We start from the raw sequence: 72,089 nt of genomic DNA, 5'->3' as shown, positions 1-72,089 counted from the left end.
TTCCACTGTATTACATTTTCACCACATATAGATTCCTCAAATGGAACTCAACCATCTTCAAATTGTAAGCATCCTTTCTCTCACCATTTGTCATATGCATCATTTACACCAAAACACCTAGCCGTTACTCTTGCACTCATCAATAACCCTGAATCTAAATACTACTCTAAAGCTGTTATGAATGATTGTTGGAGAAAAGTCATTGATGCAGAATTAGCTTTTCTGGAGCAAAACAGGACCTGAATTATTACTCATTTACCTTCTAGAAAGAATGCAGTGGGTTGTAAGTGAATTTTTCGAATCAAACTCAACCCGGATGGGAGCATTGAAAGACACAAGGCTCACCTAGTTGCCCAATGATTCATTCAAATCCCTGGAGTGAATTACATAGACACTTTCAACCCTATAGTGAAAATATGCACTATTAGAGCTCTTTTAAGCATAGCTTTTGCAAAGCAAAAGCACCTCCACCAGCTTAATGTAAATACAATTTTTTTACATGGAGATCTTAATGAAGATGTCTACTTGAAACTGCCTAAGGGTCTCAAATGCTCAGATCCTAAGATGGTTTGCAAGCTAAAGAGGTCCTTGTATGGGTTAAAACAAACAAGTCGCCAGTAGAGTTATCAAATTGTTAGCTACTCTCAATGAGCTTGGATTCACTCAATCTGAAAATGATCATTTTCATTTCACAAAAATGACCAATACTGAATTTACTGCCATCCTGATTTGACTGAAATAAAAGATGTGAAGACTTTTTTTATGACAGATTTAAGATCAAAGATCTGGGTATTTTCAAATTTTTTTTGGTATGAAAGCGGTGCATAGCAACAATGATATTACTCTTTAACAATGAAAATATGCTCTAGACTTTATCAATGATTGTGAGCTACTTGGAGCTAAGCTAGCTACAACACCTATGGATTACACCACCTTTCTATCTAGAGAATCAAGTTCTCTTCTTTAAGATGCTACGGTGTATAGATGCTTAATTGAAAGACTTATCTACCTAATCAACACAAGGCTTGACCTCAACTATTTCTGGGATGTTTGAGTCAATTTATGGGCTCTCCCACTTATGTTCACTTTCAAACTGCTCTCGAATTCTAAGATATTTGAAGCAATCTCCTACAATAAGACTCTTTTTCTCTACCTCAAACAACTTCAAACTCATTGGTTACATTAATTTGGACTGGATTGGAGTGCTTGCAAAGACACTAGAAAGTCCATTAATGGTTATTGCTTCTTCTTTGATCAAACTCTAATATCTTGGAAAAGTAAGAAGCAAACCACAATCTCTAGATCATCCTTCGAAGCCGAATATCGAGCTTTAGCTCATAGTACTTGTGAACTCATTTGGCTATTAAAACTGCTCAAGAAATTTTACATTGAACCCTGTCTTCCAGTTGATTTATTATGTGATAGCAAATTAGTAATTTATATTGCCTCCAATTAATCTCCTTTACCATGAAAGAATAAAATATGTGAAAGTAGATTGCCATGTTGCTTGAAACAAATTTAAAGAAGGTGTTTCTAACCTCAAGTATATTGTCTCTAGTGAGCAACTAGCTAACCTCTTCATCAAGCCACTTGTTCCAGGACCATTCTCTCATTTATTGTCAAAGTTGGGGTTACTTGATTTGCATAAACCAAGTAATTCCAATTTGCAAAGGGATGTAACATGATATAACTACTCTGATAAATGAATTGAAATGTAAATATGAAATGCAATGTAAATAGATGCTAAATGCTGAAGTTAGTTAGGTCAGTTAGTTATGAAGTTAGCAAGTTAGTTGCTAACAGTTATTTAACAAATTCAATGTACATGTATATATAACTCAGTGGTTAGTTAACACTATATGATAAATTATTCTCTCAATTCATTGATTTATTCACTCAATTTTTTTGTCCAACTTCTCTCTTATCCTTCTCTCTCTATTGTTCATCATCTTTTTTTTTTCTATGCAGTACAATAGCCTTTTCATAATTATTGCAGTTGATTTTTCATTTCTCTTTTTACTAACTTACATATAAAAATTGATATCATTTCACATGATATGTTTATAATTAATTTAAAAAATATTTCTTTTAATTAATAATAATTGCTCTTTTAGTTATGTTAGTTTTGAAAGAAGCATCAACATTTTGTTTGAGAAAAAAAAATTAAAATGAATGAAAATTAAATAAAAAAATATAGTTAGAACAAAGAACGATGAACAAGTATATCCAGTAGATAGTACAGTTAGGTGTTGTATTAAGTTCTTCATTGAAATTAAATGATTTGTAGTAGTAATAAATAAATGCGGCTACTTTAATTAGTGTCAACTTTGACATTAAGGCACATCTAGAAATTTTATATAAAAAAACAACTATGTTAGTTTTATATTAAAATTAGTCATTACAAAATTAATCATAAAATAAAATATATATTAAAATATAAAAAATATATTAAAATAATTAAATTATATATTTATATTTATATATAAATACATAATAATTAATTTTGGTGAATAAATAATATTTAAAAAAAATTAGATTAATGAAAATCAGGGACATACTACTCATGTATCTTAATTTTTATGCCGGACTAATTTTTGGTGTTTCCTTAAAGATGTAAATAGCATTTGGTATTATTATAAATTAGAAAAATATATTTGGTGAACAAATTATTTTTTTAAATTAAGTTTAATTAAGCTTTTTTTTACGTGTTTCTTTTATTTTTTTAAATTAATTTTTATTATGCCAATAAATTATTAGACTAACTCAGTTAAATTTAATTATTAAAATTGTAACACCCTAACTACCAAAGCTCACACTTCCGGCTGCGCGACTCTGATAGCTCGGACATTACGACGACTTTTATACTATTTAATACTAAAATATGAGCCTGTTTGAAACTTTAAACCGCAATACCGCTCCCAAAAATTCTTTCGTTCGATAATGTACATCCATAAATACCATACAACTTACAAAAACTCATAAAGAGTACATCCATATATATACATACATATATATATAAGTAATATTACAAACATAATCCAATACAATTCCTATCCCTCTTACAGATTATATCAAGATAAAGGCGAGGGTACAATAAACCATAACTAAAACAATATAGAGCATCACAACAACAATTAAATAAGCTCTTCGTAACTTCTGCGCCCATATCCTGAAAGGGGAAAAATGTAGGGGGGTGAGAACATCATCCTCGAAAGGGTTCTCAGTAGAGGGTTTTTGGGAATTACTGTAATAGAATACGTGAAAATAACCGCACCAGTAATTTATAACCGTCTTATGCCTCTTTTTAAAAATAACGGTTTACAATAAAGGTAAAGTCGAAAATCTTTTCTAAAAGAGGAACCGTTCAATTCTTAAAAACTCAAAAAGCCTTTCAAAAAGGTTTAACCATGCTGAACCAAATTAGCATTTCATACTTTTCCAAACCAGAAACACAAAAACCGAAATCAACCATCGGTCCACCTCATTCCAACCACGGCCCTAGGCCCAAACAATCCAACCAGCAACCAATCACCCAAGGTTCTGAAAACCGAACCGGTCATCGAACCGCTCTAGACACTGGTTCACTGGTTCATAGGTTCAACCGATTTGACCGTGGTTGAACCGTAAAAACCGTTTTATAATAAAATAATAATTAAAATATAAATAAGCACATGAAAATATAATTATAGTCTAATCTAAACTTTAAAATATCATTCAAATTAAAAGTCCTACATAAACCAAATGTTATAATCTCATTCAAATACAAATTCAAAGTTCAAAAGTCAACAAACAACCAATCAAACATAACATAGCAGCATCAAAATGATCCAAGTTTGTCATCAATCATCAAAATCCTCCATAATTTGCTGCAGATTTGCCTCATTGATTTCATCACCTTCATTTCCACTAATCTCAACTCAATATTACCAGCAATCCAACCCAATAATCTCAACTCTCAAGTTCACAATAAATGAACAAACAACATCCAAATTTCAAAATCAGAGTATACAAACAACTGAACAAGTACAACATCTGAGGTTCAAAAAATTCTTATAAAAGAAATGTCACAAGTGCACATTAATTATTCTTACAAAATTCAAAACTAGTGGTACAATTTCTTATAAAAGAAATGTCACAAGTGCAAATAAATAAATGGAGATGCTCAACAACAACTGGCACACAATTAAAAAAGAAGACTCAATGAATTGAAGAACTGAACATAATATAATGTAGCCATTCTTATCTTTAATTTGTCGATCCAACCACAATTTTAATTTTCTCTTAGTCCTCACTCTGTTGTACACTGAGAAAATGAGAAGCATTATTTCAAAACTTGTTCTTATTATTTTTGTAACTGTAACACTTGATCATCATGTTGTGGAATGCCGCACTCTTAAGTCTTAACACTCTGAACAAGTACAACATCTCAGGTTCAAAAAATTCTTTGTTCACAAAAGCATCACAAAATCAGTTCATATTTCATCACAGTTTCATGACTTTCATCACAGTTCACAGAGTTCACAGAGTTCACAGTTTCATGACTTTCATCACAGTTCACAGTTCACAGTTCATCAGAATCAATGAAATCACAAAATCAGTTCATAACACCTTCAGAGAGTAGAGACTCAGAGTTCAGTTCATCAGAGTTCAGTTAATCGGAATCAATGAAATCACAAAATCAGTTCATAACAGTTTCAGTTTTCAGAGAGTAGAGACTCAGAGTTCAGTTCATCAGAGCACAGTTTCATCAGAATCGGATTGCATCACAAAATCATGTTCATAACTAAATTAAAAATTACCTGGAAATGAGGAAATCTGTTGCTTTTTCTCAGAGCTCGAAGGACAACGCTTCAACGCTTCAACGCTTCTCTACTGCTTTCTCAGAGGCAGAGCTCGACGGAGGTGGCATGCAAAGTGGCTGAGGGCGCGACGGACCCAACGGCGCCAGGGAGCTGACGGCGCGACGCTGGTGACGGTGTCACCGTGCTGAAGGCGCGACGGAGGTGAGTGTGTTGAGGTCAGTGCGACGGCGGTGAGTGCGTTGAGGGCCTCCTGGAGTCGTGGGTAGCTGGGTGGTTCTGTTCTGTGGGAGGCTGGAGTTGAGAACTGAGAAGATGGAGGAACGAGGAAGTGGAGGCTGCGAAGGAGAAAACTCAGAAAAGGGAATTAGGGTTCCCTCAGCACAAAACGGCAGCGTATTGAGGCAATGTTAAAAAACCGGCCGGGTCCCGGTTTGGTTCGACCGACCGGTAACCGGCCGGTTCATCGGTTCAAGTCCGATTTTCAAATCCTGCGATTTTTCTTATTATTCGAACCGCTACAGCTACCGGTTCACAGTTTGACCGGTTCGACCGGCCGGTTCGAATCGGTTTTCAGAACATTGCAATCACCACAGTCCAACAGAGTCCCAGTAGCAAACACAAATAGAAAGATGCAAGCACAAACAAACAGTTATTGCAAGTAGGACAATTAGCAATTAGTCACATAGGCAAACCAAGTATAATATGCACACCCAAACAATGTCACATAAATGCATATGATGCATGCCTATCCCTAGTGGCTGATGATATCATCTGTCGGTTATATAGCCAACCCGACACGTCCTGGTAGCTAACCATGGACAGAAACAGCCCTCGCGGAGCAAGTAGGTTTGAGCTACAACCCCATTGCTACTACCCGCTCAACCCAGAGCCAGTGGAACAACCACTACTGCGGCTACTACCCAGGCGGGTGTTTAAAAGCTCAACCTGGAGCGAGTGGAATCACCACTACTACCGCTACTACTCAGGTGTCACAATCTCTGACCTGGAGAAAGTGGGACGAACCACAACCCTTGCTACTACCCAGGTATCTCAAGCATATATTCATTCAATCCCAACCATGGATCAACATCCATCTTAGCCATCCGGCTTAAATTCATAATTCATAGTCAGCCATACGGCCCATAACTCATTCGGCAATCAGCCATAAATCAATATCATACACAGCCATTCCGGCTCACGGTTCAATCCAGAACCAGCCAATATTCATAATCATACACAACCATTCCGGCCCATAACAAAACAGCACTTCCTCCATCCAACATCATCAAATTCATAAAACCGGCATTTAAGCCATAAATCACTTTTTCTCAAATCGCTTCCCTTTGAAATCAAGTTTCAACTCTTTTCAGCCTTGGCTTTAGAAATCTCGTTTCTCAAATCATCTCAGGCTCATAAGCCAAATTTACTCAAAGTGAGTTCCCTTTTTAAAACAAAGCCACTCTCGGCATTCTCTTTCCAAAACTTCCAAAACCATGGCAAGTTAAGGATTTATTTCAAAGTATTCAAAATCACCCATACAACAATGGGATTTCATAACAAAAGTTTCTCGGCAGAGTCCCAAGTCTTTAGGGGAGAATAACATAACTCATTTCGCCAAATTCATTTAAAATCATTAAAACATTGGCTTTCTGATTTGAGTAAGCAAATAGGATCTAAGCCAAACCAAGTCATGTAATCATTTACTTCTTTCAAAGCCGTTTCCTTTACTTAGGCAAAACCAACTTCAACCCCCATGATAAATTCTAGAACGTTTCAACTGTTCAAAATTGTTTTAGTCTTGCAAGAATTCAGAATTCAAAGAGTACTTAAAACCTTTCTCAAAACATTTCAAAATGAAACTTGTCAATAGACATTCAGGTTCTTTCAAAGCCATTGAAACTTCTTTAATTGAAACTCCCAAGTCAAATTCAAAGGCATAAACCCTTTTCACATCCAAACAGCTTTAAAACACAAGTTTCATCTAAATAACCTTCTCCTGAAAGAGATACAATGCCTTTCTTAAGAAGCAAGACTAAATCACAATTTTCTCTTTATTAATTCATTTCGAAAGCATGAATCATCCTTTTCTCGATAATTCAAATAAAATAGTACAAGTCTTTAACTCATCATTTTCCAAACAACATTTCAATAAAGACTCGGATTTTATAGAAATTTCGGCAGCACCTCCCCTAAAACTTGGACTTTTGTCACCCGGTTCGGGTCCCAACTAAACCGTTTCTCATTCCTTTTCGCCAGCTCAAAACCAGAAATTAATTCAAAAGCAAGCTAAATCCAACAGTCGCCTCAATGGCATACCTCAAGGAAACCATTTCAAAAATCAACTCAATATCAACCGATTTAACTCATTTATAAAGCTTTAAAGAATCGGTTCAGTAATAAATCATTTATCAAAACCAGAGCAATTAAAGCAACCCAGGCTGAATTTCAAGAGCATTCTATCTTTCACATCATCAAAATAATTGACTCAATTCAAACCAATCCTCAACGGATTAAACTCATTTCAAATATTTAAAGAATCAACTTCAAACATTACATTTCACAAGCCACACAACAATTCAGCCAAGCCAACATCCATAATCATTCGAGTCAATCAAATAATACATAAGGCAGATACAATCACTAATTACACCATATCTCACATCAGTATCCATATGTAATAATTCCAATAATAAACTGTAGTTTTCGAAAAGCGCCCCTACCTCAAAACGCAATTCCATAACTCAAACGCGTCACCGAGTCCTTTCTGCCTCGACCCGAAATCAACAATCAAAATCCTGGCTACCAAAACCTCAGCTCCAAACCGTTTTCTCAGCAACCATAATGACTCTAATCACAATATATAATAACCGAGATTAACTCTCATAACAACAAATGCTACAACTCCTCAACGTATAATAGGGTAGTAACTAGAGGGCTTTCAGATCGAAATGCTTACCGAACCGAAGGAGGAACGGCTGAACCGAAACAGTGGTGGCTTCCGAATCGGTTCGGCGGCGACCACCTCAAGCGGCAGCAGTGATAACTTCCGATCACGATAACCGTGACTGCACAACAACGTCATGACCATAAGACCCAGGAACAGGAAGGAATGAGAACCAACTGCAAAGACCCTTACCGGCGGTGGTTTCAGCGGTCAAGGCGATTTTTCTCCGGCGGCCAGAACTCCAGTGACGCTGCAGCAGTGACGTTTTCCGGCGGCAGAGGCTTACCAGCACACCCCATGAGCAGCGACAAGGTTCCTAACAGCAGCTGGGCTTCACGGCGGCGGAGTAAGCTCGACTGGCAACGGCGCGGCTGGAGGTCACAGCGCGTGCGGCGGCGACACGGAAGGACTCCGACGCGGTGGTTGGACCTCAGCTCGGCCCTCAGATCCATTCTCTCCTTCGCGCGTCTCTGCTCCGGCGGTGGGGTGAACGCCGACGACACGGGTTCCACGGCGAGGAGCGACCGCAGCCACACAAGCCCCACGGAGACGGCGGCGAGTTGGACGCGGTTCTGGGCAGCGCAGCAGCTTCTTTCAATCTCTCTCCCTCAGTCCAGATCGGAACAACTCCATAGTGGCAAGGATGGCAGGACGCGACGGTGAAGCTGACCGCAGCAAGGCGCGACGGCGACTGCGACGGTAGTGAGCCCAGCATGCCGGCGCAATCCTCTTTCTCTTCCCCTCCGCGGCCCTCCGTTCTTTCTTTTGTTTTCTGTTTCTTTGTTCATGGAGGAAGGGGAAATCGTGGGTGAAAGGGGGGACAAGGCATGGTTTCGGCTGTTGGGATGAAGGCTTTAGGGTTTCATTATTTTGAAAGTTAGGGTTAGGGGCAAATTGGTAATTTCAAATGAAATTGGGGATAATGTAGTAATTGAAACCCAATTTAAATCCAATACTATTTGTATATAGAAAAATACTATTTACTCATCAATTCTACAAATTATTTTCAATAAAATGCCCAAATCTAAAAATTAGAAATAATATACTTAATTTCTTCATTTTTCAAAATAGCAGTAATAATATTTAAAATATTACTTATCTAATCCAAATCATATAAAATCCTTATTATTTCATAACTATCAACTTTATAATATAATTATAGAAAATAATCCAATAATTATCATATTAGATAATAGTCATAACTTATCTCAAGTTCAATAAATCAAAACTTGCCTTAATTATCTTTAATAAAATGATCTCTGAAATTAAGGCTATAAATAACAGTAGGATTTGAGACTTGATCATAACAAGACTTTTCAAAGATTCTGGGTCTTACAAAAATAATTCAATCATATAGTATCATGGGATAAATTATAGGGTCATCCTACGGTGCTGAAAAGAATTTTTTTCTGCCGGTGCTGAAAGTATATGGCATGGTGAAAGAGAGGATGTGTGGTTCTGTTGCCTCCAAACTGCCGACAATTTCTGCGCCAAAACTGATGGTGATGTATGCTGAAAATTTGGTTAGATGATAATAACCTTGTGTTAATGATACCAGTTATGTTATTGGGCCTATTTTTGAGGATCCAGTAAATATTTGATCTCATTGTTTTTTGTTATGTTATGGAACAAAAATAAAGTGAACATAATATATATCACACTGAATTACGGGTTTTGTTTTACGTTTTGGGCCATGAAATATATTTTTGGACATGAACATGAAATTGGATCATAAAAATACTATTATAGTAGTAATAAACAATAAAAATATAAAACCAAAGAAAATAAATAATAATAATAATAATTATAATATTTTTTTTAAAAAAAGAGAAGATAGCTCTAAAATTAAGGATTTAGAGTACAAAGGAAGAAGATGTTTCTTATTGGTCTATGTTGTTGTAAAGCCTATGTTATTTAGTTCTGAAATTTTTTTCTTTGGAATAAAAAAAATTAATAACTTTATTTATTTTTAAAAAAGAATATTTGTTTGGATATTTAATTTTTTAAGTTTAATTATATTTAATTTTGAAATTAAATAAATTGAAAAATTTAAATGGTAGTATTTTGAGTTTAAATATAAATTTTGAAAGTCTATGTTAAAGCGAAAATTTATGTTTAAACTTAAAATAATTTAAAATAATTTGAGGTATGCAATCTTAAATTTTTTGTATTAGCATTCAAAATGTTGTATGTTAAGACGGTTCCGAAAAAACGCACTGGACCGGCTGGTTCAATCGCTGTAACCGTGAACCGGCAACAATGTCTTAATCCGAAGATATGAAAATCGGTTCGAACCGTAAATCAAGAAAAAAAGCGGTTCGAATAATAGGTAAAACCGCAGATTTTAAAAACTGTGATCAAACAGGTGAACCGGTTGGTCGAACCGAACCATGATCCGACCGATTTTTGGAGAAGGCAACTAAACATCTTCATTTTTCACTCACTGAACCTGCAATCCCTAATCTTACTCCATCGCGCAAGCCTTAGCCCCTAATCGATCTCCCCTTCGTCTCTCACACACACAGTCCTGGGAGGAGGGCTGCCTCTCAAGTCTCAATCTCATCGAGCTCACCTCTGTCCAGCCACCGCCTCGTGCTCGCTCACTTCGCCTTCATTGCGCAGCAGTCATCGCATCCTTCGAAGCCTCCGTCGCACAACCTTCGAAGCCTCCATTGCGTAGCAGCCATCGGAACCTTCGAAGCCACCTTCCGTGGAAGTCACTCACCGTCGCGAGTTCATGGAGCCAGCTTGGAGATTCGCACAGCCCTTTCCGTCGCGAAGTCAGTCGTGGAAATCGCAGCCACCGCTACCACTCCTTGCCGTCGCGCAGTATCTTCCCGCCGGCGCCAGCCCTGTTCGACCCTTCCACCCCAGCCACTGTCTCTGTCGCCGGCAGGTCTGCATTCTTCCCTGTCTTCCACTAACCCTAGGTATAAATCTAATTTGTTGTAATAATAATTATTGAAGCATGATTAATTGTTTGTTTTAAACTTTGTTGTTGATTGTTTGATACATGAATCCGAGACCAGTGAGCTGCCGGTTAAACCAACGAACCAGTGACCAAATAATCTGATCGGTTCAATCACCAGTTCGGTTCTGACAACTATGTCCCCTCATTACTATTACTCGGTCCGTGCCAGTTCAAATCCAATTCCGTATCCATCCAACTATGGTTGCATGAAGCTTTTCTCATATCCCCAACTGATTTTCATGTAGGAAGGTCGGAGACCGTTGATAACGAAAAGCTAGCAATCGGGACCGACAAACACTTTATCCAACAAAAATATCTCAAATCATTACCTTAATTATTTTTTAGCAACATCTAACAGAGTCACATAAACACATATCGCAGCAAATCAACCTCCGCTCCACCCACTGTTGCAGCAGAAGTTGTCTCCGTGTGGATCTCACTCACCAACATGCGTCGCACTCCCCTACGGCCATCTAATTTCATTACATGCAGAAAAAAAATTCCCTTTCAGCACCAGAGTATTGGCTTTAGGAGGAACCCTACTATAGTATCATATAAGAATAGAAAATGTCCAAATAAACTAGGCCGATACTACGGGGCTGAAACATAATTTTTTAGGATTTAGGATGTAAAAGGTAGTTTTACAAAAATTTATTATTGCATATTGTAGTGAACGAGAGAAATAAAAATCGCTGGAAAAAAAGTACTTTAACACAACTTACACACAAGCATAATATTCTTTGGACACTTGTGGAATGGAAAAATGTAGTGCTTAAATGATAAAGCTTTATGAAAAAATTATCAACCATTTTAGGCCTCATTTGTCAAAAAGCTTTTTAACTACAAGTCTCCATAATGGAGCAGATAGCTGTCATTTTTTGGATTCTCTCACCAGTTTTTAGGGCTGGAAGTGAGTCAAGCCAACTCATGAGTCACCTCGAACTCAACTCGTTAATAACTCCATAACCTAAACTCGTGAACTTGTCAGCCAAGCTTGCTCCATAAGATAAATAATATATAAAATTATTCTTTTTAAATATCTTTAAAATATATAACTTATAATTTATTGATATAGAATTATCGGTTAAGTTCCTATTATATATTTGAGCCAGGTCGTGAGTTCGAGTCAGCTCCTGAGCTTTCGGTGGGTCGAGCTTCAGCTTAAGAATTCGGTTTCATTGTTAACGAGTCGAGCTCTGAGCCAAGCTCAATTTTTGTGAGTCGAGCTTGAGCGTGATCAACCTCGGCTCACAAACGCTCACTTCCAGCCCTATCGGTGTTAAACAACAAAAAGAACAACTTAGAAGGAGTTGAAAATTTTCTTTCTAGAACTAGGTGAGACTTAACACCAACCATTATTCACAAACTATTATTTATTCTTAAAACAAAGTAATAATTAATTAATTATTACTTAACTGAAAATTAAATAATATCCCATTTAAATTATAAAACAAATTCTTTAATGCAAATATCAAAATTTAAAATTTTATAACTTGAATTATATCCATTTAAATAAATTCATAAAAACCGTAATTTTAAAAAATTTTTAATTTAAACATAGTTTTTCGATTTAACATAGACTTTCAACCATTATATTTAAACTCAAAATACTACTATTTAAAATTTTCAATTCCTTTAATTTAAAAATTAAAATTTATTAAACTTGAAAAATTAAATATCTAAATAAATATTTTTTCAGAAAAATAAAAGTTATTAATTTTCTTTAATCCATAGAACAAAATTTTAAAACAAAATAACAGGGACTTTGAACAACATAGAGCAATAAAAAATACCTTCTCCCTTTGTACCCTAAATCTTTAACTTCAGTCATGTCTTCTCCTTTTTTTTTAATGTTATAACTATTATTATTGTTATTATTTATTTTCTTCGGTTTTATATTTTTATTGTTTATTATTACCATAACAGTATTTTTATGATTCAATTTCATGTTTATGTCCAAAAAAATATTTCATGGTCCAAAACATTAAACAAAAAACGAATTTTAGTGTCACATATTATGTTTACTTTTTTTTGTTCAATAACACAACAAAAAATAGCCACACTTGAATGTGACTTCCAATACTTGCTAGGTCCTCAAAAATAGGCCCAATAATTTAACTAACATTATTTACATAACATTATTATCATCTAACCAAATTTTTGGCATATATCACCAACTGATCACCATCAGCTTTGGCGCAGCAAATATCGGCACTTTGAAAGCAACAAAACCACGTGTTCTCTACTTTAAAATGCCACATACTTTTAGCACCAACAGAAAAAACTTCTTTTCAGCACCCTAGCAATGGCCTAAATTATATAGAGAGCTAACAAAGTACGTCCGCAGTAACTTATAAGTTTGATTCAGTTTAATCCAACAAAATTATTGAGTTGAGTTGAAATATTAATTCATATGAAAGTAATTAATTTTAACGTGGCTAATCCGTTATGTAAGTGGATTTAATATAAATAACTCACTATTTAAGCAAAATTTTTCCTTTTTTTCTTCTTTTGATTTTGAAAATATACTTTTATATATAATTATTTTTTGAAAAATCACTTATTTTTTAAATTGGTCTTCGAAAAATTTTTAATTAAATTTATTTTTTAAAAAATTTTAAATTGGTCATGTTAGTAATTCCAAACAAGTCCTAAGATTCTTAGAAATGTGTTGTAGTATTACTTAAAGTGTTACATTAGTAAATTTTGACATTATCAATAAAAAATGACGAAATGACTAATATGACTAATTTAAAATTTTTAAAAGACGAATTTAATTAAAAAAAATTTTTGGGGACTAATTTAAAAAATGAGTGATCTTTTAGAAACTAATTTAACTATGTACTCTAAGAGTGTTTATAATTCGGTTTTGAAGCTGTTGCGTTCTTCTTCATTGTGACTTTATTTCTTCATTTCTTGTTCATATGTTTTTTTTAAGTATTAAGGTCAATTTGAATATGTCTATAAGTGATTTTTTTAATTTTTAATTTATGAGAAATTACTGCATTCATGTTTGGTATAATTTTTAACAAGTGACTTTGTAAAAAATTATTTAAAGTACTTGTATATAAAAGTAAAAAAAAATTATAATAAAAAGTTTTTTATTATTCTCTTTTTAAAATAAATATTTTTTGGATTAAAAAATCAAATACAAAATAATTTATTTATAAATTATTTTTAATATAATTTTTTATATTTTAATTTTTTTAAAAGAACTTAATTAAGTTATTTATCTAAACGCCTTTAGTCTTATATAATACTCTGGAAGTGACCAGTATTAATTTTTAGGGGTAGTAAAACGGGTCGAACCCGTCAGGACAACCCGCCGAATCCGCTAAAAAGGACAGGTCGGGTTAGGATTTAGAACCCGCCAAATAAAAAAATTCACCAAACTTGTACCGCCAAATTTGCAAGTTTTGGCAGGTGTGGTGGGCTGGCCTGCCGGGTCAAAAATTTTTATTTTTATTTTTATTAAATAAAAGAGTAATTAGTATTACAAAATTAATAATTATATAATTTTCAAATATTTTTTATTTTTTATTTTTATTCTTCTTTAGTTATTAACTTTATTTATTTTATTTTACAATTTTGAATATATGCACAAATTATGTGACTTACTTTTTAAAATAAAGATAGTTCTATTGACAAATATTATTTTGAACAATTTTATTGAAGTTAAAAATAAAAAGAAAGAAAGTGAAAAAATTATATTATATATTTATAATTTAATTTTTTTATTTGTATTTGATTTTTTAATTATTATTTTTTAATAATTGTAATGATTTTTTTTTTAAAATAGGTTGAGAACGAATAAAATTTTTGGCTTAAATAATAAGAACCAAATTGTATTTAATCCTGTTTGTTACTTCTAATAGACTCGGTGAATATTTTAAATCCGGCCTAGGTCAAAATAAACCAGATTTTATCGAACACCCATTCTTTGGAGCTAGTTGATAGTTGGATCTTGATTTTTGGGATGTGAAAATAGTGTTTTTTGGTCAAGAACTCTTTTTTTTTTGTTAGAGTAAGGGGCTTAAGCCCAAAAGAAAAGAAACAAATCAGACATTACATTAGAAGTATCTTTCTCCTCCTTCTCTAATTAACTGCTCCTTTAAGTCGTTAAGTGGGTTGTGAAGGAAAGTAAATCCACGGTTGAATTTGAAACTTCTCTTGGCTAGCTAATCAGCGCATCCATTTCTCTCCCTTTGTGTATGTTGAAATGAGATCTCTCATGGTCTATTATTTATCTCGTAGACCTAAATAAGGAGAGAATTATAGTGAGTTCTACCATTTAACTCTCTATTGATTTTTTCTATTTCCTCCATTGAATCACTCTCAATCACTACTCTTCTCATCCCCAAGTTTTAGGCTACCTTTAGATCGTGATATATTCCCATAATTCTGCTTGTAAAATATGGCAGATTTCCAAATTTGCTACGAAACCACCAATCTATTATCCCTTGTGTGTTCTTAATAGTCCTCCACATCCAGTTTCTCCAGATTCATTCTTAACTGATCCATCTGTGTTTAATTTCACCCAACCTTGTATAAGTAGGTTCCAATTGATGTCTTTCTTCGTCTCTTTTATTATCATCTTATACTTTTCATCCTTGTATAAAGCCTCTTTAATTTTGTCAAGGACTACTATGGTAGCACTAACTGGGTTTCTGGGTCTCTCATATGGTGGGGAGAATAATTCCTGATTCCTCCATTTTCAATTCCACCAGCATACAACAAAAAATATATCTTTTCACTGGTGTTTAGATTAGATGTCGAAGCTGTTCTTTAGATTTAGCTCCATCCACTCCTCTAACTCTATTCCAAAGAAGATAGTCAAGGCCTGTGGTTGAACTAATTGTGTCTATACTCTAACCGCCTTTGAGCAGTCTCTTAGGATATGAAGAATCGTTTCCTTCTGCGTAGGGCAGGTGCGGCAGTTTGGATTAGTCCCCAGCATCTTCACTCTCCTACCGGCGGTCAGTATTCTTTCATGGGCTACAAGCCATATAAATATTTTAATCCTCTCCGACCCTTTCCATTTCCAAATTCTCTTCCAAGTTTGTTTATGTTCTTTTTTTTATCCCTTCCAGGAACTTGTAAGTAGACGCCACCGTAAAATACCGGTATTGGAGTGTTTTCAACTAACCGCGTCTTCCCTGTCTTCGATTGGAGGTGGGATTGCCGGTATCTTATTAATGATTTTCTTTAGAAGGTAACTTTGCATTTCATCACATTTTTATTCTCCTCTTTTTTCCACGTAGTCAGCCACAACTGCCTCCCTTTTCTCATCTAAGATAGGTTTTAGCAATATAATTAGATAGGTTGTTTTTATTTGGCACCCAATCTTCCTGCCAGAAAAGAGTATTTTTTTTCCATTTTCAATTATTTTATTACACTGTGCTCTAAATACTGGCCATATTTTCATTAGATCTTTTCAAAGAGGAGAATCTGTATTCTTTGAGATAAGTGATTTACTTTTCTGTCTCTTATTTATGTACTGACTTTTTAGAACCTTCGTCCATAGAGATTCTGACTCTGTTATGAGTCTCCAAAGAACCTTCATGAGGAAAGCTTCATTCATGCTACTCATCTTTCTCAGACTTATACCTCCTTGCATTTTTGGCTTGCATAGCATGTTTCACCCCACATGATGTACCTTTCTCTGGCCTTGATTTTCACCCCAGATAAAGCATCTCTGAGTTTTTTGAATCTGCTCACATATGCCTTTGGAAATCTTGGTGTGTTGCATCTTAAAATTTGTAATTGGATCCAAGACTGACTTTGTAATTGTAACTCTTCCAGCCAAGGATAAGCACTGCAATTTCCATCCTTTAAGTTTATTTTGCACTCTCTTTAGAACATTTTTGAATTTATCCCTTCCTTTTCTCTGGTTAGTTAACATAGCACCTAGATATCTCCCTATGCTTGTCTTCTCTTTATACTTGTTCAGTGTCATTATCCAGTTTCTCTCTTCTCTTTTTACATTGCTTGAAAAGGTAACTGAGGTCTTGGCTTCACTTATCTTTAATTCCAACACCTTACATAATATTTTCATGCAATTATTCACTTCCTTCATTTGGTTCTTTGACGCTACCATGAATATAATTCATCTGCGAATAAGAGGTGTGATATTTTTGATCCATCTCTACCAACCTGCATAGGTACTCTACATATCCTTTTCTACTTTCTCTTCTATGAGATGAGAAAATCTATCTATAGCTATGACAAAAAGGTATGGGGATTGATAAACCCCAATTTTATGGTTTATCTTGTGCTTAATTTAGGGGATTTTATCACATTTTCTCACATTTATTCAATGAAATAGCATAGTTTTGTAATTCTCCCTTAATTTGTGCTTAAATGTAAAAACATGCTTTTTAGGCCCTAAAATTGGTAATTTTAATTCACCGTAATTCCATTCGATGCCTTGATGTGTTTGTCAAGTGATTTCAGGTTCATAAGGCAAGTATTGGATGGAAGAAATGAAGATAAAAGCATGCAAAGTGGAGAATTCATGAAGAAATGAGCATTTAAAGAATTGAGGGTCAGGCGCACGCGTTACCCACGCGTACGCGTGCGTTGGAGATTTGCAAGCCACGTGCATGCGTCACCCACGCGTACGCGTGAGTAGAGGTTTGGCCAGCGACGCGCACACGTCGTCCACACGCACGCGTGACACTCGGCACGTGAGCCACTTAAAGTGAAATCGCTGGGGGCGATTTCTGAGCTGTCCAGGCCCAAATCCAACTCATTTCTGAGAGTATTTTATGCATAATTCAAGCTTGGGTAAGGGGGAGCACTTAGTTGTAGCTTGGCATCATGTAGTTTAGTTTCTAGAGAGAGAAGCTCCATCTTCTCTCTAGAATTAGGGTTCTTAGGCTTATTTCCATCTTAGATCTAGGTTCAATTTATTGTTCTCATCTTGTTTTCTTTACATTTTCATGCTCTAGTAGTTTGATTCTCTTAGTTTTCATGATGATTTCCCCTTTATGCCTCTTTTATGTTAATGAACTCATGTTGGATTTGGATCTCTTTTAATGCAATTTAATGTTTGATGTTCTTCTATTGTTGAATTGAGTTGTTGTTATTAATTCCTTGCAATTGGTAGTTGGTAGATTTTATTCTTCCTTGCAATTTATTATGTTTTTCCTTTATGCATTCCAAGTGTTTGACAAAATGCTTGGTTGGATGTTAGAGTAGCTTTCTGAGCATTCTTGGCTTGGAAAGAGGAATTAGGCAATCTTGAGTCATTAAGACCCAACCTATGTTGGTGATCTAGAGTTGTTAGCTAGTATTGTTTCCATTGACTCTAATCTCTTGCTAATTCAATTAGTGAGTTGATTAGGACTTTTGGATTGAGATTAGCTAGTCTTATTTGACTTTCTCTCGTGTGAAGATAATATTATACCTTCTTCCATTGTTAGAGATGACGAAATAAGATAAATTCTTATTAACTATTGTTATTAGTGACTAGGATAGAAAGCCTATATTCTCAATCCTTGTCATGAATGTCTCTCTTTGTTAATTACTTTCTTTAGCGGTTGATTTACTTTTCTTGCCATTTACCTTCTCGACCCTTTTACCAAATCAAACTCCCTGTATTCCTTCATAGCCAATAACCATTCACTTCATTGCAATTCTTTGTGAGACAACCCGAGGTTTAAATACTTCGGTTAATTTTTATTGGAGTTTGTACTTGTGACAACTCAAATTTTTTATGTGATAATTGTTTGTTGGTTTGGAGCTATGCTTACAACGAAGTTCTTATTTCTATAAGAGAAATTCTAGACCGATATAACAATTACTCACTATCAAAATGGCGCCGTTGCCGGGGAATTACAATGGTGCTATGTTATTGGCTATTGTATATATTGTGAATATGTTTGCCTTTTACTTCTTTGTTAGTTGTTGCTAGTTGTAGGACTTTGTTTTTTTTATTTCTTGTTAGCTTTTGTTTTTACTTTCTCTTTCACTATGAATTCTCATCCTTTTGGCTATGAGTGTGGTTACAATTATGTTGTAGGAGATAAAAATTACAATGAGAATATGCGTCAAGGATGGAGCAATCAAAGGTGGGAGGAACCTCAAGCTTTTGATCAACCTTCATGGCAACAACCTCCACCAAGGTACTATGAACAAGAACCACCCTAAGATGCATACCAATCTAATGTGTATGATGACCCTTATTGTGATTGTCAACCACAATCATCATATGCATATGATCCTACTCCTCAATATAGCCCTCAACCTTACTCACAAGCCTCATACCACCATTCACCTCCATATAATCCTAATCCTTATCCGTCATACCATCCATCTTATGAGCCAAATGAACCATACATGGAACTACCACCATTCCAACACAATTACTACCAAGAATCACCTCAATATGCACAATCTCCATACCCTTACCAAGATGAACTACCTTCCAATTATGAACCCTTTCCTTCAAACAATGAACTCTCTCTTCCACCACCACCTTCAAATGACCAATCTCTCCAAACCCTATGGCAAGAGCAACAAGAACTTCAAATTCGTTGCCAAAAGCAAGAAGAGGTGTTGGCTAACTTAACCAAAGTGATAAACCAAATGACCTTTTTGTGCACAACTATCCAAGACACCCTTATTGCTAATGTAGAGGATTAGTTAAGGAGCACAATGAGAAGGAGAATTTGGAATTTCAAGGGGAAGAGGAGGAGTTGGAGCAAGAAGTGCAACAAGAGGAGGGGATAGAGATAATTGAACCAAGGGAAGTGGTTGAAGACCTAGGAGATGTTGGAAGTCCATGGGAATATAGAATTAGAGAGCCCTCTTCCAAGAAGCTTGATATTGATGTTGAGGAGGATGTACAACCTCCAAAGTATATCATGGTTGAAGACATTGAAGATGTTGACCAAGAGATGGATTCAATCATTGATGAATTCCTATCTACAATTGAATCCTCTCCCATTGGGCTTGACATAGAATGTAAAGAAGAAGATACCTCACCTTCTATACCCTTGGTAAGCAATGAAGAAGGGATTGAATTGAAAGGAAGCTACCAGGAGGAAGAGGTTGAGTAAGAAGTAAGCTCCATTATTGAAGATGATTCCACACCAACCAATGTGTCTCTCGAAATTGAAGAACCTCCCTCATTGTGTTATGAAATTGATGACAAGGAGGACCGTGCACAACCTCTGACACATGATTTGAGCAACGAGGGGGTGTATAGAAGAAGTTGGTGAGCAAAAAATTGAAATTGAAGAAGCTTGCAAAAAGAGGTGGAGATAACCAAGGAAGAGCATAAGGGAATGACACTTGCAACACCATTGGAGATATCCCTTCCTAAGTCACCATCCTACACAACATTCAAGTGGGTAAAATTCTTATCCCTAAGCCTCACTTTCTCACTTAAATATGGTTTGATTGAAAATGATAGTCAACTTAGAGCTCTTTGTGGAGTTAAGAGTAAGAGAAAATTGTGTAGTGGTTGGAAAAACAATGTTAGGCTCAAAAGGATTGAACCGCCAAGGCATAGATACTATGGTTGGAGGAGTGTTAAATTGCATGGGTCTAAGAGGAGAATTTGGTGCCTTAAGGAGAATTCTATGTGTTTACCACCCAAGTGGAACCATGATGATCAATTAGAAGATAGGTGTGAAAATAAGATATAGGATCCCGGATCACAACATGAAGATTGATTTTGGGAGCTCATATCTTGGGAAGGACCTCACCCAAGCTTGGTAAAGATGGTTAGAAATTCTAAAAACCAATTGAAGAGCAAGCATTCTTGGAGGTTCAAGGATGAATACAAGCATAAGCCACCATGACAAGGAGCCTCCCAAATGTCCAACTTAAGGACTTAAACTAAAAGTGCTAGGTGGGAGACACCCCACCATGGTAAACTCTTTCCATTCTCTTGTATATATAATCAATGAATGCATTGAGTTGCCATTGTTAGGTAGTTTTCTTCTTTGCATATTCTTGTTTTAGTGTTTTGGTTATTAGTTTGTTTGATTAGATGTATCCCTTAAGTTGTAGAGTAGTTGTTGTGGAGTAGTGTGTTGCTGGGATTGTAAGTTTTGTTTGCTTTGTATTAGAAAATTTTTCAAAAACCAAAAAGTTGTTGTCAAATTTGAATTTTGGTTGATTTAGAATGTTTATAGATTAGGAGAGTGTTAAATTCTGTTTTAGGCTTCTTCTATAAAAAAAATGTGCGATCCACGCCTAAGCATGGCCGACGCGCACGCGTTGGGTGGTATTTTGGGGCTCCTGGGACACAAACCAGAGAGTTGTGCGAAGTTTGTGCGAGAAGTGTGCGGGGAGCACAATTGCTACCCACGCGTACGCGTGGACGACGCTTGTGCATCGCTTGTCCTCCCTGCAATCCACGCGCATGTGTGGGCGACGCTTACGCGTCGCCTCCGCGCCCTATCTCCCCTATTTTCTTTTCTCTTCTTCTCTTCTTTTCTTTCTTCTTTTCTTCTCTCCCTTCTTCCTTCTTCTTTCTTCTTCCTTTTTCTTTTCTTCTTCTTTCTTCTCTCCTTTCTTCTTCTCTCCTTCTTTCTTCTTACTTTCTTTCTTTTCTCTTTTTAAAATTCCACTTTTTATTTTTCTTATTTTTATTTTCTTTTATATGTTGCATTTGGATATTATTATTGATTGCATTTTAATTTTCTTTTTATATCTTGTTCCTTTTTTCTTTTCTAAGTTTCTTATTTTAATAATGGTGTTGAATTCTCCTACTCAATTGTTGAGAAATTCTTAGATTATCCTGGTGCTTCTTGACTTGTTTGATATTGTTAGGTGATGAATCTTTCTAAGTCAATGATTAATCTTTTATGACCCTTGTGTTCTTTGTGCATTGATATGAACTTGCATGTCTTTCATCACCCACTCTTTCTTGTTTGAACTTGATGCTCGACATGCTCTTCATGTTATTCAATTATGCTTTGACTTTATTCTTGCATCAAGTATTAGTTAATATGCCTTAGCTTATATTGTTTCCTCACTTACATGCATAGCTAACATGTAGTGAGAACCCTACTCTTATTTGGTATTAGCCCCCGCCTATGTTCTATTTGCTTTGCTATCTTTGTTGTAGGCCTAATTTTCTTTCTTTTTCTTTCCTTTTAGGTTGGGCACCAAAAGAGGAAAAGAAAAAGCTTCTAAATGGGGCAACAAACAAGTCTACCCGCACAATCCTTTAAGGAAGCTCACCAGTTGTAGCAACCCGTCCACCTTGCTCTTCTTTGCAAGCACCGAAGACGGTGCAATCTTCAAGTGTGGGGAGGTTGGTCGTCCGATCGATCTCCGTGGCTAACCATTTCCTCTTTCAACACCAATTTTTAATCTTCTTTGATAGTTAGTTGTTGCATTGCATGATAGGTTATATGATAGTTAAAATTTGTACATATTTTACCACTTCTTTTTATGTTAGGACTACTTAGTCAGGGTGATGATTTCTTTTTCAAGAAAATTTATTTTAGGGCACCCTACCAATTTTAAAAATTTTTTGTTGAACTTGCTTGAAGAATTTATTTTGGAACATGATTTTTGAGCTAAAAACACAAGCATGTGAGTTTTGAGCCCAATTGCGTGGTTACATCTTATAACCACTTATTTCCATTCTTGTGTGTATTATTCTCTTTCTATGATTGTAATCTTTAATTTGTTTGATTCTTTATGTCCATTATTCTATGTATACATGCATTTATATGATTGAGGCCATCATTTCATTTAGCTCACTTACCCAAATAGCCTACCTTTCATCAACCATTGTTAGCCAATTTTGAGCCTATTTAATCCCTTTTGTTCCTAATTTTAGCACATCACTACCCCTAAGTGAAAAACAATAAATGTCCCTTAATTTGGATCTTTGATTAGCTTAGGCTAGTGAGTATATAAAAAAATAGAAAAAGAAAAATGTATGTATATATATATATATATATATATATATATATATATATATATATATATATATATATATATATATATATATATATATATATATATATATATATATAGGAAAAAAATGCAATAAAAAGGGATAAAAATGCCCCAAAGTAAAGTAACAATAACAATGCATATGGAATGTGAATTAAAGAGAATGCATGAGTATGTGAAAAAGTGGGAATCATGGGTAGCTACGCATTGTATTAGAATTGTATAGGTTGTTATATGTGTTTGGTGAGAGCTTAGGTTAATCAAAGATGCAAATTTCAAGCTCACTTGACCATATGCATCCTTACCTTGACCCTAGCCCCATTACAACCTATGAATAAGACCTCATGATGAATGTATGCATGCATTGAATAATTTTTTATTGTTAGAAGAAAAACAAATCATAAAAAGCATGAGTAGAAGAGAACTGAGTGAAACGACCCTATACACTTGAGCGACTGGAGCGGATACACGTCTGGTGAGGATTCGATGCTCAATTCCTTGTTCCTGGCTTTCATGAGCTTTCTTCTTGCAAGTATATTTTGATATTTGAATTGGTAGGATTCCTGAATCGTCATATGATCTTACCCCTACATGTTCATACATGCTCTTGGAGATTGATTTGCTTTTAACCGAGTAGGTAGAATCATCTTGCATTTAGTTACATGCATATAGATAGGTTCACATAGTTTATTGGCATTGAATAAATGTTGATACCCTTTGTTTCTTTCTTGAGTTTAGCATGAGGACATGCTTAGTTTAAGTGTGGGGAGGTTTGATAAACCCCAATTTTGTGGTTTATCTTGTGCTTAATTTAGGAGATTTTATCACCTTTTCTCACATTTATTCAATGAAATAGCATGGTTTTGTAATTCTCCCTTAATTTGTGCTTAAATGTAAAAATATGCTTTTTAGGCCCTGAAATTGGTAATTTTAATTCACCGTAATTCAATTCGATGCCTTGATGTGTTTGTTAAGTGATTTCAGGTTCATAAGGCAAGTATTGGATAGAAGAAATGAAGATAAAAGCATGCAAAGTGGAGAATTCATGAAGAAATGAGCATTTGGAGAATTGAGGGCCACGCGCACGCATCATCTATGCGTACGCGTGAGTAGAGCTTTGGCCAGCAACACGCACACGTCGTCCACACGCACGCGTGACGCTCGGCACGTGACCCACTTAAAGTGAAATCGCTGGTGGTGATTTTTGAGCTGGCCAGGCCCAAATCTAACTCATTTCTGAGAGTATTTCATGCAGAATTCAAGTTTGGGCAAAGGGGGAGCACTTAATTGTAGCTTGGCATCATGTAGTTTAGTTTCTAGAGAGAGAAGCTCCCTCTTCTCTCTAGAATTAGGGTTCTTAGGCTTATTTCCATCTTAGATCTAGGTTCAATTTATTGTTCTCATCTTGTTTTCTTTACATTTTCATACTCTAGTAGTTTGATTCTCTTAGTTTTCATGATGATTTCCCCTTTATTCCTCTTTTATGTTAATGAACTCATGTTGGATTTGGATTTCTTTTAATGCAATTTAATGTTTGATGTTCTTCTATTGTTGAATTGAGTTGTTGTTATTAATTCCTTGCAATTGATAGTTGGTAGATTTTATTCTTCCTTGAAATTTATTATGTTTTCCCTTTATGCCTTCCAAGTGTTTGACAAAATGCTTGGTTGGATGTTAGAGTAGCTTTTTGAGCATTCTTGGCTTGGAAAGAGGAATTAGGCAATCTTGAGTCATTAAGACCCAACCTACGTTGGTGATCTAGAGTTGTTAGCTAGTATTGTTTTCATTGACTCTAATCTCTTACTAATTCAATTAGTGAGTTGATTAGGACTTTTGGATTGAGATTAGCTAGTCTTATTTGACTTTCTCCCGTGTGAAGATAATATTATACCTTCTTCCATTGTTAGAGATGACGAAATAAGATAAATTTTTATTAACTATTGTTATTAGTGACTAGGATAGAAAGCCTATATTCTCAATCCTTGTCATGAATGTCTCTCTTTGTTAATTTCTTTCTTTAACGGTTGCTTTACTTTTCTTGCCATTTACCTTCTCGACCCTTTTACCAAATCAAACCCCCCGTATTCCTTCATAGTCAATAACCATTCATTTCATTGCAATTTCTTGTGAGACGACCCGAGGTTTAAATATTTCGGTTAATTTTTATTGTGGTTTGTACTTGTGACAACTCAAATTTTTGATGTGAGAATTGTTTGTTGGTTTGAAGCTATGCTTACAACGAAGTTCTTATTTCTATAAGAGAAATTCTAAACCGATATAACAATTACTCATTATCAGGGATAGTGGATCCCTTTACCTTATTCCTCTTGTGGGGGAGAAAATCTCTACCCGCCCTCTATACCCCAGCACATCAAATTTAAAAGATGTGACGCATTCCATAATGAGCTGGGTGAACTTCACTCCTAAACCAAATTTTAGTAAACATTCTTTTAGGAAATTCCATCTTAAACGATCAAAGGCTTTCTCGCCAGTCGTATTTGATAGCCATATAATCTCTTTTTTTTTCTTTATCATGTGCGTCAGCTCTTTAGCTATTAGAATGTTGTCTTGAATACTCCGACTGGGAACAAAGCTAGATTGGAATGGTGGGATTCTATCTCTTAGAGTCGGTTTTAATCGTTCTACAAGAATTTTTTAAAAACACTTGTAGCTCACATTGCACAAAGAAATCAGTTTGAATTGAGTGATAGCTTCTGGAATTTTGACTTTTGGAATTAGAGTGATGAGAGTGCCATTAGACTTCCTTATTGTTGGGAAAAACTCAACACAGGTTCAAACAAGAACCTGTCTAACAGCGGAAGTACCAAAATAATTTTTCCACAACCTGTGCGATTAAATAGACAATACCAAAGATACTCCAAGCAGCAAATATAGTGACAGAAATTAAATAATCAGACACCAGAATTTTAACATGGGAAAACCCCCAAAAGAGGGACAAAAAACCCACGAGACCTAGTCCAGTAAAATCTTCCACTATCAGAATAATGGGTACACAAACAGTCTTCCTAGTGACACTAGGGCATCTCAACAATCAACAAAGTACATCATCAAAACTGATGGAATCAACATAAACCCTCCACAAAAGTGGGTATCTCAAATCAGGCAAAAGAGAAGGCAATACAACTAGCAAGTTATATCCTAATGTTCATCTCTATACCAGGAATAACATACTAAAATTTCATAAGAAATGGAGCAAGTTTACCAAGTCAATGTGATCAAGATGGCCATGCTCTTTTCCCCTAAATTCTTCTCCTCTTCGGCGCCGATGATAAACTCTCTCCTCTCTGTATTTGCTTTTTTTGTTTCAAAATGAGGGACTTGCCTCTCATTCTCTCTCCGTGGCTATTAGCCACTTTATTCCCTTTTTTTTGTTTTAAATCTGTGGGCCCCACTTGGTTGGGGACCCACTAACAAATCTCCCCCTCACCAACTTAAGTGGGGATAGGCTGCTCCACCAAGTCTGCCTTCTCTTTGCAGGAATCAAACTTCACTGCAGGTAAACTCTTAGTCATCATATCTGAACCATTATCATCAGTATGGATCTTCTCAAGTGCATATGACTTCATCTCAAGCGCTTGACGTATCCAATGATACCTCACCTCTATGTTCTTCGATCTGGAATGAAACGTCGGATTCTTGCTGAGATGGATAGCACTTTGACTGTCACAAAATAACACAAACTTTTCTTGACTGATGCCTAACTCTTGTAGAAATTTCTTCATCCACAAGAGTTCTTTAGAATCTTCAACAACAATAATTTATTCTGCCTCTGTAGTAGACAAAGCAACACATTTCTGAAGTCGAGATTGCCACAACACAGCTCCCCCTGCAAAAGTCATCATATAACCAGAAGTAGACTTTCTTGAATCAAGATCCCCAGCCATATCTACATCTGTGTAACCATCCAACACAGGTTGGCCACTTCCAAAGCATAAACAAACTCTGGAAGTACCATTAAGGTATCTGAGAATCCACTTCACTGCTTGCCAGTGTTCCTTGCCAGGATTAGAGAGAAACCGACTAACAACTCCAACGGCATGAGCAATATCCGGCCTGGTGAAAACCATAGCATACATCAAACTGCCAACTGCAGATGCATATAGAATCTTCTTCATTTCTGCTTTCTCTTTCTCACTTGTAGGACATTGCTGCGAACTCAGCTTGAAATGACTAGCAAGTGGAGTACTAACAGGTTTGGAATTACTCATGCTAAACTTCTCTAAAACCTTCTCAATGTACTTCTGTTGCGACAACCACAGTTTTTCATTCTTCCTATCACGAGTGATACTCATGCCAAGGATTTTCTTTGCAGGACCCAAATCCTTCATAGCAAAGGATCTGTTCAAGTCTTTCTTAAGACTTTCAATCTTCTTAGTGTCATAACCAACAATCAACATGTCATCAACATAAAGCAAAAGAATTATTAAATCACCATCAGAGAATTTCTTAACATACACACAATGATCAGAAGAAGTCTTACTATACCCATGACCTTCCATGAAGGAATCAAACTTTGTGTACCACTGCCTTGGCGCTTGCTTCAACCTATATAAGCTCTTCTTCAACTTGCATACAAGGTGCTCCTTTTCTTTAACCTCGAAACCCTCTGGTTGCTCCATATAAATTTCTTTATCTATGTCACCGTGAAGGAATGCAGTCTTTACATCAAGCTGCTCAACCTCTAAATTCAAGCTAGCCGCCAATCCAAGCACAACTCGAATAGAGGACATCTTCACAAATGGAGAGAAAATCTCCTCAAAATCAATACATTTCTTTTACTCAAAGCCTTTCACAACTAATCGAGCTTTGTATCTTGGTCGTGAGACATTTTCATCTGCTTTCAACTTGAACACCCATTTATTCTTGAATGCTCTCTTACCTTTCGGTAACTTCACCAATTCAAAAGTATGATTTTCATGCAAGGATTTCATTTCTTCTTGCATGGCCTTCAACCAATCTTCCTTATGCTCATCAGACATAGCTTCCTGGTAGCTCTCTGGCTCCCCAGTCTCAGTGTTCATCACATACTCATGAGAAGAGTATTTCTGAGAAGGATGACGCTCTCTAGTAGATCTTCTCAATTCAGGTTCAACTGGTAGTTCAGGTGGAACTTCAACATCTGGAACCTTAGGTTAAGGTGTAGGTTCATTATGAAAATCATCACCAACATTATCAACTTGTACCTCTCCCCCATCAACAGGAAGTCTAGTGGAAGGACCAGGTTCATCATTAGCAGAACGTCTAACAGTTATTGGCTTATTTGTCTTCTCAAGATCTTCAATAGTTTGGTCTTCAAGAAAAATCACATCTCGGCTTCTAATTATCTTCTTGCTCACCGGATCCCATAATCTGTAACCAAAGTCTTCGTGACCATAACCCATGAAGATACACTACTTTGACTTCCCATCAAGTTTAGACCTTTTATCTCTTGGAATGTGAACAAAAGCTCTGCAGTCGAACACTCGCAAGTGACTATAGGAGACATCTTTCCCTCTCCAAACTTTCTCTGGAACATCACCATTAAGTGGAACTAAAGGAGAAAGGTTGATCAGATCTACTGCAGTCCTCATCGCTTCACCCCAAAATGATTTAGGCAACTTTGCATGAGAGAGCATACACTTGACTCTATCATTGATAATGTGATTCATTCTCTCTGCAACTCCATTACGTTGAGGAGTCTTAGGAATCGTCTTCTCAAGCTTGATCCCATGTCCTTTACAATACTCTTCAAACGGACCCCTGTATCCACCACCATTATTTGCTCGAACACATTTCAATTTCCTTCCTGTTTCTCTTTCAACACTTGCATGAAAGTGTTTGAAGATTCCGAGCACCTAGTCTTTAGATTTCAAAACAAAAGCCCACACTTTTCGAGAATAACCATCAATAAAAGTAACAAAATATGATGCACCACCTAGTGTCTTAGCATCCATAGTGCAAACATCAGTGTAAACTAAATCTAGAACATGTGATCTCCTATGAGGTCCAGAATTATGAAATGATACTCTAGTATGCTTTTCAACAAAACAATGAGTGCAAGTATTTAAAGTTGTACCTTTCACTGGAAGTGAGTGCTTCTTGGCCAAGACGCTTAGTCCTTTCTCGCTCAAGTGACCAAGACGTATGTGCCACAAATCAGAAGATGAATCATAAACTACATTCAACTCTTCTTTGCACAATTTTGCTTGCAACTGGTAGAGAGTAGTGAGATTGTTGTCTTCTCTAGCAATAATGAGAGCCCCTTTGGTAATCTTACATTTTCCACTACCAAAAGAAGTGCAATACCCCTCTTGATCCAATGCCTTCACTGAAATAAGATTGAATCGCATATCTGGCGCATGCCTAACATTCTTCAACTACAACTTGCATCTCATGTTGGTTTCAAGCCATATATCACCCATACCAATGATATCACACACTCCTTTATCTCCCAATTTGATCTTACCAAAATTTCCAGCAGTATAGGAAGTGAAAAATTCACGCCTCGGAGTGACATGACATGAGGCACCAGAGTCCATAATCCAAGTGGAATCATCACAGACAAGATTCACATATTTTTCATCATATGTGATAAGAACATCTTCATAAACAATAACAGCAGTTTCTTTATCACTATCTTTACCTTTGTCTTTATTTCTTCCCTTTGATTGTTCTCTTTTCAAGAACCTACAATACCTCTTGATATGCCCCGACTTGCCACAATGGTGACAAATGAACTCTTTTCTTAGCTTGTACTTTCCTCTTGACTTGCTTCGACTCTCTGACTTGTCGAAACTGTGAGGTTTTCTACTTTGACTTCTCCCTCGTGACTCTGAAACAAGTGCTTCTGACTGAGAGGAGGCATTAGTCAAACCTCACTCTTTTCTTCTAGCTTCTTCATTTAACATGCTCTCTTTAACCATTGCTAACGTCAACTTCCCATTTGGAGCAGAGTTAGTCAGTGTCACAATCAGAACTTCCCAACTATCAGGCAAAGAGCTCAACAACAACAAGGCTTGCAACTCATCATTCAAAGTGATTTCATTATTTGTCAGTTGGTTCACTGTCTCCTGAAAGATGCTCAAGTGCTCCGGCATTGATTTACCTTCAACATACTTCATATTGACAAGCTTCCTAATCAAGAATGCTTTGTTTTGCACATTCTTCCTCTCATATAACTCCTTCAATTTGTTCCACATCTTCTCGGCATTCGTTTCAGTGTCAACATGTGGATACACGTTAAGATCAAGCCATTGCCTAATCAAAGCAACTGCCTTCCGATTAAGCTTCTTCCATTCAGCATCGGATTTAGTACCTTTGGATTTATCTCCCTCCACAGGATCATACAAGTCCTTGCTATACAACATATCTTCCATGAGGATCTTCCAAATTGAATAATTTTGGGAATTCAATTTGACCATATTCGGTCCATGAGTATTTTCCTCTATTTAATCAACACAGAGATAAACAACCAGAGCTCTAGATACCACTTTGTTGGAAAAAACTCAACACAGGTTCAAATAAGAACTTGTCTAACAGCAGAAGTACCAAAATAATTTTTCCACAACCTGTGCGATTAAATAGGCAATACCAAAGATACTCCAAGTAGAAAATATAGTGATAGAAATTAAATAATCAGACACCAGAATTTTAACGTGGGAAAACTCCCAAAAGAAGGACAAAAAACTCACGGGACCTAGTCCAGTAAAATCTTCCACTATCAGAATAATGGGTACACAAACAGTCTTCCTAATGACACTAGAGCATCTCAACAATCAACAAAATATATCATCAAAACTGATGGAATCAACATAAACCCTCCACAAAAGTGGGTATCTCAAAGTAAACAAAAGAGAAGGCAATACAACTAGCAAGTTATATCCTAATGTTCATCTCTACACCAGGAATAACATACTAAAATTTCATAAGAAATGGAACAAGTTTACCAAGTCAATGTGATCAAGATGACCATGCTCTTTTCCCCCCAAATTCTTCTCCTCTTCGGCGCCGATGATAAACTCTCTCGTCTCTGTATTTTCTTTTTTTGTTTCAAAATGAGGGACTTTCCTCTCATTCTCTCTCTGTGACTATTAGCCACTTTATTCCTTTTTTTTGTTTTAAAGCTTGTGAGCCCCACTTGGTTGGGGATCCACCAACACTTATATATTGGATCAGTCCAACATTGCCAGATGAAATGATTCACATTTTTCCTGACTTTACTTCAATGATTTTTGTAAAAAAGGGAGGGGAATCTATCGGGTCCTAGGGCTTTAAATGAGCCTATATTGAATAATTCTTCCTTTATCTCCTCCTCTGTAGGTGTATTGCCTAATCTGCCTTTTATATCCTCTTCTAACGGTGGGTATGTATTCATAGTATCGAGGACAGGGGCATTCTCTTTCTTATACAGGCCTTTGAAAAATTCCAGTACATGAGAGATTAGCTTCTCTTCCTCTTCAATCCAGCTTCCGTCCATGTTTTTTAGTTTCAGTATCATATTTCTTCTTCTTCTGATAATGATTTTAGTGTGGAAGTATTTGGTGTTCCTATCGCCTTCCACCACCCATTGTTCTCTTGCTTTTTGTTTCCACATTTACTTTTCTCTGTCTAGTATGTCCTCTAGCTCATTGTTCAATCTTTTCTCCAATTTTTCAAAGAAAGGGTTACATCTATAGTTAGGTGCTCTCTAAATTCCTTCCAATCGGCTCATAATTCTTCTCCTTTGTTTTGCCACGTGTCTGAAAATCTCTTTGTTCCACTTGGCCACCTCATTAGAAAATTGCTTCAAAGCACTACCCAACTATATGTTTTCCTTCCACTATTGCCTCACAAAGTTATCAAATTTCGGATGCAAATTCCATATTGCTTTGAATCTGAACGATTTATTTTTTTATCTTCATTCTCTGCGGTTCCATCATAATCAACAAAGGGTGGTGGTCTGAGCATACTCTGGCAAGAACTTCCACTTTTTCTTCTGGGTACTTGATTCTCCAATCTGCATTTGACATAGCTCTATCCAGCCGTTTAAAATCCCTGTCTAGGTTCTCCCATTGCGGTCCCTTCCAAGTAAACCTCATAGCTGTAGCTCCCAGGTCAATTAGCACACAATCTTTAATCCACTTTTTGAACCTTCTACAGGCCCCCTGATCCACTTTTCGCCCTCTTTTTTTTTCGATGGGTCTGCTATATCGTTAATGTCTCCAAACATAAGCCATTCACCCCTTATAGAATTCTTTAGGCTCTTGATATTTGTCCACGTCTCCCTTCTCCTACTTTCCTGAGGGCTGGCATAAACTGCCCTCAGGAAACAATTCTCTTTTGTTAGCTTCTTGCATCTTTTCATGAACAAACTGCATTTTTGAAGTAATGATATCCATCACCAGATTCTGATCTTTCCATAGAATCTATATTCCTCCACTGAAACCATTTGCTTCTTCTAAATGATAGAAATCAAAACCAAACTGTTTGATAATAGCTCTAGCTTTCTCACCACTGCAGCGAGTTTCCATTAGAATCACCACATCTAGATTATTAAGCCCAACCATTTCCTTAAAGGTGTGACCAAAAGCTTGACTTGCCGCTCCCTGATAATTCCATGACAAGATTATCATTGAAAAAGAAAGGAAAGAAAAAGTGATGGTCCACAAAACTAAGCCAATAGGCATTTTTCCTTCTTCCAACGCCCTTTCTGTCTCCATTCTCCCTCCTGTATCCATATCTTCAGCGTTCATAGCTGAAACCTCTCCTAAGTTGCTGGTGACTCCTGCTATCCTTTGATACTGCTCCACTGCTTCCATCATTATTTCCGTATTTATGGAATGGGGGTCTAGGGATTATGGGTCTGTCATCTCTGTCATTATCTCATCTCGCTGCATGATTTTTGGGACAAAATCATCAAACGTGGGTGTTACTGTTGCTTGGCTTAGAGGTTTTGCATTGGAGAATTTGGAATTGGTTGTTCCTTGCTTGGTTGCTCTGATAAATTCTATGAAAAAATACTAATAAGTGTATGTGTTTTAATGTATCCTTGTTGGAGGTTCTCTTTAGGAATGGCTGATTGGTTGTCAATATTAAATATTTTCTAGATTTTTAGTCTTTGTGTTTGGTAATCTTTTTAGCCAGATGGATTTTCTTCGTTTTGGACTCCTAGTGTATGGTTTCTATTATTATTTTTTTTTTTTGATCAAGTGGATTGGACAACCCCCAATCCTAGGTATCACAACACACCCACACTACACACTTACTCACATTACACTTAAGGGTTCATATTCAACACTTGGTGTACTCACCAAGGTTTAAACCCGGGTGCAGCATATTAAGAGGCATATGATTTAACCAATTGAGCTAGGCCTCAGGCGTTTCTATTGTTAATTTTCTGGAGTTAAACACCAAAGTGGTCCCTGAGATTCGCAAAATGCACCGATTTAGTCCCTGACTTCCCAATTGCACTAATTTAGTCCTCCAGATTCGAAAAAATGCATCAAAGTGGTCCCCCTCATATTTTCCGGTCAGATTCCTTACCGGCGGGAGTGACGTGGCGAACGAGTGCCACGCTGGAGTGTCCAACGGTTGGATGATGTGGCAAATGAAACTTTATGCACCAATTTTGTCCCTGAACCCTTTTTAAACCCTAACTCACAAATGGCGCAGCACATCATCGTCGTCTGAGAAGCATACCCTGGCATAGCTATCAATCAATTCAATCCTTCCCCTGAGGGAGTTTTGCAGGCTCTCTCGCACCCTTTTAACTTTACTTCTACGAGTCCTGCATAAATGGTCAATGAGGAGAAAATGATTATTTCAACAACATATTTATTTATTTAAAAACTATTTCATGAACATATCAGAAACAAAGAATCTATGATGTTGCGGATTCACAGTTCACCGATAAGAAGGTTCTCCAACAGCTGAAATTTTGTTCTCGAGTTGGCACATTCGAGCTAACATCCAGATCTACAAAGGAGGAAGTAAATATAACTGGTAAAAATCCACATAAGGATAGGAAACAAAGTGCCTTTTTTCAATAAAGATTTTTGCACTCTCTTTTATTCGGTCATAAATAAAATATACAATCAATGAGCTGTACTCAGACAATTTCTGGAGGAAACTGTGACATATTCAAGTATTTTCTATAAGTTACTTATAATTAGATTGCTAGTGTATTATTAGATGATTCAGTTTAGCATTCTGCATTCCTTTTCAATCAGGATGATTTTTCTACAACATAATGTAAATTATAGTCAGACATAACTATATCTTTCCCTCTTTACAGCAAAATATTCACACGAACATGCAGGATGGTTCAAACTGGATTATGTATGAATTATCAAATCATATATCACCATGCTAATTTCAAATCATGAATGTAGCACACCTCTTTTTCAGCAGCCTCTTTTAGGTCTTTGATGCGTGACAGAATCACATCATACTGAGATAGAAGTCGTTGTTTGATAGCAGTAACCTCAACCGACCCTTGTGGAAGCTGTGTTGGCCAGAATAAAGAGCAGATGAACTAATTATATCTTCTTGAGAACCCTCATAATTGAGTAATGTAAACAAAGTTAAAGATAAGGGGAAATCAAGCCACGCTGATTCCTCCATATTGCAATAACTTCCATCGAAGGAGCCCACAAGTCATGAACTAAAAAAAGTTGCACCCTTTTGTTTCCTATTTCTCATATTCAAGGACGAGTAGTAATAAAACAAAGCACAAACCCATGTGGATAGAGTTTAAACCACCGAAAGAGTGAAAGTAACAACTGCAGACACATTGCCATTTTTAAGTTATTTTTTCAAAGGGGAAACAACAATATAAGCATCATCAACAAGAAGATTGCCTCTTTTAAGTAAATCTGGATAGACAAAAGATAGGCAAACAAGCATCTATCAATGGGAACAAAACTGATGAACTAACAGCAGTACCTGCTTCAACTGTGGAAAAACGACGGAATTTAACGTGGCTCCAACAGCGAGTGATGAAACTGCAACAACTGATAGGAATTGGGGCAACCCGGGGTCAATAAGTCCAGAGGCAGCATCACCAGTGGCAAGGACAGCAAGAAGGGGAAAGAGGACTGAGGGATTAAATAATGGAGCTGCCACCGCAACAGTTACCCTTTCACCTTCTTGTGCGGGAACATCAACCGTCTCGGTTGCAAATCTGTGGGTGCGAGCCATACCAGAAGGGGTTTGCACCTAAATGGCAGGAAAGTTATAGGTGGAAAGAGACATAGAAGTGAATCATCATAAAAAGAAGAAGAAGAAGACGAAGAAGACGACGAAGAAGAGAAGAAGACGACGAAGAAGAGAAGAAGACGATGATGTGCTGCGCCATTTGTGAGTTAGGGTTTAAAAAGGGATCAGGGACAAAATTGGTGCATAAAGTTTCATTTGCCACATCATTCAACCGTTGGACACTCCAGCGTGGCACTCGTTTGCCACGTCACTTCCGCCGGTAAGGAATTTGACCGGAAAATATGAGGGGGACCATTTTGATGCATTTTTTTGAATCTGGAGGACTAAATTAGTGCAATTGGGAAGTCAAGGACTAAATCGATGCATTTTGCGAATCTCAGGGACCACTTTAGTGTTTAACTCTAATTTTCTGTTGTGATTTTTTGTCTGGTCTTTCTACTTGATTTCGTTTTTGGGATGGCCTGTTTTTGGAAGGACTCTCTCCACTATCTGTCTGGGCCTGTTAGAGTGGTTCCATGCTTTGGGTCTAGGGAGTTATGCTATACAAAACGAGCGTTTTATCCAAACACCACTAACTCACTCCGTCCATGGAAGCGGGAACTGCTCTCACTGTTCCCACTCACATTCCCATTCCCTTCTCCAAACGAACCACAAAATCAGAGAAAACACCATTCCTTTCTTTTCCTCTCCCAGCCTTCCAAACGCGCTTCCGCACCTTAAACCTTTCATCTCCTCGTTCTTCTTCGTCGTCTTCTTCAGCTGACAGTTACAAAGGACCGAAGCCAAAACGCGACTTCCTTGCCGACTGGGTATCCAAAAACGACGACGTCGTTCGCACCCTCCCTATATACGTTGGTGCTGCCTCCCTCTTCACCGTCCTCCTCAATCGCGCCCTCTCCGGCATTGCTCCCATCGCCGATGCCGGCAGGTCCATTATTTTTCATCTCCAATCTCCAACTCTTAGTGTCTTATTTAATCAATGAAAATGTATTAATTAATGTTAAAACGAAAATTGAAGTCCGTAATTGAGGGTTTTAACTTGAAATTGCTTGATATAATGTCGGGCAATGGAACAATCCAACGCTCATCTAACTTATTTTGAAATTTCTAATTTTCTAGCTGATCATGTGCAGTTTAGACGCTTGTGTTACCTTCAATTTTAAGTGACAAAGAATTGATTTTGCTTAGTGCTTTATATTGATTAATCAAAAGTTGTATTGGGTAATATATAAGTCAATTTAAGAGGAATGATGGTTGAACAATATTTTGTATTCATTTTATAACAAAATTTTTATTTCTCTGATATGATATCGATCACTTTTGATTAATGCCAAAATTTGAAAGTGTAAAAAAAGGTTTCACATAAAAGTGGCTTCAATTTAAACACATTGGTTAAAATTCTTTGAATTCTTTTTTGCAGTTCGCAATCCAGAGCTGACCTCTTGACCTTAGGGTTAGCCGTCACCAATATTTTGACAGGCCTAGTGTGGCTCTCTATAAGACCCAAATCTATAATGCCAGTGAGCTCTTTGAATCTGAATTTCAACTGCTATCTTTTGTCTCCATTTGGCTCTTGATTGAATTCGCTGCTTCAAAATTGCTGTTCTAGCCCAAAATTTTATTTATTTATTCTTATTATGCATGCTTTTATACAGGTAGACCCTGAAGGAGTTGAATGCAAGAGTGTGTGCACTGGTCTACCAGAGGTTGCAGTCAACGAGTTGCTCTGGTAATGCACGTTAAGTAGATTTGTGTATTCCATTGGTTTGTTTTCCTCCCCTGTTCCTGCTTCCCCTTGTCCCATGCACTTTTTGTTAACTTAATAAAGATTGATAATCGGGTATAAATTGTCTAGTTTACATTGATAGACAATAAGGAAAGGATGCTTTGTGGCTTTAAGGTTTGATCTTATGGCTATGTTTTTCCATGTCTTAAATAGTTATACCATATGATGTGAGTAGAATACGAGATCTTATTTTATTTAGTGGGGAAACAAAATTAATGTGCATGATAAGTGGCAAGCTAAGCTATCTCTTTAACTGGAAAGATTACTCCACTCTTTGTAACTGTTTGATTGATTATCTACTTTCAGGGCGTGGGAGTCTCTATCAGACGTCACTTGTTGTCAATCCCTCATTATTGTTTATGAGAGCATTTGTGTACTTCAAATTGGTGTTGCAGCAGAATCTTCGCTTGGAAATGGTGAGGCTGTCAGCGTGGACGCCAATAAATTGATGCAAGGATCAATATATCAGGGTGTTATGAAATCTGGAGCTCGTAAGTTTGTTACCATCTTACTCATAAATTTTCAAAACATGTTTCATCCTGTCATGCATCACAACTGCTGCTACTCACTTCAGCTTAATACTTTTCAAGATCTGTGCAAGTATTATTAAGAACAGCCAAAAAATTTTTGTATGTTCAGAAAGTTACTTGGCTAACCTATCTCTTTATCCTGGGAGATCCGAGCTGCCATTTCTGCCTTCAAATACTCAGGTATTGTGTTTTTATATGTTGAACTGGTTCATCTAGCTGATTTTCTTGTAGACCTTATTTTTGTGCTGTTGATTCTTACCTTGTGTTTAAAAATTAATTATTTTGATCTATCTTCAACAAAATTTAGGAAGCACAAATACATTTTATAAAGTGTGAAACATGGGAGGGGAGGTGGGTGGATTTCGGGTACATGTATATCTGGAAATAGTGACCTGTGATTGATAATTGATTTTCATGTCCAGCTTCCGGGGAGTCAGTTTCTTGAATGGCTTATACCTAAATAGTTTGGCAACTGGAGCACTTGAGTCTTTTAGTGAGATCTTGGTAGGGACTTGGGTAGCATGGGGTACGTTGTGTTGTATTTAAGGTAAGTGGTTATCCCGCCTTAATATCTATCTTTTGTAGGTGTGGTTCCCCATTTCCTCAAGTGCTTATCAATTATATCAGAATTGGTAGTCAATGGCATAAAAAGGGCCACCTATGGAGAGAAAAGGAGTATTCTAGCGAGTAAGAGGCCGATTGAACCCATCAAATAGTTTGAGATGCTTGGTGCCTTATTTAAGGAGATTGGTTTTGTCCTCTTAATAGCTAGCTTTTGAGGGTGTGGTTCTCTACGGAAGTAGTGTAGATTTAACAAAATTTGGTAAAAACAGAAACTTCAACACATTTCCTCTAATCAAAAGTAACTTATTTTAAGTAATTATCATATTGACAAAACTTACTCATAAAAAATTTGTTTTGCTAGGCAGTAATCTTACAACCACTTGCCGAAAAAGGAATTGCAATTATTGGCGGGGATACAATACGAGGTTTCACTACTTCTGATCAGGTACTTTTTCAGCACCGTTCTATGAGTTGATTGATCTTGTATGCTATGGTATTCTATGGTACTACTACTGTTTAACTTAGGACCTCAAATTTTTATATCTTTAGGCGGTGTGACTTTAAAATTTTTCCTCTTAGAACGTCATTAAGATAGTGTTGAAATATTGCAGGCGTGGATTACTTTTATCGGAGACAAACTGGATTCTACCCTTGCAAAGTATGTAAAACATCTCCTTGTGAGTTAACAAGATCAATATTCAAGGATTCGCAAGCTTTCCCACTTGAGTTTGTTTGATAACTTTATCTTCAATGGTCTAAAGAGAATATTTTCCTTGATAGATTGAAGAGTATTCTGACATCTTGACCTAGATAAGAATTTTAAGTTTTATAAATTGTAATTTGGTCCCTTGAGTTTGTAAAATTAATTTTTGATATATACAAAACAAAAATGTTCGTTGACCAAGGCTTTTTTGAAGCCAACTTTAACCAAGTTGGACAATAACTAATTGGCTCAAAACAAACCCACATGCCACTCTTTACATAAAGCTTTCTTAATGAATAATGTTATATGTTTTAACTAAACTAAAGACAGAATTATGTTTCAATAAACAAAAAATGAATAGATTGTCACCAAAATTATCCATAAAAAAAGCATCTAAAACTCCAATAAATTAGATTTAACCAAGATGAAAACCTATTTCGTTTGAGTTATTTCAGAGAAATGAACCAATTGACTGTGACTCATGGGAGAAAAAATTCGAAGATTGATGAGATTGAGTAATAACTTCAAAATTGACTTGAGTAATGGATTTAGTTTTTTTTTTTCACATTATTTTCTAAATTTTTTTTTGAAATAAATAATTTCATCTTTAATTTCTAGAATGTTTTTTTTTTAGTTTGAAGCAAGTTCTTCCGACAAACTTCATGATTTTTATAAAGTTCACCCAGTGGAGCGGCGAATTTTTCCCAACATAATATATATCCGCATACACCAATTTCTCTTCATTCACATCTATATTAACTTTTTTTCTTTTACACTTCTCATTAATATACTTCCTATAATGTCTAGAATACTATTATTATCAATTCATTATGATGGTGAAATAGCGGTTGGTGAAGATGGATCTGTTGTATTTATTTTTGTACAACCAACCTTTGTATACTTATCGAATGAAGTGAGAGAGGTGGTAACGCTGAAAAATTTTATAGTACATGAATTGGTCAACAAAACATGAAGAGAATGAGAAAAGTCTATTACAGATATTCAATGGAAGTAGATGGCACTTTAATTTACAAAAGGTTTTTTTTCTTATTTTTTGCTAGAAATTTTGTTTATATTATTTTTATATGTAAAACATGACTTTTAACAATTTTTCATTTGACCAAAGTATCGAATACGTGATGGCGAAGACATATGACTAATCAGGGGTTAGCATAATCGTTTTCCGAACGTCCATTTGCTAGAGTTATTTGTGTTTCTCATTCATATGTGTGCAGCGACGTCGTCAAAAGTAGGTGATGAGAATGCATCATCTACAGCAGTTAGAACAAACATTAGAAGATTGATGGTTGATTTGAACATGTCACTAAAGGAGAATCAAGAGGAGTCAAATCCTACTGATTATAATGATGGTGTGTTAGAAGCAGATCATGAAAGTCATGATGGTTCTATAGTTGGAGACCCAATGATGGATCATTATCAAGCTCACTTTGTGTCCGATGATGAAGATGTAGATGCCGAACCAGTCGACATACCTGAGGAGGAAGATGAAGAGTTAAACAACTTTACAGTGTCACAAGTTGCACTAATCCAGCCTGCTATTTCCAGACCATATGATTATCTTGCTTACTATTCGAGTTGAACCTTGACGCAATGAATGTAGATTGATCCTTTGGTCAAGGAGGGCCAAATGATGATCCAATGCATGAGTATGAGAGGGCAACAGTTCAACAACAAAGAAGAAAGTTGTGATGCTCACATACCTAATAAATGCTGATGTTATTCAAAACCTGTCTCCAAGATCGAAGTCTGGTCTTCATAGTGTCATTGCGTGGCTCGTGTCCCACCCACCTGTCGTATATTGCAACATTAAAATTCATACAATACATTAATTTGCATGATAATGAAAAATACACTTCCTAAAAGTTAGTCGTATCTCTCCATCAATGGAAATCGTCGCTGATCAAAACCAGAAGGTCGACAGCTCGGGATATAATGACATGCTTATGATAGAAGCAACTCTGCCCATCCACCCAAATTTCGCTGCCTATAGTCCGTTGCACGACACATCTAGCGGTACAACCATGCAAAAACTACTGAACCCCAAGATAATCAACCAAAGTGATCTAAGTTCTCCAAACAGAGGTAACCATCGCATGTGCACACGGGAGTCAGATGCATCTGGAAATAGCATGCCTCCTGAGATATGCATAGTGAACCCATGGGAGTACTGTAGTAGCTGCTCATCAATCGCATCCTCAGCCAACTCCCCACAAACCGTGTCTCTAAACCACGACAAGTTGACGGTCTACTTATTCTAACCCTATCTATGATTCGGACCTGGTACATGTCCTAGTAGCAGCTGACACAGTTTCTCCACAGAACTCCCGTCATAGTATTGCTCCCAACCATTAATGCACCACTAACTGGGTTTCCATCAACATTCAGACCCATCTGATATGTCATGTCCTGTAGGGTGATCGTCATCTCACTATATGGCATGTGAAATGTGTGGGACTCTGACCGCCATCTCTCCACCAACACGGATACCAAAGGCTAGTCATGTTCCCACTCAACCATGTATGCCACATGCTCGAAACCAGCCTGTTGGAGGTATTCTCTGATACGCTCGTCGGGTCTCGCCAGTAAATTTTGACGCGTTCGTAACATCCTATTAGGTTAAAAAATATTTAACATTTATGTCAAATATGTGCTTAAAATAATATAAATATCTTTAACTTATTAAACACAAAATTAAATAGTATACTAGTTAGTCAAGTCTGCCGTCAATGTACTCTACTTGATCTAATCTATACAACGCATCCTTGTAACCTACTAATGCTGAGTCCATCAAAGTATCTAAATTCAAATGAGTATAAAATTAATAACAATATTTTCTACACCTAAAAAATTCAAAAATTCCTAATATTCTAAACTGTTAAAAAAATATCAATAAGTAACTAAATCTAATTAACTTTTATGATAATTTCTTAATCACTAACTCTGAAAATACTTGTTAAATTTTTTGAGTAATTAGTTCTAAATGATTATCTCTATATTTTTTACTAAATCATTTTAAATAATAAACTCCAAATTTTTAATTAATTAAGTATATATAATTATAAATTTAATACTTTCTAATGTTAACATGTGCTATCAACAATTTTATTCTAAATTAATTATATAAAAATAATAAATTCAAAACAAAGAAGTAGTTTAAATAATTTATTTAAAATTTAACATGAAGTGAGGAGATGAAAGGAGAGAAACTTGAGCAAAGATGATGAAAGTGAAAAGGAGAGAAAGAGTAAAAAAAAGAGGAAGGTTCACCTTAGATGAAAAGTGAAAATGAGGGGATCACTTCCATTTTTATAGGTTTCACAAAATTTGCTGTGCCAATGGGCGAACTTCATAAAAATAAACAAATTTATCGTTTGTGGTGGGCAAACTTGCTTCAAACTCTAAAAGAAAAATATATTCTAAAAATTAAAGATAAAATTATTTGTTTTGGAAAATAAATAAATATTTGAATTTATTTTTAAAAAATTTTCTATCTCCTAACCTAGCAGGTTAAAGATTAATATGTCACAGATTTATTTAATGGTCTATGCTAGCCAATAGATTAGTGTATACTTGTTTATTCAAACTTTCATACTTGTTTAAGAGTACGCGTGAGTTAACCACTTGACTTATTCAAATCAGCTGGATTTAAAGAATTTTTTCTTAATTCAAGAGAGAAAGAGGGGAAAAAACCCGAAAAAAAGTGGCAAAATTTTGGGAAAACAAAGGTGGCCGAAATTATGAAGAGAATGAAGCAGTAGGATCAGAAAAAGTTTGGTCACAAACAAATAGGGTTTATTTTGGGTCAAATAGTTATTAACTTTTTTTGTGAGAAAGTCTAACTAAGTTGGTTAATAACAAAGGTCCTATTTCTGTTTTCATATATGATTTTATTAATAACTTCTCTATCGTTGCTTACCATACTTAATCGGTAAGATCTCACAAATACGGAGATAATTTTGGCTTGAAAACAAAACCTAATTTTTTTCGGCTCATTGAAGCATTTACCTTGATAATAGTTTAGTGGACCGATTTATATTTCATTAATTTTATAAAGCAATGCTCAAGTTGCATTTACTACTACGATCAATTTAAACTTTTAAGGCAAGAATAACTTGTTGTATACGTAAGCATATTGTTATTATAGGCTACTTCCATGCTTTTTATGTCTCAGATTATACTATCCCCATTAATAACTAATAAAAGCTTACGATCGATTCCCAATTAAATAATGTCTCTTTAAAACAGGGAAACATACAAAGCCAATGGAATGGTCCCATATTTGCCCACTTATTCCTACAGAAGCATCTACCTAATAGATCATGACCTTGAAATATTGTTTATTCTAATGCAATCAACAAGCACTGCCCAATATATGATATCAACCGAAGTACTGGTAAATGGTAATATTGTCATATGTTCAGCTTCCTGTGATTTTCTTGTAAATTGCAAAGGTAGGTACAATCACCATTTGGGATGCATATTGAACATTACAGTTCTACTGAATGATATAGACTACAATCTTAAATCGTAGTGAGGCAAAAGAAGAAAGGAAATTCATTCATATTGCTGCAAATATACATCTGTATGTGCTCTGTGATTCTGTTTGATATCTATAAAATCATTTAAAAATCAAAATTTTTGTTACAGAAAGGCCCCCTGAAGTAAAAAAATCAATGAAAAGAATGAATGCCTGCCTATTACAGGTATGAATATTATGCTTTACATGGGTACCAGCTACCAAGATGTTAGCACCCTGATTGATTAGTGTCCACTATAGTAAAGACCTGTCCCAGGGCAACAACCCTGTTACAGGATCAGCAAAATAGGACAGAAGGAAGTCCTTCAGGCCAGTGTCCCAAACCTCACAAAACCGGAGGTGCCAGTTAGGTGGTTCAATGGCTTCCGTGCCGAGCCCCGGCGCTCTATCTTTTGATCCTTTGTTTTGATCCTCTTGCCAGTCAACAACATAGGTAGCAACCCTTCTGAAGAACTTGGCTTTGAAGGTATCCCAAACTTGATACTTGTAGTGGTTTATCACAGCACTTCCTTCAGGCATATTCACATATCTGAACCCTTCCCTCAGCTGAAAATGGTGCACCACATTAAGGAGACTGACGTGGAGCAAATCCGGCCGCACAATGGATTTGTGCCGCTCTGGGCTCTGAAGCCGGCATGTGTATCCCACAGTAACCCCTTGCTTAGGGTGTGATCTCAACCCAGAGGGACCAAAGCTATGGCAAGCTGTTCTTATCTCGGCAATAGACCGAGAAGATGAGTAATTCGCCACAACCGATCTCAGAGAATTCTCACCGGGAAGACCACCACCCTGCCCAAGTTGGTGATGGAATTCATTGGGGAAATAGAAGAACTCATCAACATCAAAGAACCCCACCCACTTGCACTCATCTCTAGCCTTCAAAGCACAGTGAGAAAACCCAGCTTCTTGAGTCTTGATCCAAGGCCATACCTGCCTAGTAACATTAAACCCTTGAGAATCAAGATCCTGAATCACCTCCTCAATATCATCATCACTATTGTTATCATATATGAACCAACGCTCCACACCAAGCCAAGCATGGTACATAACCCACTCCCTCAGCGCAGAACCCTGGTTCCACACCATGGTACATACACAAAGCTCATATTTTCCCCTCTTTTTCTTACCCTTTCCATCAATTCTAGCCACAGAGGGCAATATGGTCCGAACCGGGTGCCGGAAATTCCCACTCAAATGGCTCACAGTAACCCCAACCCCTTTAGCCCTATCAGTGTTGTTCCTAACACCCTGCGGCAGCAAGCACCTCACAACTTCTTGCGCCACCGAAACTGCCCTCGTCGTTATCAAAAACGAACCGTCTTTGTTCAAGTTCTTGAACCCAAAGTGGCACCGGAAATGGGTCGGATCGGAAACCTTGTGTGGTCTCAGATTCAAACCCTTCACGAACACAACAACGGTGTTGCTCTCTCTATCAAGGCTCGCCTCGTAAACCCCCTTTTCCCAAGACTGAACCACCGTTTGGTTCATCGTGAAATACGAACTCCGTCGAATCAAGTTGCCCCCCCGCCGGCGCAAATCAACGGCGGTTCCGTTGGTCCGTGGAAAGGGACACCTGGCAATGGATCGGGATTCATCAAAGCGGTCGGTTGAGAGAACTGGTTGAACCTCAATAACAAGCGGTTCAGTTGAACCGGAGGAAGAAGAAGAAGAAGCGTTTGTGTAGTAATAATAGACACATTCAAGTTGGTGGGGGTTGATGTGGTGGTTGGTGAGTAGAAGGAGGAGGTAGTGGTTAGGGAATTGGATGCGGTGTTGGAGTGTGAAGGAAGGGGTGGAAGAAGTGAGAGGTGTTAAGGGGTCAAGAATGGAGTTGCTGGTGGCGGAGGAGTAGAGGAGAGAGAGCGCGAGGGGAGGGCGAAGGAGGGTGGCGGTGTTGAAGTTGAAGAAGAAGAGGAAGAAGCGGTGGTGTGAGGACATGAAGAGTATGAAGATTATGAAGGATGAGCAGAGGAAGAGTGATCTTGATGATGAGAGGCTCAACAAGATGTGCCTCCCTCGCTTCCTCTTTCTTCTTTGTTCTGCCGCCTCCATCTTCTTGGTGGAGAGAGAGAGAGAGAGAGAGAGAGAGAGAGAGAATAGAATTGGGAAGGTGAAAAAGAATGAAGGAATTAATGGACAAGTGGAGTTCAGATTTGGTGTGTGGTTAATGCGTTAATGGGGGAAAGAAAAAGAAAAAGAAAAAAAAAGAAAGAAAGGAGGAATGGAGAAGGTTGTATCTGATAGCTATAGCTAGTTAGCTACGGCTCTAATTCTCTCTCTCTCTCTATCTAATTCTCTCTCATTCTCTCTGCATAGCCATTACATTATATTAGCCAGTAGGATGTGGAATAATGTTAGAATATATGTGGGTTAAACTAGCCCTCAAAAGTGCAAAAAGAACACAACTTTAGATTCTGGCTGGACTCTGCTGGACTGGGGTAAGTTAAGGGGTAACATTAGCTAGCGCTACATCGGTGAAATAAGGACTAAGGAGGATTGCAATCAGAGGGAAAAAGGAATTTCTTTAAATAAAAATGTTACTTGTATACCAAAATTAATCACTATATTTAAATATAGATTATTTTAATATATATTTTGTATTTTAATTTATATTTTATATTAATAATTAATTTTGATGGCTGATTTTAATATATATATAACAGTCATTTTTTTAATTATTTTTATATAAAATTAATTTTTAAAATAGTATCTGAAGTTGCACTCGAACTTTAAAGTGGTCTATAAAATTAATAATTATCCAAAATTGTCTTCAAAATTACACTCTAGAACTCATAGTAGTCTGTAGTTGCTAAACTAGATTGATTGCTACCAAAACGACATCATTTTGTATTTATATATAAAAAAAATCCATTAGCCTTCAATGTCCCCCTCCCCAACCCCTTTTCCTTCATTATGGACATATTCCCAAACCATATTCCAAGCGGCATTTTCACTAGATCTCTGTTTTGTCACCCCAAGCTCTTCAACAAGATCTTTCACTGCTTCTCCTCTTACCGCTACTTTGATATAATGGAGATCAACGACATCAACACCAACGAGCTCTACAATGCCGTCTAGCTCTACCTTAGCTCCTCTGTCTCCGTCACCGACAACTACCTCATCCACACACGCGACCTCAACTCCTCTGCCTTCACTTTCGATCTCGCCAACAATGACACCATGTTTGAAACCTTCAACAACGCTACTGTCCTTTGGGAATACATTACCCAAAAACTTCTATCACAGAACCTTCTCCCTCATCTCATTGCCATCGTTGCAGAGTCCTTCTATCTTCATTATGAGCTTCTTAATTTGCCCCTTTCTCTCTGCACTCTCGCTTGCAAGCTCATCCCTCTCCCTCTCCAAAGTCTTGATCCTCGACCGTTCATCGAAACCATTAGAAAAAGTATCTTCTGTCGTCGTTTCAACCATCTAGCTCTATAGAAATAAAAAATTGAAAAAAAAATCTGAATCAACAGCGCAAAGCAGAACAAATTGAAAATATGAAGATTTTGGCCTTCAAAAATTTTTTGTACAAGCAAACAGTAGAATTGAGAATTATTGAAGATTGAGTAAAATCTTGGAGGGTGCGATATGAAGATATTAGAAAATGAATTTTCCAAAAAAATCCTTGGATTCTATCACAGAACTTGTAGCGATGGTAGTGGAAACTCGATTATTCTGTTTGGATTGCTAAATTTCATGGATGGGTTGTGGTCTTGCTGTGGGAGTGAAAGGATCTTCATTTTCACGACGAATCACATTGAGAAACTTGACCCTACCCTCTTGAAAAGTGGCAGAATGGAGGCATATTTTTATGAGCTTCTATTCCTTCTCTGCTCTGAAGATTCTTCTCAGGAACTACTTAGGTTATGAGGAAAGTGATTTAGATGGCCATGTCTTTAACTCGATATAGTTGTGGATATGGCCAGAATGAAAAGGGAAAGGGGTTGGGTAGGGGAGCATCGAAATCTAATGGGTATTTTTTTATAAATACAAAATAACGTCGTTTTGGCAGGAATCAATCCAGCTCAGCTTTTCGATGATGAAAAGTGTCTTAGGGACTATTTTGAGTCTCGAAGTGTAACTTTGAGGACAAATTTAGATAACTATCAACTTCAGGGACTACTTTGATACTTGAGTGCAACTTTAGGGACTACTTTAAAACTTAACTCCTTCTATATATGCAAATGTGTGAGTTTACTAACGTGTGAATTTATCATTTAATTTCTGTTAGTGTCTAACTTAATGTTTCAATTTGTAAGAATGTTAATAAATAATTAGTTAAGTTGCATATTTTTTTGTTGATATAGAATTTTTTATTTAAATAAAAATATTTATTTATCATTTAAAATGTAAGCAAATTATGTATTTGTAGAGTTCTATGGATAATTTTTTTATATAAATAAATTAAATATTTTATTTATCACAATTTAAAAGTTCATTTTTTTATATTCGATAACAGGGTGTGTTATACCTTGATATTGGGATATGTGTGTATTTTTTACTAATATTGTGTTATTTTTTTTAATGTGTATAATCAAATCGGACGATCCGATTACAGTGTAGCCAATTCTTTTTTTTTTCAAAACTCAGAAGTCCAACTCAGAGGGTTCGAGTAATGGTTTTCAAATTTTCAAAAACAAAAAACTCAAAACCTTGGGTCTAACTAGTGCAAAAAAAATTTTAAATTTGGATTTATAAATGTGATAGTCCAATTTGTATGCATATATATACCCCATCATGAAGCTTTCACCATTGCTAATTTGTCTTTTTCATCCTCACATGACACCATTTCTTCTCATCTATTCTTCTCTGCTGCTCCTATTGCAAACGAGTGAAAATAAGTTATAGTGAGTGAAGAAGTTAAAATGGATTATAGAGTTATATTGAGAGTATATTATCATGGTCAGATTTTTTTACAAACACCTAAGGGAGTAAGATTTATATGTGAAAATTCATCTAGTATTGTTGTTTCGTTCACACTATTTTTTGAAGATCTAAAGGGTGTGATTTGTGAAAAGATAAATCACTACAAAAAAAGCACTGAGTACCATCGGAATTACTGTTGGATTTAGCGTTGACCTATACCGGTAGATTTAGCGTCGAATTTTCCAATAGAAATGAGGAGAAATTCATCGCCAGAAAAGATTACCGTTGAAACAGCTTTTTCGCCGCTAAAGCCAATAGTCACTACAAGAAATGCTCTGAGTACTGTCAGATTTACCATCATTTTGAAGTTGACGGTATAAACGGCGCCAAAAACTATTTACCGGCAGATTATTTTGTCCGACATTAATTACTGACAGATTTTTCATCGATTTTTTCAATAAATTTGTCGAGACTGAGTTGTTGATAATCATCGGATTATTCTGACGGTAACTTTGGTGCCATGTCACGTGTTTTTGTGCCAAGTTAGCGTCGGATTTTTTCACCAGTAAATCCTACGATAGTTTTTTTTGGCATAGTTAAGCTAAAATTAGTAGTCAAATTAAAACTCTTGTTAACAAAATTAGGACAGAAATTCAAAATTACCAAAAATTAACAAATTATTTTATTAAAAATAAATGATCTGAATATATAAAATATCACAAAAGTAGAATACAATGAAGTAGACATGAAAAAAGTTAATTCTAAACCCTACAGATTCCGGGAATCGTCGATGTCATTGACGAATGGATTCTTGACGGTTTAGAAATTCACTAATAAAATCTCGTTGTAAAGTATAGTTTCTAAACCAATCACTAATCCTTTCATACAAAAAGTTGTTTGTCACAAGTAACAAACCCCTAAAATTTATAAACCGAAGTATTGGACCTCGGGTCGTTCTCCCTAGGACTTACAATGAAGTGTCTTGTTATCGGTTATGAGTTATTTGGGGTTTTGGATAAGAAGCATGAAAAGTAAATGGCAATGAAAATAAACTAACAACTATAAAAGGCTCTTGGCAAGGTATGAAAATTAGAAGTCCTATCCTAGTTATCCTTTTCAATTGTGATGAGACTTGTTCATTGCTACCACTTAGTTAACCCTCACTAATTAAAGGAAAGTCAAGTGGATGAATCAATTTGATTTCTCAAATCCTAATCAATTCCTAAAGGAATGACTAGCTTTAGAGGCTTTCAAATCAATTAGCAATCTCTCCAATTATCAATCAACAAAGGAATTAGATAACTCAAGTGTCACTAATTACTCTACCTAGGCCAAGAGGAACAAAATCTACACTAAAATCCAACCAAGCATTTCATCAAACACTTGGAAGGCACAAAAGAAAAGTATAGTCAATCACAACAAGAATGAATTCTAACTACAATTGAATGTAAGGAATTAACAACAACAATCAAGGAAATCACAATTATCATGAATTACCTCAATTTGCATTATTGAGAGAAAACAAAGGAACAACAATATATCTTACAATTATTAAAGCACACAACTAGAAAGAGGAAGAGGAGAAGACTAAGAATTGGTAAATGAAAAGTGAATCAAAGCATGAGTTAAACCTAGATCTAAGAAGAGAGATTAACCTAAACCTAATCCTAATTCTAGAGAGAAGAGAGAGCTTCTCTCTCTAGAAACTAACTACAAAGCTAATTGGTAACTAACATCTAAAGTGATCAATGATCCTAAGTGATGAATCCCCCTCCTCCCTTAATCCTTCATCCTTTTATTCCTTTCCCTTGGCAATTTGGCGCCAAAATGGGTTCAGAAAACCTCTCAAAATCGCCAGGCACGTGTTGCATTAATGAGGTCATGTGCCATCATCGGCGCGTGCGCGCATGGTACGCGTGCGCGTCCCTGGTCGATTCTGCAATGTGCGCGCGAGCGCCTTGTGCGCGTGCGCGTGCATGGCTGACTTTGCTTCTTTGACTTTTTTATGCTTCTCTCCACTTGTATGCTTCCTTCCTTGCTTCCTTCGATCCATGCCTAGTTTCAACCTGAGGTTACTAGCAAACACATCAAGGCATCGTATGGAATTAAACAGAAACTAGAATTCACCAAGACAAGGCTTAAAAAGCATGTTTTTACACTTAAGCACAATCATGGAAGAGATAACAAAACCATGCTAATTCTTAGGCTAAATGTGACAAAAGGTTATCAAAATGTTCTAAATTCAAGGCAAAACAAACCGTCAAATTGGAGTTTGTCAGTCATCGTCGTCTTCCCCCAGCTGACCAGTAGCACTGTTGCCTCCAGCTTGCATATACTCATTGTACATCTCCATCTGCTCTCACAAATGATCTAGCTGCTCCAGCTTCTCCGTCAGGTTCGAGCTGATGGCAACGGCTCCTCCCACGCATGCAAGAAGGTCATTGTACCTTTGCTCAGATTGCTCCGCTTATTGGTGAAGCTCCTGTGTCAGCTTCTGCACCTCCTCTCTCAAGTCGACAAATTCCTGGGGATCGACAGGGCTGATGGCAGAGGCAGAGGAAGTCGTTAATGCAGAGGAGCGGAGGCCAATGGCGAAGAATGACCCCAACCCGAAGCGGCGATTCTTTTGGGGTTCAGAGGCGGTCTCGCGCCAAACCCTATTAGGATCTACCACTGAGGTCTCGGAATCGGCTTCGTCATTCCCACTAGCCAGCTGAGATTGCTGAATCGCGACCTCCAATCTCTGCGTATAATCCTCCTGTGTTACACACGTTGTAATTAGGATAACAGTTAATTGACTTTAAACTAAATAAATTTGAAACTTAGAATTAATTGAAACTCACATAATGAGCCACAGATTGTTTGTCAGTAAATCTCTCCTTGTTGGATTTTAAGGTATGGGTATACTTGAAGGTCTCCGCCAGTATCACCTCACGGTCCAACGACTTAGACTACACATATTCAAATCAACCAATAAAATAAATCAACATATAACTAATTCAAGTAACTATTAACAAGCATTACCAAACTACTTATCAGTCTGCTCTTCGTCTTTATGAAGGTTGCTGACCTACCCATATACTTCGACGACCTCGGCAAAGCCTTGTTAGCGACATTCATTAGACAGAAATGCTTGAACCCTTTATCATTTCTAAAATCAACCTCCAGTTCCTTCTTGATAGATGGACAGATCCAGGTCGTTAGGTGGTCGTGCCCCTGACGAACGTCACTTGTAAAACCCGCAAAATTAGTAAATAATTAGCTAATAAATTAATTATTAATCAGGAAAATTAGAAAACAGAATTTTATAGGTTGATGAGATAGAGTTAATTAAAATAAAAATTTTGACACTAATTTTAAAAAATTTGGCCCAAAATTGAGCCAAACTGAACGAACCAAACCCAAAACAGGCTCAAAGGCCCATCCAACGCATTAAATGAGCCTTAGCTCATTTCTTCCTCATGCATGCTGAAACGCTGAACAAGTTCAGCCAAAAGGGGAAGAACATCTTCCAAACTCAAACCCTCACTTAGATATTCAAATCCAAATAACTTTTGATCCGGAGCTCTGATCACCGTACCGTTTGCGGCCACGCAACCAGCGTGATGAGCTCTACAAAGTCCAATCCTTGATTAGGTATGGAATCCACTTTTCAATTTCAGTTCTCTCCTCCCCAAATTTCAAAATTCAATGTGTAATTATGTTGAATTTTGTTTGATTTTGGTGTTTAGGCTCGAATTAACTTGCGGGTATTGTCGGATTTAGCTCACTTGAGCTGTGGGTAAGATAAGCACCCTCAAACTCTCGATATATATATTGAATTAGGAGCTTTATATTGATTTTTGGTGGTAATTATGACAATAGATTGAAATTGATTGTTGGATGAAGCTAGTTTGAGAAATTGGAAGCTAGAGGGCTAACCTTGGAGGCTGGATTTTGCTTGGTGAGGAGATGGGATTTCATAGCTTGAGGTGCGATATATAAGTGAGGTGTTCTGAGTTTATGGAGAAATCAGCCCAGGTATGGTTTTGGTTTCTCGTAACTAAAATATAATGTATCGTGAAAACTTAGGATAGTTAACCGTAAGATAGGATTGAAATATTGTTGTGGTTGATTATTGTGATGGATTGATATGCATAAGGATTTGAGAGTTTGAGGTTGTTGTTGGTGCCATATTGGTTGTGGTGTTGGTATTGTGTTTGATAGAGATAATTGATGATGTATATGATAATGATAATGATGATGATGATGTATATTGAACTTGAATGGTTGGATATGATAATGATGATGTATATTGTTGTATGTTGTATTGAATTGAATGTGGAATGGCTGAATTAGTTGTCATTTGGCATGATAAAGTTGATGGTGTTGATGATGTATATATATATATGTGTGTGTGTGTGTGTGTGTGTGTGTGTGTGTGTGTGTATGTGTGTGTGAGTTATTGATATGGATTATGTTGTTGTTGGAAATGAATTATTGTGTAGGAGTGTTTATATTTGTAAAATTGGGGTCATATAGAATAAAATTGGTGTGTTGAGGAATGTTTGGACTTGGTTTGATATGGTTTGGTAAGTTTCAAAAAGGGTTGGAATTGAAATGTTGTGAAAATTGAGTTTTAGAATTCTTATGAAATTTTGTGAAAAGTTTATTTTGACCGAATTTCGGTGAGCTATAACTCGGCTTCCGAACTCCCGATTTTTGTCAAATCTATCTTGAATGAATATTCGGTTTGAGAAGCTTATGCCGTTCAAAGAACAGGTGAAAAATATTTTAAAACGAAAAAGTTATGTGCGTCGAAAGTTTGGTATGTAAAACTGAAATTTTACAGCATTCAAAATCTTTGCCAACTCTGCATAACTCGCGTACGCGAGCCTTACATGTGGCGTGGGCATTTGGTTCGGTTACACTAGATGGTGATAACAACGAACTTGACGTGACAATATTTTGTGGGGTTCGTGGTGGTTTACCGTCCACATGTGTTTTAAATGACAATGCTTTGTGGGGTTCGTGGTGGTTTACCGCCCATGTGTGTGTTGTTTTTCCAATTGAAGATCTTACGAGATTCGTGGTGGTGTATCGCTTGCCAGGTGGGGTTCGTGGTGATGTACTGTCCACCAATTTTCAAGAGGACAATATCTGGGTTAGCTGCCGGATGTGTCGGTTTCTGGCAAAGAAACCGACACGTGAGCTCACGGCCAGTAGGAAAGGCATGCATCGTATGCATTTGAGTGACTTATTTGGTTTTGCATTCTTGGGTTTTCATAATTGATATTCATGCTTAACTGTTATATGTTCTATTTGCTGTAACTGTAAACTAGTTATGTTTTCTTGTATGCATTGTTTGTCTGTGCATCAGTGTTTCGGAGGATTGGAGGAAAGGCGATGAACTTGGGGGTTAAGTTAGAAATTGAGATAGAATTTAAAATCCTTAGATACCTTACCCTATTTATGATTTTCAATGTTAGTTCTAAGTTTGAATCTGTTGTCGGAAGTTCTAGGATTGCCTTCGACTTTCCTGGGACATTATATGTTAGTTATGTGGGCACTATTACTATGTTGAGAATCTTCGGTTCTCATCCCATATATATTTTGTGGTTTTTAAATGCAGGACGTGAGGCACCTTGCTAAGGCATACTGGAAGCTTTCTGCAAGCAAAGAACTCTACCCGTTTGGAGTTTCATTTTGGTTTAGATGCATATGTACATAGTTATATATCTCCACTGTATATATATCATGTTATGTCCCTCTTAGAGGTTGAATTGGAGAAACAGGTTCTGCAAATAGTATTTTGGGTATTTGGGTTTCACATGTACGTATGTATGTATGTATATATGCTCTGGCCGGTCTTAACTTCGTGAGCTGAATCAGAAGCTTTGTTATCTGTATCTTGAAACTCTTCTTTTATGTATTTATGTTTTGCTTTATTTTTACCCTATCCGGTTTACGTTTATTGCTTATGTGAGTGATGCGCTTTTCTGTATAATGCTTTTGTTTAACTTTCCTTCCAAGGCTCCTAAATATAAACCCTTTTAAACTATATATATATCTTTTAGAGGTTGTAGCGCCTCGCCACCTTTGTTTTACATCCTAGGTGTAAAGCTCTGTGTGGTAGGGTGTTACATTGCTCATCATCTGTTGAAGTCTTTTAGCTGCCCGGTGGTCGTAGATCTTCCTGAACATGACATTATGTTGTATATCTCATATGAATTTTAACTGTAGAAAGTGATTCAACAACATTAGTTAGTCGAAATAAAATACAGTTGATTCAACAATATTGGGTTCTTACCGCCCACTTTTGAAACTACCCTTCTCTGGTCTCAGTAGGAATCTTCGTGTAGCTCGATCATGGGTGGTCGTACATAGACTTAATTACCTCGGAGATCTCCTGTGTACATGCATTGTTATTTGGTACAAATCTATCAATGTAAAACTTAAGATTAACAAACACATAGAAATACATAAACCTTAATAAATTCAAAATAGATTACGGATAAAGACATTAAAATAGTAAGTACTCACACCTGCATGCCATCAAGTCAAAATTCTCAGCCGGATGACAGGCGGTGGTGGAGGGAGAATCCTGCTGGGACGCATTAGAGGAATCACCCATCGCAGACTTTGTCGCTGGATCGTCATAGCAGAAGAAGGCACATAGTTCGGATTTGGGACCATGATGAACTGCTGGTCCGCTGGACCTGCCTGTGACATCACAGGGGTTGACGGGGTAGTCAGGGTAGAGGGCGATGACTGAGCAGTCCTTGGGGATTCGATGGAAACCTTCTCTCTACCATGACCATGAGACCCACTCGATCTACTTCTGCTACCTGTCGTCATGTCTGCAAAGAGAATATATTATTACCACTATTCAACATATATACTACACAAATCATTCAACATTTAGATTATTTCAAAACAATTGACGTAACCTCCCCAAAAATTAGACATATATCCACATTTATGGTTTTCACAAATCCAACCAACCTCAATCCACAGTATCAGTCAAAACACAATTAAATTCACAATATTTCTAACAGAATATATTAACTTATTTTTCGTACTTGAATTCATACTCTATATATATATATATATATATATATATATATATATATATATATATAGTGTTGTACATATAATATTACAATGTCAAACACAACAATTTATTCAATTCAATTAAAGAGTTTAAATTATTAACAATTGAAAAATTTTAAATAATAAAAATCTAATTGAAAAATTAGGTCAAAATGTAAATATTTTCAAACTAGTTAACCTTTAAGAAATAAGCCTATACTTCAAGAGTAAATAGTAGACATCATTATACTATACACATAAAATATGTTTATATAAACCTGCCCCAAGAAAAACAAAATTATCTAGTTAGCAAGGTTAATTAGTTCTTGAGATTGAATAAGAAGTAAAAAGAGACTCAACTTACAAATTTTATAAGCTTTAGAATTAACTATTGCTACTATTAAATACTGCATATATAGCTAACTATATTATATCAACTTAAGGCTTATAACATTTTTTTGGTATATTTTCTACTTCAAATTTCAAGTATTTTTCACTTCTTCCTAAATTCTAAATTAACATATAACTAATTCCTAATTCCTAAATTAACTTCATCCTAAATCCTAAATTAACTTTAATCCTAAACCCTAAATTAGTATATAATAATTAAATTCTAAATCCTGAATTAATATATAACTAATTCCTAAATCCTAAATTAACTTCATCCTAGATCTTAAATTAGAATATGATAACTAAATCATAAATCCTAAATTAACTTAACCCTAAACCCTAAATTAGCATATAATAATCAAACCTTAAATCCTAAATTAACATATAATTAAATCCTAAATTAACTTAAACAAGAAAAAAGAAGGACCATGGAACCTAAGGGACGAACAGAGGATAAAGAACAGAGAGAAAGTGGGAGTGACGTCGGTGCTGGACAGCGACAGTGGTGGTGCTGAACAGCGACGGCGGCAGATGAATAGAGAGAAATAGGGAGTCGCTGCTGACAAAGGGGATAAGAGGGATGGGCTGGTTTCAGTGAGGGGGAGAGGAGGCGGCGAAAGGAGGGGCAAGCAGCGACAGGGTTGACGGAGGGGCAAGGAGAGGAGGCGGTTAGAGAGAGAAAAGGAGAAGAGAGGTTAGCGAGAGAGAGGAAATTTTGAAATGAAGATGGAGAGGGTTCACGCATTGAATTTTAGGGCTCATTACAGCAGATAAATCCGACGGTAACTCATTGCGACGAAACATCATAGCGTTGAGAATGGATGGAGGCTGACGAACTGCAACGGAGCACACGCGGCTGCTGGATGGCATGGGGCTTCGACGAACGACAGCAGAGAGGACTGTGACGGAGAGAGGAGAATGGAGCCTGAGATTGCGTGAGTGAGAGAGGAGTTTATGACTATGTGCGCTGCATGAGTGCAGGAGAGAGAGAGAGAGAGAGAGAGAGAGAGAGAGAGAGAGAGAGAGAGAGAGAGAGAGAGAGAGAGAGAGAGGTGTATGACAATTTAGGGTTTATGAACATTAATACATAATAGGGTAGAAACTAGGTACGCTTTTAAAAAGTCACCAAAACAAAAAAAATAGTCATGCTTCAAAAGCGTGCCGATTGATACTTGTAGGGCACGCTTTTGAAGTGTGGCAATAAAAAGCCTAGCGACAGAATTTTAAAAATGTCATCGTAACATAACTCTATTGGCACCTTTAAAAGCGTACATGTTTCTCTTTATGGCCACGCTTTTGAAGCGTGGCAAGAAAAAATTGTGCCTAAATCTCTAATCAATCGCCACCCTTATAAAAGCGTGGCCATTGACCGCTTTCGGCACGCTTTTGAAGCGTGAGAAGAAAAAACATGGCCAAATCTCTAATCAATCGTGTAACAACCCAGACCACTCGCTAGCACGATATTGTCCGCTTTGGCATACAAGGCCTCACGGTTTTGCCTTTGACGATAGGGATGATGGGCGAAACCCCCCACACTCACTCGTCAAAACGTGTCATGCTAGGGAGAGGTATCCACACTCTTATAAGGCATGCTTTGTTTCCCTCCCCAACCGATGTGGGACCTTACAATCCACCCCTCTAAGGGAGCCAACGCCCTCGTTAGCACATCGATCTGGACTCCGGTTATGACCATCTGTAACAGCCCAGACCACCCTCATAAAAGCGTGGCTATTAACTCTTTTTGGCCACGCTTTTGAAGCGTAGCAAGAAAAAAGCATGGCGACCAGCCTTTTTTCTTGTAGTGATAATTTGTGTCATTTTTGCAAGCAATGATTGCGAAAATAAAAAATATTGTTAGCTCCATTTTTGTAAGTATAGAGTGCAACAATGTGAAAGAAACTTCGATCTTTTTTCACTAGCAAAAAGAGTGAAAATGAGAATTTTTTTAGTATTATTTGGGAGAATAAGGTAAATCCGCTTTCACATGTATTAACCTGAAAAATTTGATTATGTTCCTACATAAGTCCAAAAATGCTAGAAATCCAAAATTAAACTGTAGAGAGTGATAGGCTATTAGGCTAATCAAGACCACTTTATTCGACCTAATCCAATCGACTGAATAGGTCATGTAGGTCAACCGGGTCGTTGCACCTGGAATGGTTATGAAACAGGGTTCTATAATACAATATCTAACCCGACTTTTGAGGGAGTTCATTATTTTGGTTACTCAACATGCAGATGGATAACAACTTCACTTTACAGTAACTACCCACACAATCAGGAAATAACTGTCTATTATCAATAGAAAAAAATTCTCATATGTGATTAAGTCATCTACTCCAAATAATTATCATTTTTATTGATAATCTACCTAAAATATCTAATTTTGACATTGTAGTCTCTTGCAAGTACCTCCAATTTTCATTTAAAAATAAAAATAAGAGCAATAAAATTTTTTTTTGGAGCGTTTAGTTCAGACTTTAAACCTAATTCATCATCTTCATTTTAAGTAACACTTCAAAATAGATTAATTTCATAAATTTTCTTATTTTAAGATAAAATAATAAATAAAGTACTTTTTATTTAAATAAAAATCCGTTAATATAGTCCTTGCATTTTTTTAGACAGTGATGTGCCTTTATATATATATATATATAAAAGATGGTTAAAGATGGCTAAAGGTTGACTAACGAATAATAAGATGACAAGTGGGGAGAGCTTTAAAAGTCAAATATATAAAGTTGAATAGAACTGATTATTACCACAAGGACAAATATGTAAAAGAGGCATAAAAAATTATTGTGTTGGTGAAGGCGGACAAACGTGGACCAAAAATTCTAAGTTCCAAAAGTAGATTGGGTAGAAAAATTTTTATTGCAAAAAGAATGAAAAAAAAAACTTGTCTTTCTGATAATATGTTGGGTTGGGTAATTTGGATAATAAAAGAGAATAAATAAATAATAAGCAACTATTTTTAGTAGGTCTACAAAACAAATAAAATGAATATAATTTTATTAAAAGCCGTCTAAAAATATATAAGTTCAAGTTAAATATAAAAGATAATAACTAATATTTATTATAATAATTCTATATAAATAATAAAGTCTAAATTATATATGTATGATATAAAATAAGTGAATTATGTTAATTTTAGTATTTAAAATAATTTATCCGATAATATAATAAATTAATATTAATTTAATAATTTAAGTATTTAATTAAAGATGAAAGTGTAAAATTAATTTTCCTTCCTTTATTACTTTTGTAAACTAAGAAATTGATGAATTTCTAAAGATCTGGATAGTAAATCTTTCATTTAAAATTCATTAAGAATATAAATGCGAAAAATTTATTTGTGTAATAAAATAAAACTTTTAAAATTTATTTTTATATTTTCCATTGAAATTCAATCATCTTTTTATTTCTTAAATTTTGGTATATCTATTTTCAGAGACGGTCCTAGGTGTAAGGATATAGGAGCAAGCGCCTCTACTATAATTTGAAATTTTTTTGAGTAGTGCATGATAGCAATATTTATTTGTTTTTATTAAATTATTGATTTTAACCCCACAATAATATTTTACTCAACTTTTGAAATTTGATGTTCAATTTGAAACTTTTATATTAGATGTGTTATAATGATCAATTCTCAAATTTAAATGAGATTAGTATTCTTTTTTAGAAATCGACTTAAAAAAATATTATTTATCTATTGATGTTTTTTTTTAAGTTAGTTTTAGTTTTTTTTATGACAACTACATTAATTGAAAGAATTTTTTAAACTATTAATATTATCAAGACTTAATTGTATGGGATGTGAATTTTTAACTAATCATTTAGTGATATGTGTAAAAAAAATATTTCAATTATATTATTAAAAAAAATTATTCAACATTTCTAAAATATGAAACTTAAAAGAAAAATAGATTTCTAAATTATATGTTATTATTTAAATTAATGTTTTAATATTTTAATTTGATAATTAGACATTTTGAAGATTAATCTTATTTTATAATAACAAAATATAATTAAAAATAAATTAAATAACACATACATTTATACAAATATATAATAAATAATTTAGCAGCTAATTTTTTATGTACACATAATATTTTTTATAAAAATTATTATCGTATTATATATATTCTGCCCCACTATCAAAAGTTTATAAATTCATCGTTGTCTGTTTTTAATTGTGTGATATAAAATATTTTGTAAAACAAAAAATATCTTATTCCCCATATAATATATACATTAAATATCAAAGTTAGCATAATTCACCTATTTTAATTTATGTCATACATTTATAATTTAGACGTTTTTATTTACATAGAATTATTATAATAAATATTAGTCACCATCTGTTGTATTTATCTGTAACCCAATTTGAGACGGTTTTTGGTAAAGTTATATTCATTTTAATTTTTTTTTATAAAAAACCTATTAAAAATAGCAAATTGAAAGTAGCATTGCTTATTATTCATTTATTCCTTTCCATTGTTCAAACTACTCAACCCAATATATATACCATTAGCATCGACGAAGTTAAAAAAAAAACCAAATTTTTTTCATTTTTTTGCAATAAAAATTTACATGCTCAATTTATCTTTGGATCTTAGAGTTTTTGGTCCATGTTTATCACAGCCCACACGAAAACAATAATTTTTTCTTTTACATATTTGTTCTCCTAGTAATAATGAGTTCTTATCTCACTTTACATATTTGACTTTAAAGCTCTCCATCACGTGTATCTTACTATTCACCAATCAACCTTTAGCCACCTTTAGTCACCAAAATTCAAGCCACCATAGACATCACCATATATATATAGAAAAAAGTTGGGTGAAAAACAAAAATTGCACACTTTATGATAGAAAAAAAATTTTAAAATATCATGTACAATACACATTTTTCTCAAATTAATCACGATTTTTATTTTTTATCAAGCATCTCTCTTCAACAAAATAATTCTCATATATATTGAACAATTTAAAAGACAACAAAAAATTAAAAACCATTTAAAATTATTTTTTTAATTAATGTTTTATTATCTTTTTAACATTATCCTATATTAAATGGAATTGAAGGTAAATTGTAAGTTTGTAGCTTATTTAATGGGTTAAGTACGATTTTGGTCCCTAAGGTAGGAGTTAAAAAATTTTTTCGTCCCAACTTTTTTTTGCTTATAAAATCGTTTCTAAGGTTTAACTTAATTTTAAAATCGTTCTTTTTACTAAATTTTTTATTTTTATTACCAAATTATCTCTAAATAAAAAAATATAAAATAAAAAAAGAAAACAAGGAAAGGGGAAACTCGGGAAAGGGAATCACGTTTGTGGGGTGTGGGGGGGGGGGGTTTGTTTCCAGAGAAGAAGAGGGGAGGGGAAAGGGGTACTGGGGAAGGGAATCGCCGCCGCCGCCTGCTTCCTTGCCGCAGCCGCCGCTGCTCCTCACCACCAGATCTCGCCGTTTTCTTTCTTCTTCAGCACAGACTCACACTAACGGCAAGAGAGGAGAGAGCAGAGGAAGAGAGAAAGAGAAGAGGAGAGGAACAGAAGAGAGGAACGGAGGCACTGAGCTGAGGGAGACCACGTCCAGCTCGCCACGCTCTGCCGTCGTCCTCAACGCGAACCGCCGTCGTCGGTCGCCATCGAGCCATGTCCCGTCGTTGTTGCTGGAGTGAGGTCACATCGATGCCAGCAGATCCGCAAGGTTGGACGGTCGTCGATGTTCCTCGCCGGTCACCGCTGCTCCTTGTCCTCTTTGTCCATTGTTGTTGTTGTTGTTGTTTTTCTGATTATCCATTGTTGTTCTTCTTCTTCTGATGCTGGTTGTTGTTGTTGTTTCATTGTTGCTTCTGCTTTTTGCTTCTGTCTGCTTCTGTTTCCATTGTTATTGATTCTACTTCATTGTTGATTCTACTTCTACTTGCTTTTGTACATTGTTGTTGTTTCATGGGTTTTTTACTTAAATAAATTGTTTGCATTTCAAAATTACCTGATTCCCTTAAAACAGATTTTGCAACGTGATTATCCTTTTTGTATTATTATATAAATCGTCCTAGGGTGCAAAGGGTTATATAAAACATGAATCATCTCACCCTAGGACGATTAATGCATGAACTTGTGAGGCAAAGTAAGAGTAAATCGTGGCAGGGCTTCTTGGGTTAGAAGTAGAGCATAAATCGTCCCAGGGTAGTAGGTTTTACGTGTTAATGGGCTAAACCAAACTGGGCTGCCACGATTTATGTGTTATTGAGACCCTCAGGAGCCTGGGACGATTTATGTGTTACTTTGTAACACTCAAAGGGCTGGGACGATTTATGCCCAAGTTATAACCCTAAGGACTCAAGTCAACGGGTTAACGGTTCAACCGGAAATTCACCGGTTGAACCAATTGACCTGGTGCAATATAATTAAAAAATAAAATATATTAAAAATTTTCAAATTTAAAATTTAAATACATATTTTCACTAATAATCCAACTTCATCTTTTTTAAAAAAATTTGAAACTCAAGCAGTTCGGTCGAACCGGTCTTATCGAGTGATATCAGTTTAAACCATTTCATTCCGGGTTTGACCATACCCAACCGGTTCGTTTCCTCATCCGGTCAGATCATCAGATTGGACCGGCTCAGAACCCCATTGCCCGGTTTTTCTCTCGAACCGGTTCGGTTCGGTCCAGTCCGGTCCGAACTCAATAGTAAAATCAGCAAATTTCATGGGATTCTACCGTCAGAACCATCACCCTATCATGAGCGAATTCCATAATCTATTAAGAACACTGATTTCTAACATCTTATACTAAACCAAAAACTAACTAAATCACTGTACATGGTATCCGACAACGTCTTAATAAAAAAATATTCTAAGATGCATATTCACCCTATACAATATCATCCAACATACTATATCATCCAAAATTTAAAAACATTAGAAAATTTAAAATCTTACCTCTTGATCGATAAATCCGGCAACATGCGCAATGCCATTTAAGCGGCTGGTCCCACCCCCGAAAACAGTTCTCCCTCCAAACTTCCTCTCCGGTCAAATATGGTGGCTCCAAGACCTCCCTCCAATCTGATGATCTGACCAGATGAGGGAACGAACCGGTTGGGTATGGTCAAACCCGGAATGAAATGGTTTAAACTGATATCACTCGATAAGACCGGTTCGACCGAACTGCTTGAGTTTCAAATTTTTTTAAAAAAGATGAAGTTGGATTATTAGTGAAAATATGTATTTAAATTTTAAATTTGAAAATTTTTAATATATTTTATTTTTTAATTATATTGCACCAGGTCAATCGGTTCAACCGGTGAATTTCCGATTGAACCGTTAACTCGTTGACTTGAGTCCTTAGGGTTATAACTTGGGCATAAATCGTCCCAGCCCTTTGAGTGTTACAAAGTAACACATAAATCGTCCCAGGCTCCTGAGGGTCTCAATAACACATAAATCGTGGCAGCCCAGTTTGGTTTAGCCCATTAACACGTAAAACCTACTACCCTGGGACGATTTATGCTCTACTTCTAACCCAAGAAGCCCTGCCACGATTTACTCTTACTTTGCCTTACAAGTTCATGCATTAATCGTCCTAGGGTGAGATGATTCATGTTTTATATAACCCTTTGCACCCTAGGACGATTTATATAATAATACAAAAAGGATAATCACGTTGCAGAATCTGTTTCAGGGGAATCAGGTAATTTTGAAATGCAAACAATTTATTTAAGTAAAAAACCCTTGTTTCATTGTTGCTTCCATTGTTATTGTTGTTGTTGTTTTTTTGCTTTATTGTTGTTCATTGTTGTTAATTCTGTTTTTACTTTTTGTTTTTGTTTCTGTTTCTGCCTTTGCTTGTGCCTCTGCGTCTGTGCTTCTAGTTTGATTTTGGAGAAATATAAGGAAGAGTATTTTCGCCTGAAGGACGATTTTCAAACTAAGTTAAACCTTAGGAACGATTTTATAAGCAAAAATTGATTGAAAACGAAAAAATTTTTCAACCTCTACCTTAAAAACTAAAATTGTACTTAACCCTTTATTTAATTTAGCCTCACAAAAATGACAAAATTGTTACATGCTTTTAGAATATTCAAATTCCATTACTACAATAATTAATGCTCTGCTTCATAAATATAGAAGCTTGGAAAAAGATGATTAGAGGACGGTGGTGGCATACTGGGATTGGAGACTTTGTTTGACTTTGACCGAACTTATTGGGCATACAGCGATGGAACCATTTTTATTGCCATAATTTTTTTATTGGAATTCCTTTCTTTGGAAACAAGTCTTCCATTTTTCGCAAGACCCGCTTAAAATGATGCTACTAATGCAAGTAAAGCTAATGTAACAATAATATTTATATTATTTGTAGAGGTGTAGCCAACTCTCCATAAAATAATTGTATTATTTTCTAAGGTAAAAGAGTTTTCGACCAATTTGAAATACTATTTTTATTTTTGATTCTGTAGAAAGCTAGTCATTTACTCTCTTCAGTTTATATAAATTGTCATTTTAAGGATTTAGTTTTGTTTTAAATTAATTACCATTTTAACCAATTTAATATTAAAAATATAAATTAAACATTTTTGTTTGGATAAATTTTTGTTCTTTTAGAGAATTTTAAAAAAATTAAAACAGTATAAGTGGAACATAAATAGAATTAGTGTATGGTATAATAATATTTTTGTAGAATTAAGCATTTTTTAATAAATTTATGATTTTGTTGGTAAAATAGTTCTTTTAAACAATAATTAGCTACCAAGATTATAATTAAAAATTTGAGTTGTAACTACAAATAAAAAAAAATTGTTAATTAATTATTGTTTGAAAATTATTAGTTTCAACTTTATTTAATTTATGAAAGACTTAATTTTTAATGTATATATTAAAAATTTTGTTAGAAGAACGAAAGAATTAATTTGTCTAAGAAGGAGAATTATATAAATTTTATAATAAAAATTTAAGACATGGACAAATTTTTTTAGGGAAAAAAAAAACCTGTGTGATATATAATTAAAAATTCTACGGTGGATGCAGCTGGTCACTTTGACCACCATCGATGTTTTTTCTCATAAATTGTTACAAATATATAAATATCATAGCTATCGTACAATTAACAAATAATGCAAATATAAAAAAAAAATTTCTTTTGACTTATTTGATGTGGTATTTTTTTTGTCTTATATTTTATGAATTAGTAGATTAAAGAGATAAATTTTAGTAACGGAAATTTTTCACCTGTGCGTTATACGAGTCTTCTGCTAGTTTTAACTTACATACAGAGTGAAAGTATAATATATATATTTCTTTCTCAATCTGTAACCCGTTTTAATTAATCATAAAATTTATCTATTGTAAAGTACCAAAAATAAATAAATAAATTCTCTCAATTTTTTATTTGTTTGAGAAGATAGAAGGTAATTTTTTATTATTAATTTTATAAGAAAAAATATAAAAAATATAAAAAATATTAAAAAATTAAAAATCACATTTTATTCTATCAATTAATATAAAATATTAAGAGAGGATTTATTTTCAAAGAGAAGATCCTTTTATTTATCATGTTCTACTCCATTCAAAAATAAAAATAAACAAACAAATAACACCATATTACGAGCATCAATAAAAAATGCAAATAGATGATCGGCTGGTACTGTCAGTCTTGAAACAAGAAAAGAAAAATGATTATTAGAAATGACAAAATTTTATATCTTATGCTTAAATAATTTTAAGAGTAAAATTTTATTCCGAATCTTAATTATTTTATAAATTTTTATTTTACTCTTCATCAATTAAAAAATGACATTGTGATCTTTAACTACTAATTTTATCAGATTTTTTGTCTTATTTGTTAATATTTTTGTCCATAACTACGGATCTTAATTACGTAGACTGTTAAATTAATACACGTCAAGTAACAATTTAAAGGGATAAATCTTCTGCAGTACAATCAGCAAAACGTCGTCGTTTTGGAGAGTTCAAGAACACTTTACTTCTTCTTCTTTCTTGAGTTGTTCAACCATAACTCAATGCCATACCTCTTTTCTTCTCTCTTCCTCTTCACGAACCAGATCACTACCGAACCAACTCCCTTCTCTCCGTTTTCTCTCCACCATTTTCGACCACCATCATCATCAACATCCACAATACTACCATTTCCTGTTTTCATTGCATAATCCTACTGCGCCTCCTCCTTCTTCTTATTCTTCTTCTTCAATTGAGTAATTTTATCTATTTAAATATTTAAATTTGATTTGGGATATGGCCTTACGAGTTGTCCTTTTCTAAATTTTGATGATTGAATATGGATATCTAATTAAAGTATCAATTTTTATGTGAATGAGTGATTTGATATTTATGGAGCGTGTCAGTATTTTAATTGGTGTATGAGTGATATTTACAGTCAAGTAGTTGTTGATCGATAAAAATTCACCGTCTTTGTTTCATGTAAAGTTCTCTGCTTAGGATGCAGATTTAGAATTTAGTGTAAAATCAAATACAGACAGAGACGAGCTAGTAAGAGAGGAATTGTGAGGATAAGAAGAAAAAAAGAGAGAGTAGGGTAGCTACGGTGATACTGTGGTTGCCAATAGTGAACAGAGAAGTAATAAGGAGAGAGATATAGCCTTGTGATTTTGGTTCAATAAGAAGAAGAAGAAAAAGAAGAATCATGATAGTGGAGCAGTGGAATAAAAATGGAGAATGATGGTGGATTTTGATGATGATGGTGGCCGAAAATAGTGAAAAGGAGAAAGAGAGAATGCAGAGAATAGTAGTGGATATTGGTGATGATGGTGGTGACTAAAAATGGTAGAGAGGAGGAGAGAAAGGAGTTGACCTGGTGATGTTCTGGTTAGTAAAGAGAAAGAGAGAAGAAAAGAGAAGAAGAAGATCGAGGGACAATTTGTCCCTTAAAATTATTGCTTGATATGTGTTGGCTTAACAATTCACATAGGCAAGATTTATTATTAGCTTTGGACAGAAACATTAATAAAAAAGACGAAAAATCTGACAAAATTAAGAGTTAAGAGCCACAATGTCATTTTCTAATTAATAAAGAACAGAATAAAAATTTGTAAAATAATTACAGGTCGAAGTAAAGTTTTACTCTAATTTTAATTTTTACTATCAAATAACTCGCCAACAAATATTTTCCCCTAAAGAAAATTATAAATTAGTGTAAAGTATCGTTTTTGTCCCCAACGTTTGGGGTAAGTCCTATTTGTATCCCTAACGTTTAAATCGTCCTATTTCTATCTTTAACGTTTATAAAAGTGATTCAATGTTATCCTACTATCAATTATACTAACAAATCAGATTATATTTTTCAATCATTCTCACTTGGATGTATTCATTCTCAATTAGGTCTCACTTGGATGTGCTCGATTTTAATATTATACCCACTATTTGTGTTTAGATTCAATTATGTCCCTAGAAATGTGAATTATGTAAATGTTGTAGGAATTAGTTTCAACATTTAATGAGCTATTTTTTGGAGTAGATCATCGATTCTATCCCAGACAGTTGTATTCTAACTTCAATAAGATATTTTTAAAACTCAAACTAAAGCGCTCATGATGTGTAATTGACGGCAGGATAACATTGAATCACTTTTACAAACGTTAGGGATACAAATAGGACGATTTAAACGTTAAGGATAAAAATAGAATTTACCCCAAACGTTGGGGACAAAAATGATACTTTACTCTTATAAATTATTAACGGATTTGATGATTCACTCAGTTCTATGCATAAACAATCCTATAGTAATATTCGATATGAAATTTTTACGACCTTATCATCATATGTAATGTCATTTATATTTATATATTGATTTTTTTTTACTTTTTACCTTCTTCAAATCTTCAACATTAATCTGGTCAACGTCGTTGACTTCTGTAAGGCATAATGGCGCTTTGCACCTAATTTTTGTAGGTTGTTTGATATAATAATACTAAAATATATACTTGAATAATAACTAACGTTATAAATTTCTTTTATTAATCTAGAACTAGAAATAGCTAGATAGCTAGGAATGACAAATAAAACTCAACACACAATCAAAATCCGGATCCTAATCATGTTCTATCGTAATTTAAACCAAACAAAAGTACATATAGGACGAATGAAACCGAACAGTTAGAGGGTGCTCTCATCGTTACCAAAAAATTAGGGATTCTCTTTATAAGAAAAGAAAGAAAATAATGCAATCATGTACTAATCAAAGTTTTAGGCCTAACTTTCGAAGCAATGCACACACCTAAAGAAGGGTGGTTTAATGGTCTTTTCCAGCCAATGATTAATCCTTTCCAAAGCCATATCAATGTTATACATATGACACGATAATATTGTCTGTGTCATCAACTTGGGTTCCATATGCTGGCATGTGCCACACACACATATATATATATATATATATATATATATATATATATATATATATATATATATATATATATATATATATATATATATATATATATATATGTTGATAATGGCATTGAGTTATTATTATTATTATTATTATTATTATTATTATTATTATTATTATTATTATTATTATTATTATGCAACATTACAAGAATAGTGAAAAGACAGCATAATAGGGACAAAAATTTCTTTACGCTTTTGTTGATCATTGGTTATTTTCCTCGCCAGGTATGTTCTTTGTTAATATCAAAGTTGGATTTATTTTTAGGATAATGTTATATGTATTATTTTTATGTATATTTTTTATTTTTGGTATTAAACATAGAATTTAATTTTTATATGCGATCAGTATAAATCAATTTTAAGTTATATGTACATTTAATTATGTAAAGAATATAATTGAACAAATATATAAAATATTTTATACTGTTAATATTTTAAAATTAAACTCTTAAAAGTAATTGACAAAACAATGAGGGATGAAAAAATTTTCTATTTTTTATATCACAAAAAAAAAAAATATAAAAAATGCAAGTATAATTTCTTTTATTCTTTTTATCATGAGAAGTTATTTGAGTTATGATAATTACTTGTGGGCTAGGGCTGGTTCTAGAATGTGAATACATGCTCTTATGACATTCTTTACCATGTCCGAAAGCAATGCTAATTCCTTTCCCCTTTGATTTTTTTTCTTTCTTTGTTTTAAAGAAAACACAATTCGTTTATACAACATGCATTATACCCTACATTTTAATACTCTAATTTTTAACTTTTGACGTGGTACTCATGTTAACGTACTTGTCTTAATAATATGCTGAAAAAAATTATCTAAATCCCATTAATTCTGTTTATGCATATATATAAACATGTTACCTCAACAATTTCATATTATATCTGGATATCTTACAGAAACAATGAATGTCCCAAACAAGTGAGTTGGACTTCATTAGAATCTATTTTTTTAATAGCATTAGTAGTACTATTAAATCAATTTATTATGACCAAATGGAAGGGAGTTTTTGGAGTTGTAAAACACGCATTGGGGCTTCTACTTTACCAACAGGAAAATCATAATAACTAATAAAAAATACAAAATGGAGAATGTTATGTAGATTATTCTTCAGTTGTAGCTAATAAGATAAAAGCGTGTTGCGGCCATGTGCACCGTTTTGTCTATTATTATTTATTTGTTTATTATGCACACATTTACCTCACTACGTGGCTTTAATTTCAATGGTCAAAATTAGAGAATGCAACAATGGAATTGAGTAGAAATTAATTAAATTGGAGAATGCGAATATTTTCATGTATGTGGTACTAAAAGTGGTAATATAATTAGTCACTATTTTGTTAAACAAAAGATATATAAAAAAATATTCTTATTCTCTATTATTCAAAATTTGCAATTAGACAGCAGTCTTTCTAATCTTAAAATAGTCTGTGTTGTTTTTATCTTGATCTAATGATTTGAAGCCAGTCAGTTATCCAACGTGCTCATCACGAATAATTTATGATTAAGTTTCGCATCAATTTTCTCATTTTCGCTTAAAAAATATCTATAAATATAATATGATATAATTTAGATAAACGCGTTTTGTTGAAACTAAAATCATATAGTGAGTGCATTGAGACACTGGATTAAATGATTGACAATATTACTAAATAGATAATAGAGATTGTGAATAATATAAATAATAAGTTGTATTTTGATTTATAAAAAATGAAAAAAAAATATATTCCATTACAGATTATTCTTTCAAAAATTTTATTTTTATTTTTTACATTTTAACCATTCACTTTTTAATCTTTTTATCGTCGCATATCTCTCTTTCAAACTTTCATTGTGCCGTTGGTCCCTCTCTCACCAGCCAGTCTCAGCGCCGTCGAGTTTCTTCTCCATCAAGCTATCGGTTTAAAATAAAAATAACCATCCACATCTCTAGTAAAATGAACATCCTGTAAATTTATTTTATTGTATCTACTTAAATTCAATCCAAATTAAATAAATATTCACTTTAGAATAAAAATAACCATTCACATACCTAGTAAAATGAACATCTAACAAATTTCATTGCATCTACTTAAATCTAATCTAAATTAAATAAACATCTACTTTATAATGAAAATAACCATCTGCATACCTAGTAAAATGAACAACAATTCACCTAGTTAAACTAAAGAAGTCCACGTCCGCAAAATAAAAGTCACATCCGAAAAAGAGAGGAAGAAGAGGAGGAGAATAACCATGGCGGTGGAGAGAGGATGGCGACGAGACAACAGTAGCGCCGCCCAAGGATCGCGAGGCAGCAGCAACGACGCCCGTTGAATGCGAGACAACTGCAATGGCGCATGGAGAACGCGCACGATGGCATCACTCGCGCGGCAGTGGCAACTTGGACGACAAGATGAACGAATTGATGGCTCCATCGATGATTCACTCTCCAACGACTTTTATCGGAAATTACAATGCCTCGGAACGACAAACCGGCACGACGCAGCAGCAACTCCCAAAAGGGTGGCGCGACATCGCAGCAATGCTGCCAATGAAGAGTGGCGCGAAAACAACAGCAACGACACAAGTAGGGGTGGCAAAACGGGTTGAACCCATCTGGCCGACCCGCTAAACCTGCTAAAAAGGGCGGGTCGGGCTAGGATTTGGAGCCCGCCAAATTAAAAAAATCCACCCAACCTGCACCGCCAAATTGGCGGGTTTTAGCGGGGCGGGATGGGCCGGTCCGCCGGGCCGAAGATTTTTATTTTTCTTTTTTTTATTAAATAAAAGAGTGATTACTATTATAAAATTAATAATTATAGAATTTTCAAACACTTTTTTTGTTTTTGTTTTTATTCTTCTTTTCGTTATTAACTTTATTTATTTTATTTTACAATTTCGTATATTTGTTCGAATTATGTTTTTTAAAATAAAGATAGTTCTATTGACAAATATTATTTTGAACAATTTTATTGAAGTTAAAAATTAAAAAAAAAGTATATTATAATTTGACTATTTTTTATTTGTATTTGATTTTTTAATTATTATTTTTTAATTAATTTTAACGAATTTTATTTTTCAAAAAAAAAAAGTCAAGCGGGTTAGCCCGCCGACCCGCCAATCCGCCATAAAGTGGGGCGGGCTAACATTTTGAACCCATTTTAGTTGGCGAGGTAGGCCGGCCCGCCCCATTTATAGGGCAGGCCTAGGCGGGGCGGGGCGGGCCGGCCCGCTTTGCCACCCCTAGGCACAAGGAAGCAGCAGCGGCCACTACAAGAAAAAAGGCCTATGGCCACGCTTTTATGAAGGTGGCAATTGATACGAAATTTGGCCATGTTTTTTTTTGCCATGCTTAAAAAGCGTAGTCATAGAGAGAAACCATCACGCTTTTAAAGCGTGGCAACAGGATTTTATTATTGTGGCTTTGAAAAGCGAAGCCGTTTCCTACAAGTCTTTTGGCACGCTTCAAAAGTATGGCCAAAAGGTTCCCCCCAAAAAAATAAATTTAAAAAAGCTCATACCCTTTAAATTAAAATGTCTCTTTCTTGCTCCTTCTTCATTCATAGACCTGCCGTAAGCCCTAACTCCTCCTTCAAAAGCCCCAACTTGTTCAGCGGTGATAATCCTAACCCTCTCTTCATTGTGCCTCACCCTCACCGCGATGACGACACTCCGACGACACTCCGTGAAGAACGTTGCGGCGCTTGCAATGCCTTCGCCGGCAATCCCTCTTCCGGCACCCCTAACCCTCCTTCTGCGGTGACTCTCTCTGGTGGTGACTCCCTCCGCTTACTTGCCGTTGCAAATCCGCCGTCGATGCTCCATCTGCCGCTGCTGCAAACCCCTAATCCCTTTCCATTTTTTGCTGCATCATCGAGCCAGCAGGTAGCAGCGTCTTCATCCCTTGTGCCATCGCGTCGAGCCCCTTCGTCCTCAATCGTCGAGCCCCGGTCAGCCGTCGTCATCCAGCGCCTCTCTCTTACTGGCAGCCACCGCGTCTTCCTCCACTCCTCCCTGCACTCTGCCACTCTCTGTCTGCATCATCAAGAATAGAGCCTCTAACTCAGGTTGGTTTTTTTATTGTTTTGTCTGATTTTTCATTGCTTCTATTTGTTTTTCTGTTCTGTTCTTGAGTTAGTTCTGGTTTGTTCCTAAGTATTTTAGTTCTTGATTTTGGTTATGATTTTTAATTTGTTCTTGATTCTTGGTTGGCATATTTTCTGCAGTTCTCTAGTATTCTCTTGGTTGCTATTCTGGATTCTTGATTTTTGTTATGATTTTTTAATGCTTCTATATATTTTTTCCTGTTCTGTACTTGAGTTGATTTTGTTCTTTGATTTTTGGTTCTTGAT

The 72,089-nt window shown here is 35.5% G+C and overlaps 3 protein-coding genes across 12 annotated transcripts; 1 reads left to right on the top strand and 2 right to left on the bottom strand.

Annotated features, from left to right (window-relative positions):
• Positions 1–33,277: 33,277 nt before the first annotated feature.
• LOC112746977 (uncharacterized) lies at positions 33,278–34,819 on the bottom strand. Its single transcript, XM_025795071.2, has 4 exons — positions 34,565–34,819; positions 34,017–34,124; positions 33,528–33,595; positions 33,278–33,407 (listed from the first exon to the last, which is right to left on the bottom strand). The coding sequence occupies exons 1-4, from the start codon at positions 34,817–34,819 to the stop codon at positions 33,278–33,280; spliced, it is 561 nt and encodes a 186-aa protein (XP_025650856.1).
• A 482-nt stretch (positions 34,820–35,301) lies between these two features.
• On the top strand, positions 35,302–38,621 carry LOC112750114 (protein COFACTOR ASSEMBLY OF COMPLEX C SUBUNIT B CCB4, chloroplastic). Of its 10 annotated transcripts, none has more exons than XR_011873361.1 (9): positions 35,305–35,765; positions 36,258–36,357; positions 36,493–36,566; positions 36,930–37,114; positions 37,263–37,333; positions 37,576–37,657; positions 37,739–37,976; positions 38,083–38,162; positions 38,329–38,621. XR_011873361.1 is itself a non-coding variant. In XM_025798671.3 (7 exons), the coding sequence occupies exons 1-7, from the start codon at positions 35,425–35,427 to the stop codon at positions 38,401–38,403; spliced, it is 930 nt and encodes a 309-aa protein (XP_025654456.1). In that variant the 5' UTR covers positions 35,302–35,424; the 3' UTR covers positions 38,404–38,621. The 10 variants fall into 10 exon arrangements, 1 of the variants encoding a protein (XP_025654456.1); XR_003175372.3 differs by having other exon boundaries at positions 38,079–38,162; XR_011873358.1 differs by lacking the exon at positions 37,576–37,657.
• A 4,351-nt stretch (positions 38,622–42,972) lies between these two features.
• LOC112750113 (glycosyltransferase family 92 protein RCOM_0530710) lies at positions 42,973–45,563 on the bottom strand. The gene has a single exon (XM_025798670.3). It carries the CDS (start codon positions 45,028–45,030, stop codon positions 43,213–43,215), a length of 1,818 nt encoding a protein of 605 aa, XP_025654455.1. The 5' UTR covers positions 45,031–45,563; the 3' UTR covers positions 42,973–43,212.
• Positions 45,564–72,089: the final 26,526 nt, after the last annotated feature.

This window comes from Arachis hypogaea, chromosome 15 (assembly GCF_003086295.3).
Source record: "Arachis hypogaea cultivar Tifrunner chromosome 15, arahy.Tifrunner.gnm2.J5K5, whole genome shotgun sequence".
Taxonomy (NCBI): Eukaryota; Viridiplantae; Streptophyta; class Magnoliopsida; order Fabales; family Fabaceae; genus Arachis; species Arachis hypogaea.
This window is presented reverse-complemented; position numbering and strand designations above follow the sequence as displayed.

Bases quoted from the DNA above. Each gene is read 5' to 3' on its own strand.
- LOC112750114 (XM_025798671.3), top strand. From the start codon at position 35,425: ATGGAAGCGGGAACTGCTCTCACTGTTCCCACTCACATTCCCATTCCC. The intron at 37,115-37,262 runs GTAAGTTTGTTA...TTGTATGTTCAG, and splicing joins TGTTATGAAATCTGGAGCTC to AAAGTTACTTGGCTAACCTA. The intron at 38,163-38,328 runs GTACTTTTTCAG...GAAATATTGCAG, and splicing joins GTTTCACTACTTCTGATCAG to GCGTGGATTACTTTTATCGG.
- LOC112750113 (XM_025798670.3), bottom strand. From the start codon at position 45,030: ATGGAGGCGGCAGAACAAAGAAGAAAGAGGAAGCGAGGGAGGCACATC.
- LOC112746977 (XM_025795071.2), bottom strand. From the start codon at position 34,819: ATGGCTCGCACCCACAGATTTGCAACCGAGACGGTTGATGTTCCCGCA. The intron at 34,125-34,564 runs GTACTGCTGTTA...TGGCCAACACAG, and splicing joins TTTTTCCACAGTTGAAGCAG to CTTCCACAAGGGTCGGTTGA. The intron at 33,408-33,527 runs GTGAACTGTGAA...CCATTTATGCAG, and splicing joins GTTGGAGAACCTTCTTATCG to GACTCGTAGAAGTAAAGTTA.